Here is a 72,089-nt window from a genome sequence, read left to right as displayed (position 1 = left end):
TAAACAACATCTGTTGCTATGATTGCTATATGATAACATTCATGTAAACATACTGGCAGAATGAGTACCTGCTAAACATCAAAACAGTGGCTACCAGGAAACAAAAGAGAGAAAATTATAAGGGACCCTAGGTATACCAAGGTACATACATATTTATTCCTATAGAAGACAAAATATGCTTTTAGGCTTCTTTTTCTATATGCCTCTTTTGATTCCATTTTTGAAAGCATTCAATTTGAAATGTAACAGCCTTGTGGCTCCTCTCCTAAAAATTCTTTTAATATGGGTGGTGATCAGGACTATGTGAATAATGGAAATATTTTTGTTGCTGAACTAAAAGACTGGAAAAAGAAAAAGGTAGTTTCTATCTGTCCAGAAAGAATAATCTGTCAGGGCTCCTTAGTCATTTTTATTTTGTGAGAGAAACATAGGCAGTTGTAAGGGGATACCATAGTGGCTAGACAACTGCACTACACCCAGCTCCATTCAGACAGAAGCAGGATATATTTCTACAGCATTAGGCACCATATTTCCCATCCTACCCATCACGTCCATATATACTTTATTCATCATCTCCCAATATGGAAATATAGTACAGATTTTATTGCAAAATATAATAACTTATGCACACTTATGTGTCTGTTTGTTTCACTCTTTTCGGACTGACAGAGGCCTAAATCTTTGCATAATAGTTTTTGATTTTGATTTAATGGAAGTGTATAAATAGCTGCAAAATGTTGTAAACAACATATTGCCTAGCTCCTTCCCACAGGCAGTGTCCAGGTTTGGGGTCCACTGTAAAGGGACGTTCTTTCCCAGCTTACTGACAAGAAATGAAATTGGTTCATGAGAGTCATAAATGCAGTAATTGTGCCCCAGAGTCACATATATTATGTTCACAGTACGTGGCACTAACTGCATGTGTAGGTCATTACATGGTACTAAATGCATTGGTATGAACAAATTCCATTAACTTTCCTGAAACTAGATTGGAATGGATAAATTACTCCGAAGCCTCTGTCATCAAAGGAATGTTCTTGAAATCTAATATTTGCATTATACCTTCACAGTGCCAATACATAGTGCAAGAATTGAGAGCTCTTCATCATTTATTTGCACCAGAACTAGATTAACATTTGTTTTAATCTAATTCTAGCAGGGTTGAAGGGAAAATCTGAATGTGAAGCTGACATTTTGTGTTTAAAAAAACATTATTTAAGAAAATGAGAGGGAAGAAGGAGGCGAGGATGGAAGTGTTAAAGTGTTATTAGCACGAAAATTTTTACATAACTCTATCTTAAGGCTGAAGGAAATCCAACAATTTATGCAAACATGCCGGAAAGAAAGTATTCCAAATATAATTGTAGAAGAGTAGGGAGTCTTGACATGATATTATACCCTTTATTAGCTTACCATTGTGGACACTTTGACAGTAAGGCAGAATTAAAAAGGTCAATGGAAACATAAGTATAGAAGGTTTCATTCAAATCTCAACCAATAATAAAGGTAAACTCTCCCTTGGTAACATGAATCAGTGATTCTGCTCAAGTTGTTTCATCTCCTGCCATAAAACATCTCAGTTTTCAAAATTTGTATGATTATTTGGCACAGTATGGATTGCAAGCTGAGCTAAAATAGTCAAGTCTTTCAAGACTGTGATTGCCAGTACAAAAACAGGAAGAATGATACTTTTTGTTAATGTTTCATAACCTCTTCTGGTGCAGGGATATTGTAGTTGGGAACCCTATCAGGGGAGTTCTCCAATTTCCACAAACCCTGAAAAGAGTCTGGCCCCATCATCTTAACTGTGTCCCTTTAGACATTTATAAGTATTGATAAGACCACCCCCTCAGTCTTCTTTTCTCCAGACTAAACAGTTCCAGATCTTCCAGCCTATCACCATAACAGATGCTCCAGCTCTCTGACCATCTTTGTGGCCTTCCACTAGGCTGCAGTAGTTGCTTGTCTTTCTTGAGAAGATTAGGGGTCAGTGTTAACAGTGGCCAGAGAACAGCAAGAACTTTCAAATCTAGGGAACAGGATTTTGTTCTTCTGTCACCCAAGTTTGGTGGTCATGGCTCTTTGGAGAGAATTACTGAATGTGAGGAGAAAAACTGGAATAGAATACATAGATGTGGTGCTCTTCACCCTCAGAAAACAGAGGAACAACACCACAACAAGACCTGCTATATTTAGGGAACAGAATCTACAAAAGACCTTCTGGAAATAATCCAAGACAGATGTCAGAAGAAAGATGTGAATGTTCAGAAACACAAAAAGAACCATTAATCTGTTTTTGCCTACATAATCTTATAACCATAAGTACTAACTAATATATGGTTAACCCTTGGTTAACTTGTTGTCCACCAGGACTCTTAGGTCCTTCTCTGCAGAGTTGCTTTCTAGCTGGTCAACCCCATAACCCCCTACTGGTGCAAGGGATTTTTCCTCCCTAGGTGCAGGACTTCACACTTCCCTTTGTTCAACATCCTCTCCAACCAACTCTCCAGCCTGTAGAGGTCTCACTGAATGTTGGCACAGCTTTCTGGTCTATCAGCCTAGTTTTTTTGTCATCAGCAAAATCTCTGAGGGTGCACTTTGTTCCCTCAGCCAGGTCATTGATGAATATGTGGAACAGGACTGAGCTCAGTACGTAACCCTGGGGAATACTTCTGACTGCAGGCTTCCAACTACACTATGCCGCGGCTCACAACTCTCTGAGCTCTGCCATCCAGCCATTTCTTGATCCACGTCACTGTCCACTCATTTAACCCACACTTCCTAAGCTTATCTATGAGGACCACTCGGGAGACACTGCCAAAAGCCTTGCTGAAGTATAGGTAGACAACAATCCGTGCTCTGGTGATTCCTCCTTGGTGAATACATGTTGACTGCTCCTGACAACCTACTTCCCCTCCAGATGTGTGAGGATGACATCCAGAATGAGTTGTTCCATCATCTTTCCAGGAATGGAGGTGAGTACAATGGGCCAGTCATTTCCTGGGTCCTACTTCTCCTTTTTGAAGATTGGAGTGACACTCACTTTCCCCAGTCCTCAGGCACCTCTCTTCTTCTCCATAACCTTTCAAAGATGATGGAGAGTGGCTTAGCAATAACATCTGACAGCTGCCTCAATACTCATCAGTGCAACCCATCAGGGCCTGCGGATTTGTAGGTGTCCAGTTTGCTTAAATGATCTCTAAGCAAATCCTTATCAACCAAGGGACAGCCTTTCTTCAGTCTTTCTTTCAGAGTCTTCAGTAAAGGCTGAAACAAAGAAAGCGTTCAATAACTCCACTTTTTCTGTATCCTCTGAGATGAGAGCACCCACCTCATTCAGCAGTGGTCTCACATTTTTTCTAGTCTTCCTCCTACTACTGATGCACTTGGAAGAAACCTTTCTTGTTGTCCTTGCTGTACCTTCTTAGATTTAATTCCGAGTGGCCCTCAGCCTTCCTCATTGCATCCCTATATACTGAGAGTATTCCTATATAAAACCCAAGTGGTCAGTCCCATTTTCCACATTCTATAAACTTCTTTCTTCCAACTGAGTTTTCCCAGAAGCTCCTTGTTTATTCATGCAAGCCTCCTGCCTCCTTTGCTTGATTTCTTACTTCTAGGGATGCATTGATCTTGAGCTTGGAAGAAGAAGTGTTTGAATATGGACCAGCTTTCTTGACACCCCCACCTACACACACACACACACACACACACACACACACACACACACCATTCTGGAGCTATAAACCATAGGATTCCTCAAGTAAGTTTTTGAAGAGGCTAAAGCTAGCTCTCCTGAAATGCAGTTTTGTAATCCTGCTTATTGCTCTGCTTCTTCTGTGCAGGATCCTGAACTTCACCATCTTGTGCTCAGGTTACATGTATCAAAGAATGTCCCATAGTCATAGAAGCCAAAACCTTCACAATGGCACCAGACATGTAGCCAGGAGTTGATTGCATTATTATTATGCATTATTAGTATGCATTATTAGTCTGCTTCTGGTGCCCCCTTACCCCCAAGTGGTAAAATGGAGGAAAAGACTACTTGGACCCAATATTTTTCATTTGCACTCTCAGGGCTTTATAGTCTTTCTCGATTCTATCCAGATTTTGGTTTGTGGTATCATTTGTGCCCACATGAAAGAGTAGCAGATAGTAGTCTGTGTTCTTGAAAAGTTGTGACACCCTCTCAGCAATGTCCATGATCTTAGCCCCTGAAGGACAGCATACCTCTCGTGTCTCCCTGTCAGACCAGTAGATGAATGCCTCGGTGCCCTTTAACAGTGACTCAACTTCTTATAAGCATTTCTTTTTGTGGTATCCACTATCTGCTGCTAGTACAGTTTCCCCATGTGGATCTTGCCTACATAAGTCTATAACTGTTAACACTTCATATCTGTTTTACCTTGCAGTGTTGGATGGTGGAGATTGAAGCACAGTCATGCTTTTGTTGGTTGTCAGGGTCCAAAAAGCTTCATTCTCAGTGATGTCCACTTCAGGAACATAGTTGTGAAAACAAACTGTCTCCATTTTTTCTCCCCTGTGGTATTTAAATAGTCTTCTGCAGTTTGGCTACTTAACACAATAGATTGTCAACCTGTGCTCATCTTTTGCAGTTACTTACCTTTTCACCATGAGGAGAGTCTGGGAAGTTGCTGACACCTACGGGCTGTACTGAAGTCTCCTTCCTCACCAGTTCTGTCTGAGTGAACATGTCAGACATGTCAGAGGTTCTGTCTTTAGGAATGTTGTTTTTACCACTGAGTGCCCACCATTTTGGCAGAGACTTAGAGCACTCACCTGGGCTGTAGAACAAGTCAGTTGCAGAGCCTTCCCTGTGCACCCTTCCACACAAATTGCTATGCAAACAGTTGTGCCACTTCCTAGCTAACGTACCATGCCCTGTTTGCCCATCATGGTCATAGGTACTCCCTAGGAACATTTAAATCTCCTGCAGTTGCCCTTGTCGACACTTAAGTCATGTCAGCTTCATTTGTGAGAGCTGTCAGCTCCGGGCATGTCTCTCTTCTCTTCCACGGGTTTCCCTATCCACCTCAATCTAACAGTCAGTCCCAGAATTTACTATTGCCACTTCTGTGTGCTACCTAACTGAGGGATGGTTTTGGTTTTTCCTTGTTTTTTTTTTTTTTTTTTTTTTTTTGAATGAAGTACTATTTCTTGTCTATAAATTGAGCAATTGCTACTTTTTCTTATGAACAATGAAATAAAATAAAAATTTAAAACTTAAATAATGTCTCAAGACGTCTCAAAATTCAAAAATAAAACAAAAATAATGACAGAAATTCAAGCAGTTATTTAATTATACAGATTTATTTATAGTGATAATAACAGATCACAGATACATACTTAGGAACTGGAGATGGCCAGAAAGTCTTTTAATTATCCATCTGGCAGAAACATGTGTAATTTCAAAAACTACTCTACTCGTCTCTGTGATGTAACCAATATCTTACATTTTTTTTTTCAACAGAAAAGAGAAATCTATACCAACAGCTTACACACTTGTGCTTACAGAATATCTTCAAAATGACAGATGGCTGAGTTCAAGTTCCTAGAAATTGAACCAACATTTCAAATGAATACACTGTCTGGTATGCTAGTGATAAAACTGATACATCTTTTCTTATCTTAGAAACTATCCTGACGACAGCTTGCTGAGAATCAAGTTTTCCATCATGTAAAACATTCTGTTCAAAATTCCCAATATACTTCTCAAATAATGTTAAACTTTCCTTGAACTAACAGAGGTTAAAATATTAATGAAAAATATCAGAAACCAGAGTTCTCATTAAAAAAAAAAAAATCCACTATTTCAAAAGCTGTTTCCATCATGATTTCAAAGAAAATTCTGAAACTTTAAACATATGCATTAGATTTTATCAGTATGCATAAAACAGTAATTTAGAAAGACTGCCAATGCATTCAGTTTTATTTATACTAGGAGACTGCAGAACTGGAAATAAATTAATACAATGAAGAATAGTTAAAACATTTTTCAATAAACAGAAAAAATTCAATAATATTTAAACAAGCCAAACAATGCATTTTGAAATTTAAAATTAAAATTTTGGTTATAATTAGAATTTTTTTGTGAAATATTTTTACCTAGGAAAAATAGTTTCATCAAAAAAAAAAGAGAAAGAAATCTAAGTCATTTTTCTAGGAGGAATTATCAAGCTTTTCTCACAATTCAAAAAAGATATAACGCCTTACAATCTCTATACTAGCAATATCCCAACTCAGAGAATTAACAGTCAGTATTTAACATGAGAGGCAATAAAAGGAAAGTGCAAAGGACACTTGCTAGGTATCTGTGTATTGTAATTAGTGACCTACAATGTTTGATTTTTCACCGGTGCTTGAAAGTCTTTTTCTATCTGTCTATTTATGTTTCACCTTGCACTTTTCCCTACAAATATATATGTAAGATAATGATGAGTGCTTTCAAGAGACAGTAATTTCTCTTTGCTGGGTAGATTTAGTGACACCACAAGAAATACGTGCACAAGAAGTCAAATGTACTGGCATAATCTGAAGATCAGAGGTTTTGAAGTAGAAAGCCAGAAAGGAAGGCAAAGGAACCATAAAGCAGGGGATCAGAAAGCAGAGAAATTCATTGTCATGTGTTGCACAACTGGTAATAGAACAAAGTGGACAAGATGAAATATTAAAATTATCAAAGGTCTCTACTCTTTTGCTTATTAAAGTGTTTAAATAAAGCTACTTGAAATAGTTCTGATTATCTTGTAGGATGTATGGTCCTCATTTAATTTGAATTTAATATTACAACTATTTTTTTTTGCTACTAGATAATGCAAAGTGGGAACTGTTTAGTGTGCCTTCAGGCCTGTATAGACTTTCATTATTCTGCTTTTCTTTTGCCTAGCATAATAAAACAATTTTATCTTTAGGAGGTTTATTTCTGTGAATAATGAGGGGAATAGAGTCTTTAGTCCCTTAATAAGCAGCTCAATGACTACTTAAATTGTTCTACTATGTTCAGAAATGCTGTTGTCTCTTTACCTGATTGTCTGACTCTTACAGGTAAGTATGTAAAACTTCTAAGAACTGCATAAGTATCCCTGCAGGAAAATAAAGTTCTTTGTGCTTACATTTTTGAAATGAACACTTAAAATGTTTCAGGCTATTGGTCTTCTTTATTGATGCCTTAATTATCAGTTTGAATTGATTTATGTCTATGATTTGAATCATTACCAGTCCTGGTAGTGCTGTATTCATGAGTCAGTTGCACTGCATTATAACCACTGTGTAATAAAAAATGGCACTCATTAACACAGATCTGAAAAAGAAAAATTAACATTTTCCACATTTTTCATTTTTTCTTTTGCTATTTTTTTATTAAGGAAAGGGGAGACGTAATCTGCTTTCTCTTTTTTTTTTTCTTTTTATTTTTTATATTTTTGTACCTCACTCTAACAGCTGTTGGTTTCCCATAACCATTAAAATCTGTATACCTATTCTTTGTTTCTTACAATTTTGCTATAACTAAATTTCATTAACACTTCAGGAAATGTGAACATTTTCCTTCCATCTGCTAGATGGCTTTTAAAACTCATTTACTTTGATTTAGCAAATCTGGAAACAGCTGGCAAAAATGTATTTTATTGAGTTTCTCAGATTCATATTTACAAGATATGTGACTTCTGTAGTCTTTGTTATGGTCTGTAATTGGGTTCTATTTCTCAGCTGCACAATTCCTTTCCAAATGCTAAACAACTAGGTGGTCAGATGTTCAGTTATCATTCTGCACATTAACCAGTTTAATGCATCTCAGTTTAAATGTCTAGAGCTGATGATTCAAATTATGTGCTTAAAAACTATAGAAATCAATATTTAATTTTCAGCCAATACCTTATTTTGATTTTAATTCTGAAGTTGATTGTGATTATTAAGTGACTTAAAAATGAACATGAAAAATAGATTTCCTGCACTGGGTGCCTGTAAACAAAAATGCTGGTGTTTTACATGCTCTGATCTAGCATCAGAATATAGGACTGGGGGATAAACACTGCTTTATTCCCTTCTCATTAGTTCTTTCTGCCTAATTTTGCATGTGAGAGCCTATGTAAGCTATTCTCATTCACCCTTAACTTGCTCCAATTCTATAACAAAAGGCATTCTGCAGCCAGCAAAAAAACACAAATTTGTTTCCACAACTATATGTCCAGAATTCTGGTCTTTCAGAGCTGCACAAGATGAATGTGTGTGTGTTAGTCTATTGACATAGAAAAAATATGCTTTTGAAACATATTCTTTGATTTGCTACATCTGTTTAGAGCACCACTCTACCAGTGGACTTTTAACTATTAAATAGGGGCTAACATAGCCAGGGCAAAAGGCCAAGGTGTGAAAGCAGATTCCTGTCAGTATCATGCTTAAATAAACAAACCCAAAACCTTTTATATCACTTTCCCACTAATTTGTGTACAGCTGTATTAAAAAAAAACAAACAAAAACAACCTCTTATCACTTAGATGCTTTGTATCAAGCTATGTCTGATGTTTTTTTTCAGTTCCGTGAAGATATTTCAGACAGTCATTTTTAGAACATGTAATGAGAAGTAGATGTTCACAGAGCAGTGCCAGGATCTGAGATAGGAAAGATTAGCCTTGATCACCATTACTACACAAATTTCATCTGTGTTTTGTTTAGATCATCCACATTTGTAAATAAGGGCTTTGTGTTTTATTTTTCCTATGACCTGACCCACAAAATATCGTTCTCTAATCTTTTTAACAACTTTAATTTGTGATCAGAGTTTCAAGAGATAATTGAGTTCCAGGAAAAAAATAATATTATAAGCATTATCATTTGAATAAGCATACATAAATCAGAAATTTGTCATAGTATTGTGGAAGTGGTGTATGCATCATCTTCATGCTCAATCTATTCCCATAGTTTCTTTCATTACTTCCGATAAATGCCGTTGGCATGTGCAGAGTCAAAGACTTCTAACACACTTGGGAATCCAGACAATACAGATAAATCTTCACCGACTTTCAGCTGATGAGGTTAGCTTCTTTTAAATGATGGAAATAACTATGTTCAAAAATAGTCTTTGGAAAATGTAGCTAGACACCTTGGCACAGAAGGCTGACTAATTTGAGTCATTTTTCCAAATAAAAGATTAAAAGACTGACTAATATCAGGCTCACATGATATTTCAAAATATTTGTAAAGAGTATACTGATAAACAAGTGCAAATTTAGCCATTGGAAAAGTTCCATATAGACAGTAAAAGATCCCTCTGCTCCATTGAACCTGCCCCTTCAGATTCTAAGGGGGTATTCAGATGATAAGAATCAATTCTGTTGAAATAGTATTTGGGTTTTATATAACCTATACAGTGGTGTTCTAGCAAGTCTGTGTTAATATTATTCACACATGATGCACATATCCCACCAGAATAAGGCCTTAAGTCATTAAACAATAAGATTCAAACAGTCAACGTAAATTGTTAAACATGCATAGGCACATCTGTTGGCTGATATCCTTATCTTTTTGCGTAAGTAGTTCTGATACTCTGAAATGTGGCGGTTAAAATTTCATTCATTCAAAGCTGTATGGTGTAGACTTTTAATAGTTTAAGTTGTGAACGTTACAGTTTTTATTGATGCAATGAACTAGAAATATATTTGTCATGAAAAGCTTAACGCAACAGCTTGGCTATACTAACCTTTATCAATGAGTTGTTGACTAAATATTACCTAAGGGTTGAATTGTCAGTAAAGCATGCAGATTACCCCTATGGGGTATAATGAAGCCACAGTGACAGAGAATGTAAAACTGGCTTGATCACTAGCAGTTTAAAAGTATAGTTTTAAGTTTGCATGCTTTGATACGTGCAATCTAGATAACATGGGATATGTCTATTATTAACAAAGAAGTATAGAAAAGAGGATTATGTGATGGGATATGCTTGGAACGCTTCAGAGGTTGTACTTAATTACACTAATCTTTTCATATTATTAGCTCTGAAGTTCATGCTAGCTTTGCATACATGACAGAAGCCCGGCTGAGGATAGTGGAAGAGCGTATCAAACGAACTTTCTCACATTTTTTATACCAGAAACACTTTCCTGTTCAGATTTCTGAATACAGGCACTGAGGAGAGCAAAGAGAGGGAAAAATCAGAAGCAGTCACACACCTCACAGCTTCTCATTCAGGCCCCTCTCCGACGGCTTCTCTTATACCCCTAAAAATGAAGGAATAGCAGGCAGAAGTGTGTGATTAGATTCTCGCCTCCTCCTGGTGCATCTAGCAATGGTGATCCTTTCCGACTCCCCCTCCAGCATAAGGGCAGGTATATCACTGAAGGCAAAGGTGCCTCAACAGTCTGAGATGTTCCTAACATCTGTTAGAGCACGAAGGTGCTCTTGAAACATAACATACCTGCTGATAAATGTAACCAAAAGTATAACCAAAGGTAAGTGAAGCAAATGTGGCAGTTGCTAAGGCAAACAGCTCCAGGGTGAATGATCATACTGGGGGACCCTTTCTGAAACCAACAAAATTGTGTCCAGAACCACAAAGGTGAAAAGCTCGTGGAGAGAGAGAGTGAACAAAACCTTGCCTCTGGTGTGGGTGAAACATCAGCTCCTGCTGAGCTCTCATACCGCCCTGACTCAACAGGGGCCGAGCAAAGGGTGATGAGGCCAATCCTCCAGTTGTATGACATCAGCCCTTCGGGAGCACCAGCGACCAGGATGTGATGATCAGGTGTGGGCAAACAGGGCATGGCACATCAGAAGGGTGTGGTAAGGTAGTTTGCAAGGCAGGAGGTAAATTCAGGCGGTGAATGGGAGCTCAGCCATGGTATTCACCCTGTGGGAGGCTGCATCCGCTGCACCTGCCAGAAGGGATGTGTCAGCCAAGATTGAGCTTCCAGGAAAACATGCAGATATCCAAGTCTGACTGCAAGGAGTGCCCCCAGCTTGCACAGGAGGGCAGCAAGGGCAACAGTTGCGTAAGGTGTGATTGTGTGGACAGTCTCCTTAGTCCGGCAGCAGAGCTACGAGGGGACGTAAAGAGGCCAACGAGCACCAGGGAGTCTGAGCAAGAGGCAGACTGGTGGAAACACATCCTGAGCTCTCTCTGAAACACGAGGAGAGACAACCACTGGGAAAAGCCCCTGATCAAAGGGATCTGGTATCCCCCCTCCATCAGGATGCAGGCAGGGGCTTAAAGGGATGTAGTGAGTGGAAGCAAGTTCACAAATGGAGCAGCAAGCAATCCCCCTACTTGCCCACACACCCCCAGGTGCCTCTGCACAATAGATATGAGGCTCTAACTGTGGAGGACCAATCAGTGGACAATGTGGATGACGATCCATCTATACCAGAGGAGCGGCCAAGACCGGAGCGACACACCCTCCATATTGCTGTAACTTCTGCAAGGAAGAAAAAGCAAGTCATACTTGTAGAAGACTCATTGCTGATGAGAACAGAGGGTTCAATATGTTGAGCAGATCCTACTCATAGGGAAGTAGGAGCCTGGGTTAGAAATATCACTAAGAAACTGTATGGTAGAGCCGCCAGACTACTAGCCAGTACTGCTTTTCCATGTGGGAGGTGACAAAGCTGTGGTACATAGCCAAAGGATGATCAAAGGAGACTTCAGGGCCTTGGGACAGCTAGTGAGGGAATCTGGGGTCCGGGTGATTCTTTCCTTCCTCTTTCCAGTTGTGAGCAGTGACATTGGAAGGAACAGACAGACCCAGTCTTTCTTTAGCAAGGGTGGAAAACATGAGCCTGGAAACTACTGGTCTGTCAGCTTCACTTTGGTGCCTCGGAAGATGGTGGAACAGATCTTCCTAGAAGCTATACTAAAGCACGTAGAGGACAGGGAGGTGATTAGAGGCAGCCAGCACAACTTCACAAAGGGCAAATCTTGCCTGACCAACTTAGCGGCTTATGATGGGGTAAACATAAGTGGACACGGGAAAAGCAATGGAAGTAATCTATCTGGACTTCTGCAAAGCCTTTGACACAGCTTCCCACAACATGCTTCTCTCTGAATTGGAGAGATATAGATTTGATAGGTGGACTGTTAGATGGATCAGGAATTGGTTGGATGGTCACATTCAGAAAGTAGTAGTTAACAGCTCGATGTCCAGATGGAGATCACTGACAAATGGTGTCCCTCAGGGGTCTGTACTGGGACTAGTGCTGTTTAATATTTTCATCAATGATATAGAAAATGAGATTGACTTCACCCTCAGCAAGTTTGCAGATGACACCAAAGTGAGTGGTGCAGTCGTCACACTGGAATGATGGCATTCATTCAGAGGGACCTGGACAGGCTGGAGAAGAGGTCTTGTGTGAACCTTGTGCAAGCTACTATACCTGGATCAGGACAATTTGTGGTTTCTATACAAGCTGGGGGCTACGAGGATGATCAGAGGTCTGGTGCATCCCTGCTATGAGGACAGGTGGTTTTGTTCAGCCTGGAGAAGAGAAGGTTCCAAAGACGCCTTATAACAGCCTTCCAGTACCTGAAGATGGATACAAGAAAGCTGGGGTGGGACTAAGAGACTGAATGTCCATGGGTATCCTTCAGCCCTGTGTATTAGATATGCTTCAAGAAGCCTCATAATTTGGGATCAAAACTCTAAATTTATATTGCTGCCATGAATCTTAGCTTTTTTTACAGTGATGCTTTTTAAAGTGATGCTTTTGCTTTTTTCACAGTGATGGCAACTCTTCTCTCTTCCTGCAGGCTTTTATTGAGCTCCCTAATTTATTCCAAACCTTTACCAAAGCATACTATGAACTCAATTCAAAATCATGATAATGAGAGCTGTCTACCTTACCACTATTAAAAATCATACTAAATGCTAGAAGCAAACTTAACCAGATACAGAAAATCCTGTGATCCCAAAATATTACATTCCTTTTAACCCTACACCTTTAATTCCCTTTAATTCCCTTGAGGGAATTAAATTATCCATTTTTAAAAAAGCCCTGAAAATCACAGTTCATGAAAGACGGGAAATACACTTATAATGTGCATCTCTTGTGATAAATCAGACCTAGTAGGCTTGTATAGTCATTCTGCCTCTGAAGGGAGATACTGGCTCTAATGCAGAGCCTACTCTGCCAAACCAAGAACAAAGTCAAAATAAATCAGCCCCAATATATCACATTTTGGAAGTTATCAATACAGCTGTCTTTTTTTTTTTTTTTTTTTAAATTTTGTGAGGTTACACTCCATCTCAGGACTAAGGAGAATATATATCAGTGTTGCTAAATACAGTTATTAATTTACTGGTAGATGAAGCAAAGCTGCAAACTTATATATTAAGTTGAGGTGCAGTATAGGAACTTTTATGTGTGTTTTCTCTTCTGGTTTACTGCGAACAACTGGCTTATTTGTCCCTGGACAAGTCTGGTAAAGGGTAACAGTGGCTTTCTCACTCACCACCCAATGCAAGCTACACAGTGATATATAACTCAGTGGAGGTTTCTGTCATCCGTGAAGTTACATCTGTGTCTCTTACTCGGATTTGATATAGTCATCAGACAGAATAGCTCATCCTGTTCTCCAAGCTGAATTGTGATTGTCCTGTCAGGCCTGTTAAGCACCCCCAGTTAATCACTCAGTGCCTCTGAACACAACACTTCATGTAGTGAATACATTTATGAACATGCCATTTTTGGAGATGGCACTTTCTAAAATAAAACCTAGATTTAGAGACTGCATGTGGGGCTTAGTCTCATTGTCATGGAAATAAAGGTAGACAATTTTCAGGCCTCACAACAAAACTGTGAAAAAAACCCCAACACAACCAACAAACCCCACACTAAACGAATAAGTGAAAATTAAAGTGCATTTTTTTAAAGTCTGTACTATAACTCTTGTGTATACTGTGAGTGTTGATATCTCACAATAGTTAGCTCTAAAGACCAATGAGACAAAAATGACAGTCACTGAGGTAGCGCAGTATATAGCAATGTTTGTATTTTCTCTGAATATCAGGAACTCCAGGAGCCAAAACGCAGAAGCTTTCTACAAAGCTGTCCAAGAGAACAAATGAAGGGTCTTGGAGCACAATTTAGCGAATAACTACTTCTACTTGACATTCCTCAGCAAAGTACATGGTATGTCTTATGAATTTAAAACATGCAGTTAAACAAAACACATTTTCCCTTCTCTTGTTCCTCAAATAAAGTAATCCTAAGACCATCACTTTGAATTGCTGGCTGTATTAGCTAGCATAGCCATCAAATATTCAGCTAAGAGTCTGTCTGAGCACAAATGTTGATAACAGTCAACAAACAGAAGGAAAAAAAAAAACTCTTCAGAACTACTGTATATATGATTATGAATAATTCCCTGGCAGTTATTTAAAGAAGATTATACAGCAAACCACCTCTACTCCATATTTTTATGCTTCTAATTAACAACAAAGGGCAAACACAGCATTAAGTTGAGTACTTGCTGTGTTGTAGAGAACTAATAGGCACTGCTTGTGGAATATGCATAAAATGGGGCCAAACCAAATGTCTTCATCTCAGCCTTGTTAACTTAAACTTTAATGGGACAGATGTCTGTGAATTGGTATTTATCCTGCTCTTTTTAAACATACTTCGAGTATAAGGGCTGCAAATTATCAGATATTCAGCATCACTTTCAAATTAGTTTCCTTATTGCTCCTCTTCAAGTTTACACAATACTACATGGGCGTATATATATTCTCATACTGGAAATAGGGAGAATGTTTGAAATATCATTTATGTGCTTGTTTTGCACAAGAAAAATGAATAAATAAATACTATATAGCATAAGATGATTTCTATTTCTTCCACCTATGCAGTATAGCAATAAGAAGGAGAGCATTCTTGGTGAAACACACATCTGTAAGGGCTTCCTTCACATCCCCTAATTTCCCAAGGGCAAGATCTAGGACACCAGATAGATGTCTAAGATACCAAATCTCAGGATAAGGAAGGATGCTTCTTGACAGAGCATTTATGAAAATGTGCCATTTCTCATTGAGACACTTTATGAATGCTCTCTATTTTGAGTCTTCTGCTTCTCATGAAGGGATATCTATTCTTTATTTTTTAATTTGTAAGCTACTAAGGCTTTTATCTCCCAACAGGCACCAATAACTGTCATATATTGTCACAAAAAGTGCAAGTAACCTCCTTAAACTATTAGATAGTACTAAGTATGAAAACTTTTAAAGTCACAATTTCAAATGTACTTGACTAATGTATCTGTATAAAAATGTATACATTATTAAAAATATGTAAAAATTTATACAGTAGTCATTTTCCTGAAGATCTCCTGATGTACAAAATTGGAAGACCAGTTGTCAGTTAGGGGTGAGGGAAGGAGAGCACCCTGGAAAGCACATCTATTGTGAGTTTCTAGGTGAAAGCTAAGCCAAACTTGCTTAACACTGTGCTCATGCAGTTTCACGGACATAACAGGTGTGTTTGCTGAAATAAGATAATTCAATTCATGCTGCGCATTTGTTGAAGCAAGTTTGCAAGTGGAAATCAGAGTTTTAGAACTGAAAAGAAACACCTTCAGTAGGTTCAAGATGAAAGGAGAATATTCTGGTGATTAAAATGAATGTATGTCATTGTTTCTTTCCTCATTTCTCCAAATTACACTTAATGGGTACATAAAAACAGGCAATATTTTTGACAAAACTGAATAAACTTTATTTTTTTCCTAAGCTAACAAATGGATATGTTAGGAGTGGATGTAAAGCACTGACTATTTTATATCCTGACAATTTTCGTATATTTTCTCAAGTATTTTGTGAGAAAGGACATGTTTTCCATATGCAGCTGTTAGCAAATAACTTGCAGTTCTGTTGTTTTATTTTTGTTTTTCCTCCTTTGCTCAGTGGCATAAAACAGCACCAGAATTTTTTTAACTTGAGTGCCTTCTTGAAATTATCTGTGGTATTTGCCTCCTCTGAATGCTACAATGCAAAAGCTGTTTAACTTAATCAAACACGTGTAATGGTAATTAACATGATCAAGCAGAAGAATTTTGTGCCAGCCTTCTAAAATTATGCTTAGTCTTCAAAATAATACTCAGGTAAAATATATTTTTGCTCTCACTTCAGTATGAGACAGATAATTGCATGCTTGGTATTGGGTTAGTGAATTCTCAGGACATCTTTGCAAGGCAGATTAACATTTTAATGCTCTGTCAATCACTATGTGCCCTTTAGTGTATAAAAGGTCCTATGAAGATCAAAATTCTATTACCTTAGGAAACATGCAAGCAAATATTAAAGTTAAAGTTTGTGATATAATAAAGTAAGCAAGGAGGTGGGACTCAACAAGACTAAGTGATCTCTATCAGATTAGCAGAGCAGGTTGCTGGCACACACTGGGATGGAACTCAGATAATTCCAATTTACATCTGGGATGGTTGGGGTCATTTTAGCTAAAGTTCTACATTACAAAAGCATTGCAACTATACGGCACCTCACTGAAAAATCTTAAATAATCATCACCCTCACTGTCCTTTCATACAGCTTCCAGTGGTGCTGTGCCTCTGTACTTGACAGCTGATGGCAGTGTACTGGATGATTTTCCACGTTTGGGACTTTCTTGCAGGCAGCTTCAGCATACAAACCAAAACATAAGCTGTGTAATATTTTGGTGCAGTTGGTTTGTTGGACTTTCTATAGGTTATCAACAGTTTTGAGTGATCCTTTTCTGTAAAATGATGCCAGTCCTTGACAGATCTGAGATGAGGTGGATTGAATTTCTAAACTAATATTTTTTCTTTCTGTCTGACAGGAGGCAAAATCTGTATTCTATGATCTAGGGGATATGTACACTGATGAGTTAAATGTTCTTTCTTATCCAGAGCAAGGTAGGAAAGATTATGTTAAATGCAGTCCTAAGGCAAATTATTGACCCCGGACTATATACTGCATTTGCAATAATCAGTGTCATTGCATCTAAAGAACACTCCCAGTAAAAAAAAAACAAAAACAAAAACAAAAACACCGGAAAAAAAAACCAGCCAATCCTCAGAAACTTCCACAAGCGTCTTTCTTGACCTATTTCAGATTCAAAGTCAAATGGATTTCTTTAAATTAGCTATTTTTGGTGGCATTTGCAATATAATCTAGTTGGCGATTGCATTCCACTTGAGATTAATGACATAAAGTTAGGTTAACATTTTAAATTGAATGCTGCTCACTAACAAATGCATTTCACACTGTCTCATGACCAAACTGAAGTAAGGTTTTGAGACTTCTTCATGAACCATGATTATATCGTATAACAAAGAAGAGACTCTATATTCAATAAACTGTGTAGCATAGAGAATTTAATTAAAATGTATTCTCCTTATAGAAAAGAAAAGGAATGAAAGTGACATTTAAGTTGTTTCAGTGAACAGTTTGGCAATATCTGCTTCAATCTACTGGGCAATACAGGAAAAACTTTGTTTATATTTGAAATCTTTATTCAATTACATATTTAAATACAATCCAGATGTCTTTGCATAATACTTTGTGAGTACGTTGAATAGTTTGTTCCTTTTGTTTGCTTATCGAATAATGAGAAATGCTGCTGTCCTTTACTTAAGTTTTTCTTTTTGGCAATGAGTACTGAATATGCTAACCAACATCTGATACACAGCTTACTAACTTCTGTACTATTTCTTGGAGAGGATCCATTTTTGCTGTCTGGAATTATTGTCAGGAGATTTACCTCAGACTCTCTGGTTTTGTAGTTTTATCTGCAGAAGATAATACATTGTGCTCTACTTCTATTCTCCTGAAGAAAATAGCACTGGCATTGTCAGTAAAATCCGTTAAATGTAATGGATTGTTCTACAATTTCATTATTTTTCTATAGTGCACCATTCAATTGCAGACTTTAATCAAATACATAAAGCAATTATAATATGCATTTGAAATTACTCTGAAAACAAAGATTAGCCTTTATATGAATAATTTACATCAAATAATATACATACACATAAATGTGCTTCAACAATAACTCCTTCACTTTGCCTTTTTGTAATTCTTTTTACATCTACAAAGTCAGTGTAAACCATTACTACATAACAGTGCATTGAAGGAGGAAAAAAATGCAAACAGCTTCTGCTGCTTTTAACTGGTGTTTTAATAGTATTGAAAAATAGAGTAAAAGAGGAAATTAAGCATTGTGTAGATCATAGTCATTGGGCACTGGAACAGGCTTCCCAGGGAGGTGGTTGAGTCACCTTCCCTGCAGGTGTTTAAGGGACGAGTGGATGAGGTGCTGAAGGGTATGTCTTAGGGATTGTTAGGAATGATTTGACTCGATGATCCAGTGGGTCCTTTCCAACCTAGTGATTCTATGATTCTATTAATAATTCACTTCCTTGACTAATGTGAGTGGTCACAGAATTTTGTGTCACTGAAAGTTCATATTAAATTTGTCTTACAGTGTCAGGTGCATTAATTAATTTAATCTGAGAATTTAGAAATATTAAAAATTATCGTATATCTGCTACCTTACAGGAAAACATATTAAGTTTTTGTCTCCCTAAATAATCAGAAAACACAACACAGTAAGAACCCAAATTAGTATAATTTCACAGCAAAGAAAGTTGATGCAAAATACACATTTTTGTTCATGTCAAAAAAACCCATAAGACTCTATTGAATGTACAAACTGTTGTTTGTTTGTTTGTTTGTTTGTTTTCTGTGGATATTTCTGCTCCTTTTTTCTTTGTGACTGCTTCCATTTTTACTTAGTACAGTTGTGAAGCTGCATTTCTGAAGTAACCATTTGGCATCTGGTTGTGCATCTCTTCCTTTCTGTCTTATGACTACTTCTATTACCCCTTTCCCTTTTCATGGAATGGTTGATTTAGGGTTATACATGTAGCTTTTAAATGGAAACAATCATCCCTAGAGACAGACTCTGCAAAAGGCATACTGTAGCACAAATACCTACAGCTTAGAACAAACTAGAAACATTTAGCTTGGCAAAGGCAGCCTCAAGCTGTCACAAATCGAAGCCCTAGAACTATGGAAGCAATTTCAAGAAAAAAAGTCCATGTATTCTTCCCTACTCTTTTGCGGTTAACTTCCTCAATAATAATGTACATCAATATATCACAAGTTTTTCTATTCCATTTCAAAAAGCAATAGTGTGTCAAACTTCCAAATTCATTTTCTTATCCTTAATAGTAGCCTCAGCAATGTCAAAATAGTATAAATTCCCAAATTCCTGGAATGTGTGGCAGTCAGAGATGCCAATCTGTTGATGTAAGCATATGAGGTCAGCATTAATATTTTGTATTATTGTTGAATCTTCACTTGAAAAAAATCAATTTCAGAGCTGTTTTCTGCTAAGTTATTTACTGTTGCAAAGAGAAGATGATTTGTAAGTTAAAATCTCCATAGAAATCGATGATGCACAAGACCCAAAAGACACCAAAAAGAGAGTCTTAACTCAATCTCTTACATGAAGATAAATTTAAAAAATACCTTTTGACAGAATTAAAGGGAAAATGCCTTGAACTGTAACTGTGTTCACTGTACTACTAGTAGTTTTACATATATAAATAAAGTAAAATTTTCCTAAAAGATCTCTGAAAGACAAATTTAATTTGTAAATGAATACGGTGAAACAGAAAGGAAATCCTAGGTTAAGTTTTTGGTACAAAAATGTGCAAGTTACTTTCTATTTTTCAGACACTTTAATTCTTCATGTCCATGCCTAAGTACAAACAGAGTAAATGATTACCTACTAAGATTATCTCTGACTATTCTTTACATACTTTTGTCATATATTAATAGTAAGTCAGAAATCTACACAGCATCTCCACTTTCAGAATTCCTAGAGAACCCTGTATCCACCAAAACTCTATAACCATTTACTTATCCATTTTTACTGTGTTATAATGTCATGGTGCCATGATTACTGCTGCTAGAACTTCAGCAAAAAATTAATACAGATGGTTTGCTGGCATTTGTACCATCTGTGCTGGAAAAACCTGAAGATGAAATAAAGAGTTTATGTGATGCTGTCCTGGTGCTGCAAGAAGATTGACAGCACCAGAAAGAGCCTGTCAGAGAAAAAGTGACCCCTGAATATTTGGAAATATACTTAAACTAAATAAGCCATTAAATATGAAATCAGCATTCAGAGCACGTGGTCTCAGATTTTTTTAACTCAGAACTCTGAATCTTAGAGGAAGATCTAATATAGTATTGAATCAGAAACCTGACCTCTACAGACAGCAGCTGAGAGTTGTCTTTTTTCTCTCATAGATGTTTTCTGTTATCAAATCCTCCACTGTCTTTAGTGGACAACAAAGTTTGTAGCAGAAAACAAGGAAATAAGCACTAAAATAGCCTAATTTCACAGGTGGCTGAACTAAAGCCATGTAAGCAAAGAGAGGCAAATGAAGAATCAATCTCACAGCCTAGGAAAAGGAAATAATGCTGATGCAGAGACTGCTTAAAACCTTGTCTGTACTTAGCCACCAACTTCCATCTCTCCTTTTTCAAGGCCATCCAGCTGATTATGTATAGTAACTACAAAATTCACAGGATAATTCATGTTGGAAGGGACCTTAGGAGGCTTCCATATCCAACTCCTACTCAAAGCTGTGAAATCAGATCAGACTGAATTCTCAGGTCTTTAACAAATCTGGTCTTGATCATGTTAAGGAATGGAGATTGCACAATATCTTTATGCAATCTTCTTCACTGTCAATTGTCCCCAGAGGGAAAAATATTTTCCTTATATCCAGCTGGAAAACCCTTCTCCAGATCACAGAATCACTGAGGTTTGAAGACACCTCTGGAGATCATCTAATCTAACCCATCTGCTCAAAGCATGGTCAGCTAGAACAGTTTGCTCAGAACTATGTCTAGTTGGAGTTTGGACATCTCCAAGGATGGGTATTCAAGTTCTACAACTACTCTGAGCAACCTGTTGCAGTATTTGACCACCCTCACCATAAAAAAGTTTTTCCTTAATGTTTAAATATGATTTCCTGTATTTCAATTTGTGGCTATTGTCTCTTGTTTTGTCAATGGGCACCACTGCAAAGAGTGTGTCTCTGTCTTCTTCACTCTCTCCATCAGGTGTTTATACATATTGATAAGATCCCCATAACCTTCTTTTCCCCAAGCTGAACAGTCCCGGCTCTCTTAGACCCTCATTATACATCAAAAGTTGCAATCGCTTGGTCATCTTAGTATCCTTCTTGAGCTGCTTAAGTGCAAGCACAGATCCCTGTGGTGTCCACTGATCTCCAGGCAGATTACAACCCTCAGAGTCCAAATGTGCAACTCAAGTTTGAATCTTTCCCTTCCTTCCTTCCTTCCTTCCTTCCTTCCTTCCTTCCTTCCTTCCTTCCTTCCTTCCTTCCTTCCTTCCTTCCTTCCACTATCCAGACTATAACATACTAAACTGGATACAAGGATACTTGACAAACCCATACTGACTATCCCAATCAAAGTGAAGATGGCCTGTAGTTCCCCAGACTGTTCTTTAGGTTTTTCTTTTCTCTTTTACCATTTTTGGGTTTTTTTCCATTTGCAGTGGTGTGCAACAAATTCCTTCCATCAGTACCTGAGGGCCTCCTTGAGCTTCATGACTTTTCAAAGAGGATTGAAAGTAGCACCACAAGGATATCAGCTAGATCTTTCAGCATTCTCAGATTCAGCCTGTCAGATCCCAGGAACACATATGGATGAAAGTCTCACATACAGTCTCTCATTAGATCCTCACTCATTGCTAGTACTTTGTCTCTTCTTTCAAACATTTTACTAAGCAGAGAGGCCTAATAGACCACACCATCAAGACTGAAGAATGCATTGATTAACTCAGCCTTATCTGTGACCACTGTTCTTAAATAAAAAATGCCACTCAGCCACAGTCTCATATTTTCCTTATGCAGCCTTTTACTACTAGTGTAGCAGTGGAAGATCATCAGTGTTGCCACTATTTCTTGCAAGTCTTGACTGCATGTAGGTTTTGGTTTTCCTGACAATAGTCCTATACTACTGGGTAAAATTCTGAATTTCTCATTTGTAATCTCTCCCTGCTTCACTTAGTGTATGCTGATTTGGGGGTAGGGTGGGGTTTGTGTGGTTGTTGTTGTTGTTTTGTAAGGTTTCCATTTGAATTGGATATCTGCCAGGAGTCCTCTGATTAACTGAAGACAGTATTTTAATAAGCTTACTTGCCTTTCTAAGCACTCGTATTTACCAGTTTTGTGCTTGTAGGCTGCTATCCTTAAAACCCTGACATTTCTCTTCATCTGTTTTTCCCTGTAGAGCTACTCCTCATGTAATCCCACCTACTGGTTTCCTAAACAAACTGCTGTCTGCTTGCCTGATATCAAGGATCTGACTCTGTGACTCTCTGCCTCACTATTGCCTGGTAACTACAGCCCAGGCTGCAATTAATCTCCACATCCCCATCAGCGCCTCTTTCCTAGTGAACAGTAGATCTAGCTGTGTGTCACACCTGATTGGGTCAACCAGTATATATATCAAAAATTTATCCTTGTTACCCTCCAGAAATGTCCCTGACTGCCCATATGTCATCATGTTTCTCCTCTAGAAGATATTAGGAAGGCTTGAGCCTTAAGTAAGCACCAGTATCTGTGATTCTGAGACTTCCTTGAGACATTTACAGAAGGCTTTTTATACTTCTTCATCCTGAGCCCTCCATGTTGTTGCCCTTACTGGTCTCTTCTTAGATTCTGATCCATAAGTGTTCACCAGAACATCATCCATCACATAAAAAAAGCACTATTCATAAGAACTACTCCTTTACACAGAGGGCAGCTGCCTCCTCCTCTTCTCTGTCTGTTTTACCTAATGAGCTGCTACCTGTCCATCACAGCATGCTGCGTCAGACACTCTTCACTGAACCACAGCCAACTCAAAGTCTGTACCTGACCCTCTTCTTGCAGTTGGAAGTTCAATCTCTACAGGGTCTTTAGGAAATCCTATCAATTCCTCTTAATGTTCCTGGAGCTGCTCAATGAATTCACCTTCTGCAGATCCTTAACCTAATGACAGCTTCTCAGTCTCCACACACCTCTCATGGGCAAGGACATACCCTTCGTCTGCATGGGCGCTCCCTCTGGTCCATCATCTCTTACATGCCAAACGCATCAGTTTCTGGCTCCTTTCTATGCTTGTTCCAGCACAAATCAATACATTTGTTAGCTGCTCCTAGGACCTTCCCTAGCTCCAGGCTGGGAAGTAGTACAGATTTCTCTCTAGCATCAGCTGAATGGGACTTATCTCTGCCTCTTCAGAAGTCAGTTGAAGATACAGGGTTAAAGTACCCTTTGATTAGCAATAGCTGACAGACATCATTAGAAGCTGTAACTTTGATAAAAGAAGCAAAAGCCTCTTGGAGCTATCCACCAGCAGCTGCACCACCACACACCAGCAGCACCAGCACACACCCCAAGGCTACCAGAAGCTCCCAGATCTGGAAGAAGACCCCACAAACAACTGCACAAACCACCATTGCTGTGAGAGACATCTGTTTGCACTGTTTAAGCCTACAACTAGAGGTGACTAAAAGATGATCAAAATGCTCAACTTTTCATCAAAGCAGACAGTGCTACAAAAAAGAGAAAATCTTTTCTGGAAACACTGCAATTTCTCACTCTTTCAATATCTAAAGAAAATATTTCTTTTATCTCTCTAATTCTACTGGATTTTGACTTCACTTTCAGGTCAAACATTTATGTGAATAAAATAGTTAATGATTTTATTAAATATGATTATTAGATATTTTCTCATCAATAAAATATGCAGAAACTTTGAAAAAATGAACTTTATAGTGTTGACCTTTTGACATATCTTAATTGAATAATTTATTACTGTTTCTCTTTTGTGAATATTTTAATTTCTTGCCTTGATTCTGGACAAAAAAATATAAATTCAAATACTGAACTTGCCTAGTGATCTCTGTGTTACAGAACATAGATTATCTTCCTAAAAGTACATGGAGTGAAGGAATGAAAATACAAACACATTTGTCAGAGCCCAGAAAGTCTCCATAAAAAAATTTCACAATGCAACAACAAGTTTGTCCATTTACTCAAGCTGATAACTGCATTGCAAAGAGATAAAAAAACACATACCGTGTATGGAGCCAGTTAATGGCCCTTCCAGCATTTTTTTAATTAAAATAGAATATAATTGATAAATATGATAAACTACTTCAGTTGACTATTTTGGAATGGATGGTAAGAATGCAGAGTTTTTTCATGTGGCAAGAAATGTGTCCAGAGCATGGGCAGATGGGGAAGAACATAAGGAAAAACCTGGAACTGGTGAAAAAAAAATATTTTGAAATAAACTACATTTGTGTGACACTCAACTTAGGAAGATATATTGAGCATTCCACCAATGGTATTTTCAATGACAATGTACTCTCAGACTCATCTCAAGAATTTCTGCCTTACGTTTACATTCTCTTGAATGTCCCCAATCAGATTAGCTACTTCAAACTAAAAAACTAAACAATATCAGGAAGTTTGTTCTTCTCAGATAGGCTGTGCTGAAATAACATTTCTATACCTTAAGAAAAAAACCCAAATGACAAAAAGTGCATTCATATAAGGTAATTTACATAATAAAGGCTATAAAATATAAGCATTGTCATCCTCTTCAAATCCACCTTCCTTAAATTCTGCTGAAATTACTTTTTCCCCTGCAATGCGTATTGACATTCCTTTTCAGAAGTTTCACACTAATAGTGAAGGTTTCAATATGATTTTGCCATAAGTGTTTCTCATACTATTTTCAGATTTTTGCACAAAGACGTAGTAAAAGATTTGTTAAAGTGTCAGCTGTATGTTCTCCAAAACAGGATTTGTTTTCCTTTTTGGATCCACAAGTCTACATATAGCCTTTAACACTGGGCTTTTATATTCATGTTTCCTTCCAATGTTCCTTCTATCCTTTGCCAGAAGTGGTAGGTGTCAGATGTTATAATAAAGCAGTCTGCAAAAAATTATTCTCTTTTTTTCTGGTTCCACTTAAAAATTGATAACCTAGTCATTCCATACTGGTATACTTAGCTCTTTAGTAATGCTTTCCTTTACAAGACTCATAGGAGATATCTCAGTTATTTAACTTGTGTAGTAATGACACACAAATTGTCAGATTTTAGCCAGTGTAACATAAGATTGTTAACAACAGGACTGAAGCATTTAATTCCAAGTGTTTTACTAGATGGCTTCGCATACAGCTCAACAGGTACATTAATTAATTAATTAACTGGAACAGCATAAGCGGTATTTTTCCTCTTTTAATGGAAATATTTACTACACGTGGAACCACTAACACTCTCTAAAGTCGTATCAGATTTTACTATCATAAATCATAATTCAAGTCTCCAAAGTTCAGTTGCACCATGTATGTAAATAAGAGCTGAAGCAGTCTTTTTAGTAGATAGGAGCGTACAAAACCTTGTAAATGGATTTAACATTAATTGTCTTTGTGCACGCAAATTATACCTTCCCCCCTACTCTCCACAAAGCATGGCAGGGATTTTTAAGTCTACAGAGATCAATTTATGTACTCCAGATCTCATCCTAGTATCTCATATTTTGTAAGCATTTGAGAATGAAGCAGAAACAAGTCTTAATGCACCATTTTTCTTATGCTTTCATAAAAAAAAAAAAAGTTAATTTCTTTGATTTTCATACATATTATGTTCAAGCTCTGAGTTCAGATTGAACCATTGATTTTCCTAGTCAGAGGTACATATGTGTAAACTCTGATCTCTCTCTAATAACATAAACAGCTTATCTCTAGTTCTTCTGAAAACATTTGAAGTTATGCAATACAGAAATGCCCTATTTCAACAGATCTTTCCACATACCTACAAGATATAGTTCCATTACTGCTAACAAGTTTCAGTCACAGACCCTGTTGTAACATATTCTGTATGTACTGAGACCAAAAGGAACGTCCATGTCTCAGATCATTTGTCACTTCAGCATAAGTGAAGAGAGAATGTCAGCATATGAAATGACAGCAATGTATGCAGATACAGTAGAATAATAATGACCAGTAACACAAGCTTTGACCAGATTGTCTAGCAGTGTAGGTAATTTCACATGTTTTTGTAGACATAAGAGAAATGTTCTATGAGATGAGCTAGTCTACAGTATCAGACTAGGAATGAAGAACATTTTTAAAAGCGACAAGAAGAGTCTTTTATTAATATTCTATCTATTTGACATCTAATTTGCTTCTATCGTTTTGGCAGCTGAGTTAAATTTGTCAAAATATTTGCTATTTGCAACTTGCAGACCTAAGCTTGGGGTCTAAACAGATGCTGGTCAGTGTAGGACAAATAAATGTGTATGCATTTGTGTTGAGGAGGGTCATTACACTTCCTTCTCCTGATCAAATATTGTTTGCCTACCCCAAAGGCACAGGTCTTTTGTTACTACCACTTGAGATGATATTGTGCTCACTGTAGTTTAACACTTTTAAGGCTCACTTCTGATTTTGTGAAGATTAATCCATGACTTAAAGACAGCGACTTCATTTAGCAAAGGCAGTCGAAGATTTAACTTGTAATCATATCCATGCTTAGGTCTTAAATGTTGTGCAGTTAATTTCCCAAATCACAAAGGTGTTTGGATTACAAAATTTTGGAATTATAAATAGGATATTCAAAAAAATGATCTTAATGACCTACAGTATAAATTTTTGTGAGGAAATGCAATAAATATTTCATCACTGAATTTAAGAGGAGGGCATTCTGTTAGGTGATCTTCCAATGCAAGTTCTAGGAAGCTGGAGATTTGCCTAGACAACACCCTGCAGAAAAGACACACACACATACACATCCCCAGCAACACCGAACCAGAAAAACACAAAAAAGTTTTCTGAAGGTGCATATACTTCCAAAAGATGGGGGGAAAAAAACAGCGTAAAAGCCCTTCCCTATTAATAGCAAACAAAAGAAAATGTTCCAATCATATTAAAAAGGAAGAGAACAAAACTTCACAAGCCTGTAGTGCAGAATTGAAGAAAGTAATGTGTGTGTTTCCTTAAAGATCACAGAAAGAAATATTCACTACATAAACGTAAGAAGAATGTGGAACTGCTGGAATAGGTCCAGAGAAAGGCCACAAAGATGATCAGAGCTCTCGAGTACCTCTGCTATGAAGACAGGCTGAGAGAATTGGGCTTGTTCAGTGTGGGGAAGAAAAGGCTCCAAGGAGGCCTGATAGTGGCCTTCCAATACCTAAAGGAAGCCTAAAAGAAGGCTAGAGAGGGACTTTTTACAAGGGCATGTAGTGACAGAATGAGGGGGAGTAGCATTAAATTGGAATGTGGAGGATTTAGATTAGACATTATGAAGACATTGTTCACGCTGAGGGGGGTGAGGCACTGGCACAGATTGCCCAGGGAAACTGGATTCTCATCCCTGTAAGTGTTCAAGGCCAGGTTGGATGGGGCCTTGAGCAGCCTAGTCTAGTGGGAGGTGTCCCTGCCCATGTCAGGAAGCTTGGAACTGGATGATCTTTAAGGTCCCTTCCAACCCAAACCATTCCACCAGTGGCATCCCATTGATCAAATCTGGACACTGAAGATAACTCTTCCATCAGCACACTTCTACCTCTTCAGGAAAGGCAGAAAAGTAGATTTTTAAGTTGCCCGTGGCATTCAGATATTGAAAACTGCAGGTACCCCACTGCCTTCAGAAAGCCCTAGTACCCAAGGTAGAGAAGATGTAGTTAAGAAAAACATTACTGGGTTATGGTTTTGCAGAAATTGAAACTCTCAGGTCTATCTGCATCTCTTTAGGTTTGCTTGTTTGAAGCATTTCTGAAGTTGGAAATTTATCCAGACTGTTGGACTGTAATTCCACAGTCAGAAATGTTAGGGAGCAAACATGAGTGGTATGAGCAAGAAGATTTCTTCTGAACTTTCATATTATGGTCATTTATATCTTGACTGCAGACTTAGGTTTTGAAATAAGGAAAGCGGTATAAAATCTAGCAACTGCAGTTACAAGGAATCCCTTTATACAAGTACATAATTTGCTGTGAATGAGATAATCTCACATTTGCTAGGTAGGATCTTCAACATGTTGATTAGCTCAAGAGATACAGGATGAGGATTACAATGCCTCTTATCTATAGCAAACATCCTTTATGAGTAGGAAATTCACAAACACCACAAAAATTGTCTTCATTATTTATATTCAGTTCCTCTTTGTGTCAGAGAAAGATAATCCAGTATCTCTCCTCCTCCCTCTATTTCACCTGAACCATTAAAAACCATCTATGTTTCATCACAGAGCCAAATTGTCACATGCACATCTCAGAAAAGGAAACAGTCAAATCAAAATGAACAATGAACACTTAGCAATCTGGAGTGACTGAGAACAGCATTTTCTAGATTAGCTGTAACTGCCTTTTAAACAAAAAAGCAATTTTAAACAAAAAGAACTCTTTGAGGAGTAAAATAGACTGCTGAAATAAAGTTAAAGGCAACAGTGTTTTTTCTTAACCCTCCAAATGTTGCTACCTCTATTTCTAGCTCTTCTTTTTTTTTTATTATAAGGGTTTAAAATTATATACCTCTAATATCTTTATAATTTTCTGCTTTTTCCTTTGAAATTTCCTAAAGCTAAAACTGATTTTGATCATATCCATTTAGTTCATCTCATAAAAGTATGTGATTGTATTTATCTTCTGCATTGCTTTTCTCAGTCCATATATTACTTTGCCTCCAGGAATCTGCAATCTAGTATCCTCACCTTCCTCCTTTCTCAGTTTTGTTTGTTTGGTTTTTTTTTTAATTAGCTAATGAAACAGATTTAGGAATGATCTTTTCATATCATCTGAGAAATGACATTGACTTTATCATACCTCTCACTGAGTGCGCACACAAATGGCATCTTTACAGGAATAATTAATGTAAATAAACTTCTCAAGCACTCAAATCTCTCACATTCTAAAACAAACAGAACACTGTGGCGATTTTTGTTTTCTGAGAGAATGAAACAACTACAAAAATGAAAAAAAATGCATGGAACAGATTTATGTAATTATGGTTTGAATGTCAGACAGTAATATAATCTATAGTATTTAAGTAAGATTAGCATGAATGTCAGTACATGTGTTGCTCTGTTCCCATAAGATGTCATTCAGAACTTACAAAATTAAAGGGAAAGAAATTTATTGATGTTAAAGAACTTTGAACTAGGTTCAGACACTTTACTTGTTTGGTCTTCTCTGATACCTCAGAAAGTACTTTTCTTATTCAAACCCATAAGATCCTTCCTTCGTAGGCTGCAAGTCTGTATACTATCAGCACAAAGACTAAGCTGTTGACAGTATTTCTGAAACCTTGGTATTATAGTAACTTATGATACAACTGAAAGTAGACTGCATGAACAGAAAGATTTATGCTGTAGTTCACCTGTTTGTTTGTGAAGGTAACTTTTTTCAACACACCAATGTGCAGTATGATGGCTTTCCTGCCAAAGCTACATATCAAACATAAGTGCCCTTCACTGTCATAAGTAAGTAGCAAATTTGAGTAAAGTGTTTGTTACATAAGTGCTTTGACTTTTAGAAATGCTAAATACTCACCTTCAGAAAATGATGGAAGTTTTAAAATGAGTTACAATATGGTCACCAAAAAGTCCCAAAAAACCAAACCATCCAACCAACCAACAAAGCAATAAAATCCAAGATTTTAGACTGACAAGTTACTACATTACTGCAAGACACAGAATGCATGTCACAAATATTAATTATCATTCACCATTTACCTGTTTCCAGAAATTAAAAGGAAAGATCTGTCAGCTAAATATAAAAAAGTACATGTATATGCAATTTTCGCTAGACATGGAAACACCCTATATAGACTCATATTTTATGGAGCATATCATTGTCTTTGATTGTTTACGAGACACAGTGTGGCATGACAAACAAGGTGTGACACAGCAAGTCAACTTTAAAATGAAATGAAATTCTTCTATTTCTGGATCTGCTATTTTGGATTATGTCTAAACAAAACACATCCATAGGAATGGAATGATAGAATATTCAATGCATTTGAAATGTCAAGGGTTGCAGCAGTTCAGCTAGAGTTAGAGAGGTGGAGGGCTGTTTGGCTTTCCAGCTACAGAGCAGACTGTAGTCCCTCACACCTGATTGCAGTTTATAATAGCCTTCAAGAAATTGAAAACAATTTCAACAATTTATGGAGATAGATTTCAGGTCATTCGTGTTCACTGATTCCTCAGTACTGAAAGCTAAGAATTATTCCTAAACGTATTCATTTTTTTTAGAATCAGTTTATATTTCAACAACATATGGTAACATTACAGCTGAGAGAAACTTGCTTCTTAACTGAAGAAGTGGGATAGTAGAGCAAAAAAATATCAGGAAAAAAATTAGTTTTGGGTGGTTTGAATGATCCGATAAACATTGTCTGTTACACTTTTTCAATTCTTCCAAAAATCATGACAGAAGTTAATACTACCCTTTTTTATTTTTTTTACATTAGCCCCTCTTATAACAGCACAAGATGGAAGATGTTCAAATTAAATTATATTAAAATTATTGTAAAACCAGTTTATAAAGCTACAATTATGCTTTAAGAAGTCTTAAAGGTAATTTAAGATAGCTATACTACAATTCATTTGATCTGTGAACATTAATCAGAGTTAAGGATTTCTTTCTCTGCTCCTTTGTTTTCTTGTATTCATAAAAGAAAACATAGGATAACAAAACTTATTATCAAAGCACAATACTATCCTTTCAATATAAAAATGTCACATTTGAAAGCTGTTATTTAATTATTAAAGGCTGTTGAATCTCTTAAAAGCTTACTATCTGCCACACTCCTTTGAGAGCTGTCTGGGAGTCCTAACGGTAGGCTGTAAAATCTCTCTTGTTTGTAATAGTAGCTTCCTAGGAAATGTGTAATGAAAGGGTTATTCAGTGGGGTCAGAGGCATTCTGTTGAGAAGCCTTGAGTCAAGACTCTGACCATACAGAGAAACTTGAAAACAGATCTCCTAGTTTTGCAGATAACATTTCTGACTTCTAGGGAAGATAGGAACAGGCACACCTGTATGCCTGCCCAAAACACTGATGTGGTTTTGGGGTTTGGGTTTGTTTGTTTGTTTGGTTGTTTTTGATTTGAGAATAAGGCTAAACTAACAAGAGACCTCAGGAGAAAGTCAGAGACATCAAAAGTTTAGTTGTTTTTGTCTGTTCAATAGATATGCAGACTTTGGCAACAGCAGCAATCTTAATCGACTTCCAAATTGTGAAAAGTAGTTAAAGGGAAGATGGATATTTCCTTTCCATAAGAACGGATAGTGATAGGAAATGAGGCAATGTGCATAAGTTGATTCAGGGAAATTCTGTTTGGATGTAAGGAAAAAAAATCTTCACCAGAACAATTAGGTTTTGAGATGGGTAGCCTAGAAGAGTAATGCAATCTTCCCTGCTGGAATTATTTAATAATTGGCTTCACAGGTCCCTAATCTAAAGTCCTGTTTTCAATGGAAGTTTACGCTAGATGATTTCTAAGGGTACCTTCCTGCCTAAACGTCCCTGTTTAGAGGGGCAGTATTTGCAATTAACCGGGTTAACTAAGTTCTTCATGGTAGTGATAACTGTTTTGATGTTTCAATAGTGGGTAAACTACCATGGCTACAAGAAACTTTAAGAGTAATCTAAAACACAACCTATTTTAAGGCAGCATCCTCTGCACCTATTATCATACAGAGGATCACAAGCATCATGGTTTAATCTTAAAAAATTTACTTGGCCAATGCCTTGCAACCATTATTGTAAGGAAGCTGTTATATTCCCTATCTTAAACTTTCTCACTGCAGTTTAAGACTATTACTATTTTTCCAATCAGCTAAGGGCATAATTACTCTTTTCTTTTTCTTAATCAGTTTCAAACATATATCCTCTCTCTGTCTCTTCTTCACACTATACAACCCCTTCGTTCTGCCTTTCCTGGTAAGTGCTGGAAGTGAGTTTTTATAATAGAAAAGCTCACAATTCTCTCTGTGGACACAGCTATCATAAAAGACTTGGAGATTAGTGCTTTCCTTCCTGCCACCCTTTCATTGAAATCATTGGGAATTGAGTGCATAATTACTACTGTGGAAGTCTGCCCCAAATTCAGTAATTGTTCAATGCAATGATTGGATTTTTTTGTTAACTCACCCTTTTGTCTCTATGCCAGAACCTTGCAAAGGGATGATTTCCTGCAGCAGAATTCACTTGTTAGTTTTGTATAGTTTATGAAGGCTCTGGATTCCAAAATAAACAAGAACTTTTAAATGATAGGGAAACAAAGTGGAACTTTAACGAAATGTTACTTGACTTTTCTTTTAAAATTTTTTGAATTTTGAATTTATATTTTTTAAATAACCTGTACACCAATTTATCTTCTGTTTTATTCTCTTTGAAATAAGTGAAAGAAAAAACCCAGAGGCTCATGATCGTTCATCTAGATAAACATTATCTAATGCAGTGTTAGCAAGCCCAGGATAGAAATCTCGCATTAAAGTACTAAGAGTTGCAAATGAGTTAATGTGCTGTAGAACTGAGCCTGAAATCAGAGACCAAATGTAAATCCATGCAGGGTATTCATAGCTTTAAGCTCAAAAACTATTACAAATATTTCTAGATGTTTTAGCCTATCGTTCTAAACTTGTCTAATTTTTACTGTGCCATGCAGAAAGCTGCAGAAAGAATGACCTACATTGAACAATGCAAAGAGAAGGAACACACAAGGGACACATTGATGTTAGCATCCTAATTAGAAAATGAAGTAGTTAATCAGAGAAGAAATGTATATTTCTTCTATAATTCGGAAATCGTTCTAAGTACACATGGTACACATCAATCACTGTCTCTACCATGGAGAAAATGTATTGGCTTTGTGTTCAAAAATGTTGGTATTTTTCCTGCAACATAGCTATTAATTTTATAACAGATCAGAAATAGAGACAACAAAAAGCAGATATTTAAATAAGATTTAATGTCTGAATTAAACTGACAAGAGACAAGAAAAGTAGTTAAAGATGACACTGAATATTTCTATGTGGCAATGTAAAATGCAAAAAAACCCACTTCTTAATTTCTTGCTTTTGTAATCTAACAAAACCTACTTCTGTTATATACAATGGAGGATTACAAAAATTCTTTAAAAATATGGCAAATATAAAAAAAAACCCTCCACAATTATTAAAGTATAGACAGCCACTAGATATTATCTGCAGTGTGTTTATCAAACTGGTAACACACATTTGGTACTCATTAGAACACTCTTGGAGTTTGTCTTTAGAAAAATTGCACATCTCTGCCTCAGCACATAGCTTGTCCTGTGGTGAGATAAATATTTTTGGGATCCATTCCTGTGAACTGATAAATATTTGATGAAGTTTAATTCAGATTTGAGTAAAACTTGACATTCATGGGTAGCAGAAAATATTTTCCTCCTAACAATACATTAATAATAGGAGAGTGAATAATTTCCTGTTGCCAGTTGTGACACAGCAGAACATACAAGTACTATATTAGTGATATTGAAGTCTATTGTCTATGCATAACAGAAAACAAGCAGTACTGAAACTCAGTAAGAAGTATCAGCAGTGATTGTCAAGATTTGTAGGGAGACATCCTTTCTAGAATCAGAAACAAACAGTCCCCGTATATTCCATGGAAGTGTCATCAAAAGATGCTCACCAGAAGCAAGGTCAGTCACTAATATTGCAAGGATTCATGGTATTAAAAAAGCAAAAAAAAAAAAAAACAAAAAAAAACCAAAACCCAAACAAACCAGCTTGTTCAAATTGTTCTTCACAATCAGAATGTGAAAAAGGGTCCAAAGAAAAGGAAACTAAGGTAAATCAGAGCAGAGCAAAAAGTTCTACTGGTCTAGAGTCCCACCCCTGTGAAAAGTTCTACTGCTGCTAGACCACCAGACAGCCACACAGTTGAAAAAAACCCAACATATTTAATATTTGTTTACATCCTTCCACAGTCTCAACATGCTAATCAAATCAACGATTGCTTCTCCTTTCCTAAAGCAGAACATATTCTGTGACAGTAAACTTTCTTGCTCACTCACTTCTACTGCTCTTAATGCATGCACTGAGGAAATGCAGCTAATCTTGGGATCTAGCCATCCCGTGACCTTCCAGGAACTGTTGCTTGGATATGTTGTTTTAGCAAATTGAATGGAAAATTCTTTTCCCTCCTCTCTAATGTGTCCAGAAAGGGCAAAGAAACATAATGAGAATGAAACAGAAATTCATCACCCGGCAAAGACAAAGGACATTCCCAAATACATCATGACTTTTAAGAATAACAGCCATGATAGATTTCAAGGAAAAAACAAACCACAAATTGGCTTAATTTCGCATCTTCAACTTATCTTCAGCTTCTTGAATCATCATTTTTATCAAAGATTAGAATAATTTGCCATGAACTACTTTTAAAACCAAATCTCTGCTCATAAGAACACCTGGAAAAAAATGTTAAAAAGATGCAATATTAAGACTGCATGTATGTTGCTCTAATACACTTATTCATCTTTTTTAATGAGAGTAAGCTATGGCTATACTTGTTCGCTTGGTGTTATTTTATTGTAAAAGCAAATTATAACAATTAAGTATATTTCTTGTAGTCCAGGTTTACTACTTATGTAGTAAACTGATCACTTGGTATTTGAAAGCACTACTTGAAATAACTTTGTAATTAAAGAGATTAAGCTACAAGAGAAAGACTATTGTCTTTGTTCACACACTCAACCTTACTTGAGATTGCCAGAAGTCATCTGGAAATGACTAATGGTGGCCTTCAACCCAGATGATCCTTATTCCACTGTTTTATTGTGAATATATCTATAAGTAACAAAAAGCTACTTTACTTCACAGTGTCTGATAAACTCACAACAACATGAAGATTCCTTTATGTTTCCTGAAAAGCTGATGTAGGGCTAGCATGTGTAAAGGAAATTATATGAATGATCAATTAACCAGCCTTACGTTGGACTTGTCACCTGAAATTCAAGAAAAAGGTAGCTACCATTCTTACCAAAAAAAGTCCAGGTACAGAAAAACAAAAAATAGTACCAGCCCTGAATTTGCAAAGAAAAGGAAAGAAATAATGCTACAACATGTACATCCATAAAGCACTCAGAACAAAATTGCTTCCATTGACAAAGTTAATCGCTTCTTATTTTGATGAATATTACCATTCTTTTAATTAGCAATAGTAAATCTACTCTCAGTTTTATCAAGATGTGATGTATTTTGTATTATGAAACTCAACTCTTATTTCTGGAGTTTCTCCTGAAGTCTCATAATAGTCATATTGCATTTAACAATTTTTCCTTCTATGACTTGATTGATATTGTCTTTATACACTAAACTATGCATTACACATCATTAGTAATAAACAGGCCACAACCTGGAACCAAGGAAATCCGTAAAATTTAACATGACAGAAAGCTGTGACATATAACACAGTCAGAATATGCATTAAAAACCTTGTCAGAAATGGCTCTGTGTAAAGTCAGTAAGTCTTTTGGTTTCCCTGAAAATCCTAATGTCAGGGAATGTCCCTGAGAACCTGTGACAAAACTTATCTTCATCAGCCTTTAAGAACAAGTAAATTGCAAATGTGTATTCCCAAGGACATGCTCAGCAGTATTCCCTGGTCACATACAGCAGATGGACTGGTGTTTGGCTGTCATTTTTCGTGTCTGCAATCATTTCAAGTGTCAAGCACACTTTGTAGTTTAAGAGTCTCAGGCTAGTAGGTTACAAGTTATTTTTTTTTTTTTTTTTATTCCTTGCTTAATTCTACTGGTATCAGTTTTCTTTTTCCTTTCTACTAGTCCAAACCAAAATAATCTCCATCACATTTTCTTTTTTCCTTTTTCAGTGTTATCATGCTCAGAGTATATGGATAAGAAAATACATTGTCGAAATACCTTTTTTACTGAATGTTAAAATAGAGCTTTCAATGCTTTTAACTTCATCCACCACAAATGTAACTAATTGCTATTTACCTATTTTTGAATTTTCATATTTTTCTTGGAGAACACTGATAAAGCAACAGTTTAAGCGAGTCTTCATTACACACAAACAGCAATACTGAGCATAGAAAATATTATTCTCTTATATTAATGACAGCTTTTTCCCCACTGTGCTTTTTCTCACCAGGATCAGTCATTGATTTATTCTGATCACTATCTTTATACATACAAAATACAATTGATTATTGACCCTTGACAGCTGAGAAAACATCTACTCATGAGAAACAATGCAAACGACCCTATAATTTAGAAATCATTAAAAAGATCAGAACAAAACACACTTAATAAGTGAAGTGGTTAAATCACTAGAGAATTGGTTAGCTGAATGGTTTCTAGCCTTCGTTTAACATGAATGAAGCTAGACACAATGTTGAAACTTTAACAATCCCAACTAACATAACGAGAAACAAGATTGTCTCATATTATATTCATGTTATTCTGTTTAATGAAAAACCTCATACGTTAGGAAGGGATCTGCAAGACTGGCAGTCACTCTCATTTCAGGCTTTTTGAGTAGGCTGCAGGTAAAGAAACAACTACACACACACACAAACAGGACCTCTTTTTTATAATTTATTTTTCCAAATGTTTATAAATGCAGCACATACCAAAAAGACTAAAAAGTAAAAAATATAACCTGAAATTGCTCATAAGGTATAAATGGTTTAACAAACAAGAGGAAATTTCTGGGTGTTCTTCTAAAATACATATCACAACAGTAGTTACCAGCAGCCATATAATATTAAATATTCCACATAATATTAAATATTTGGAAGCATTTGGCAAATGTCATTTGAAGAATTTGACCCTAGACCTCCAGATACTTAGGATATTCTAAAGTTGTTACCAAGACAATGAATAAGGTTCAGTTAAGTTATATCAAATTTATTAGACATTCCCTCTGCAAAAGAACAAGAAGAGGGTGCATTTCTTCTGATGTAGTTCACCCTACTTTCCCAAGCCTATCTCCGTCCACAGAGCAGCACCCATTTGGTATAACCTGTGCTTTAATAAATGAACTATAGCCTTGTTAACAAAAAGAAGTGAATATATTTTCCTTTAATAAAGAAGGCCATGTGTCATATTTTTCAACAACAATTTTTGTAATGATAGTGTTTATAGGCCTTACAAGCCTAGAACTTTTTATGGATTTCTTGTTCTTCTGAAAGTTCTGTTGCTCATGAAAATTAAAGGCAATTTCAACTGGCAATAAAATTTAATATAAAAATACATTAAATGTTACTGATGTTTCAAGGTAAGAGCCAACATGCACATTCCTGTTCTGTTTTACATAAACTTTCTTGCTTCTCTTTCTGTGGTTTCAGGTACTGTGCAGTTTGAGACAAGAACCTGGCAAGTAGAAGTACACTATTAAGGTTACCTTTTATGGCAACTTGTATGAGTTTTTATTCTTAAAACTCCACCAACAAAAACCAACAACAACAAAAATAATAGTTACCTCAACTAATTTGAGAGCTTTTTCAGCACTTACTGAAGATGATATTATATTTTAAGGTAATACTAGTGGGATTCAGATGCCTGAACATTAATACTCAAGTGCCTTTTTAAGCAATCTAATGAATTCAACATTAGACTGACAAGAACTATATTTTCAAGAAGAAATATCTTTTCCTTTTTTTTAAATGGAAAAAGGAAATAAGGTTGTGTGAAGTTCAGTTGCCTGAATGGGGACATCTAACACCACTTCAGGATAACCTACCTTGCCTTCTGTTCTTCAAGAATTGTGCAAGCTGTTTGTCATATCTGTCTGTACTTTCAGGTGTCTCAGAAGCTTGTTACTAGAGAACAATATCTCAGCAATATAAAATTTAAAACCTCATAAAAAAATATTTCTTAAAAAGTCTTCAGAAAAAATAAAAAGGAACCTTTTAAGTATTCAACATTAAAATATCAACTAGCCAAATATTGGAGCTTAATTGAAATGCATTTAATTTAACAAAAAAGGTGGGTGGAGGATTAGCTAGACACAGATTTCATGGTTTCATTCCTCATATATTAACACCAGAAATAAGAAATGAGAAATAAGAAAGTAAAACTTTAGGCTGTGCAATTCCGGTCAATCAAATCTGAGATATTTTGATCTTGTTATTCTATCTCTCTCTTTGAGGCAATAGTTTTTGAGAAAGTCATAATATTACTTCTTCCAAGCTATACATCTGCAAACAGAATTTTCTGTTAATATTTCAATGCTTCCCTCTTGTTATCTGTTTCTCTATCTCTTTAATTTAAACAATATCCCATACTACACCTGTATACTTACTTTACTGATGGATAGCTGTAGAATCTAACACACTTCATTTATCTCATTCCCATACTTCCACCTGTGTATTTTTCACATCTTTCCCACAGTTTTCATATAAGTAGAAGAGCTTCTGTGAGAAACCTGAATAAGTAAGCCTAATAAGAATGAAAAAATTCCCTTTATGGCACTAAGCGGGATGCAATAAAAGATTACAACATGTAAAACCAAAGTAAAGACTGAAGAAAAGCTGATGACATGGATTTGAAAAATGTATATTTAAGACTGACAGAGATTAGGACAGCTACATCTCTGCTGCAGCTTTATTAACTTCACTGAAGTTACATCAGAGACTCAGATACTGTAATACAAAAAATCCACATTTATTGCTTTTAAAATATTTGGGTTTTTAAAAGGTGTCATTATTTTTTAGCCTGCTGTGATTGTCAGCCCTGAAAGATAAATTCTTATGAGAATCTGCCAGTGATCTTTCTACACAATATTGCTGCAACATGAATCATCCCTAAACTATCAACCCACATGGCCATCTAGACTTTAGTAGTTTAGTAGTTTATTTTTCACCTTTGTTGCTATGTTCAAGCAGCTAGAGTAAGTGAAGCAATTTATCTTTTTATACCATCTTGAAAAACTTTTTTGCCTTTTTCTGACTCACCACAATTCATGAAAGAAAATACTGATAACAAATTACTAAAATTCCAGGTGCAGCTGAAAATGATTAATGTAAATGAAGCATAAGTACAAAAATTTCTGTACTTTATTCTATTCTTTTGTTTGGGCTGATAATGAAAGGGAAGCTTCCAGCCAGTGGAAACACAACATTCTTCCAAAACCTTGCAATAACAAGTGAAAATAAACAACTATCTTACTTATCTTGATCATTTAGTGGAAAGGTTTATTAGACATTATTAGCCAATCTCCATAGTGTGGACAACCCTATATAGCCCCAAAATAGTATTGATTTAAGGCCATTTGAACAGAAAAACAATGATAATCATTGTACAAGAACTAATATGTTCAACATAAACAGAAATTCTCTGCAACTTTTTCTTTCTTTCTTCAAGGAATGTGTCTTGATTACATATCCACATAGTTTATAAACATATTAGGGTAAGAAATTGTAAGAGATATATTGCACATGCACAATGGATCTGTCACAAGCTGTAATTTTGTCTTTTTCCATTCTGTTTACAGAGAAGAACCTCCACAAATGCATATTTCCTAGAATGAAATTACATTAGAAAAATCTTTAGCTCATTTAAATTCAGAACCACATCCTAACACTTCAAACCTGCAGATGTTTAGTTTTGAAATGAAGCCATTTGCCCTTAGAGTGTGATCAATTTACATATGTTGTTACGGTTTCGTCATTGTTTGAGTCGATGGCTGACACAAATGAGTCTTTCTTCCCCCTCTAACATTTACATTTTCTTTTCGTACTATTTATATGATAATACCATCATGACAAGATCATTCGCTGCTCATGCAATTCTGTCTTTTCATGGTGCTTTGAGAAACATTAGCATCACTTCCATTTGCCTCTTTTTATGTGAAGATTGAATATCCAGCTGTTACCTTAATTAAGTCTGCCACAGGCAAGGATTTGGCTTTACGTACCTGCAGAGAGAACTTTCATGGTGGTTTAATGACTAGCTATAGATTGAGCTAAGTAACTCAGGAGGTAAGGAAAGCAAAAGCTTAGCTCAAATGAGTGCCAGAGCTGTCAATTTCCAATTAAGAGACTTGTTTGTCTCTCATGACAGTTAACCACCAGAAATTACATGCTTTAGCACTGTTGGTTAATCTTTTGCCACCTGACAGATGGAAGTAAATCAGTTGACTTATGTTAATCATTTCCAGGAAGTGAGAATTATTTAAATCTTAGCACAGTTTTGCATCTGTGAGGACAGTATTAGGATATACTGCAACAGCAACCCATTATTTATAGATAAGGTGTCATCTGAAGTGCGTGGGGCGTGTGGAATTAGTGGCAGGGAATATGGGGAAAATGAAAGGCATTATTCAGCCCTTCCTCAAAAGCTTTCCCACTTGAGAAAAAAAGCTTTTGATTGTTCGTATCTTGCATATTTTATCATTTTCCAAAGCTGAACACGATTTTCACCAATATCAAGGTGTTATTGTGTGTACACACAGAAGAAATGCATACAGGTCTCCTGATCACATATTTGACAATTTATACCTAACAATAATATCAGTGAGTAATAACTAAATACATGTCTACTAAAAATTAGAAAATAGATTTGACAATTCCAAAGGAAAAAAAAATAACCTAGGAGAAATTTTGTATGGAAAAATGGAGAATAAATTTCTTCATAAAAAAAAAAAGACTACATAATATTTTAAAACTTGTCTAACATCCATTTCGACCTCTGACACGTAGCTCTAAAAAGTGAAGTTAATGGCATGAACCTTGGACTATTGCCTGGTAAGACCAGCCAACATAAGAGCATTTCAAAATAAAAGATCAACTACCAGTTTGCTTTTTTTTGCAATTTTCCACTTTTAGTAGTACTGTACAATAATTTGGACAACTACTTGGATTTTCATGGTACAGTTTTCCTAATGACTGGATTAATATTGTCATAAATGTACTAAGCTATTTGATGGATATAGGCTTTCAAACATTTTTATTTAGTTCAAAACCACATACCATATAATTTAGGAAAAAAGGTGAGACTATCGTTCCTTAAATTCTTTTGCACTTTAACTCAAAATTCAGGCTTCTATAGTTCATGACAGTACTTCAAAATTTGGTAAGGAAAAATGCATCAGGGTAGAAAGGAACTTTTTCTGGGAACTACCAACAAAGAGTGCTTCAGAGGCATATATTTTGTTGCAAAATTAGAAAAAAAATAGTTATATAGTTACAGAACACAGTTTGCTAATTAGGTTGTAGGCAAGTAAGCACCCCTCATTTTACCAGTGATCATTAACTTGATCTCCTGGTCAAGTGCTCATAAAGGACACTACGTCCTAGTCCTCATAAACTGGTCTTGAACTGCACAGTCCCATAGTATCATCTCTGCCTCGTTTCTTACAATAATGGTCTTACAAACAGAGCTCTGCCTCACTGGCGTTGAAGCATAGACACACTCAGAGGCTGGATTAAGATTACATGGACAAAATCAACAAATTCAAAATGCCTCCTGAACTTTTCTAATTTATTTTACTGCACAGATTTGCCTAATTGTCTCCCTTTGGAGAAGGTTCTTTTCTGTGTTTCACTCCTCTCAATATTTTTCCATAGGCTTCAGAAAAACTTATGCATATAGGTAGTACTATTAGGATTGCTAATTAAAAAGATCGTATCGATGTATTCTGAATTGAATATGAAATTTTACTAAGAATTGTTAGACTGCCCCCCGCCCTGTAATTTTTTTCTGACATTTACAATCATCTTTAAAAGGAATGCATTTTACTCTGGATCAGAGTTCTAACTTGATTATTTTCCCTCTTCTACATAGTTATTTTGTACTGTGCACTAATTGATCCGCTTTCAGAAACACACCGGGTTAATTATCATTCATGCTCACAACAGCCAGCACACATTCCACTTGAAACAAGTGGAGGGGATACTGCAGCGCTGTTTAACCAAATGAACAGACCACAGAAAATCACAGTGCTAAATATTGCTCCTCAGTTAATTAACTCTGTCTTGGGTATTCCTGTTAACCTTCTTTCACATTCTGTTTATGTTTTCTTCCATGCAGAATGCTGAGTCTTTAAAAAATAATGCATAAAAATTCATGTTATGGTATTGTTTAGACACAGAAGCACACACACATATGTATATAATGTTTTTATTGGCTTTCTGCCTGAACAGCACATTTTTATTTTTCTGGCATATAACATATGCAAACAGTAAAAAAATCACACATTTAGAGAAATCAGAGTTAAAAGTGAATAACAGAATAAAGAAATAAGCTTATTTTTCACCTTGCTGGCCTTCAATCTGTCCAAAAGCTTACCATTATATGCAAGCATATACAGCTCATCAAATTTCAATCAACACACACAAAAAATTATGCATAACACTATTATTTGGATATGCTAGAGTTAGTTTCCCGAGATTGAACACAAAATTCCCCAAGCTGTAAAGAGTTTTGAAAATTTCCTTCTCTACAATTGAAAATAGTTGATTGATTAAAAGGTGATATCTTATATCTTTTTTTCCTTCCCATTCATCGAAAGTCCTGTCTTCTCTGACATATTTTCCAAACAAGTTGCTTCAAACTATTACAGTTATTCATATTGTACTTAATGTTTTTACGTTCCAGCTCAAGTAATATAGACAGCTTATCAGGAAAGACAAAAAGATCCTCTAGCACTGATATTTTGTTGAGGTACTGCATTCTGCTGCATTATATTTGGCTTATAAAGCTACCATTGCAAAATTATGTAAGTATATATCTCAGTGAAAAAAAAACAGGTAAACTGAAGCACAGGGGTTCTACCAGATTGACAACTATGAAATGACTGAAGAGAAATAAATAGGTAAAATTAAAACTGAAACATTGCCTTATTAACATGAATAATGACATTATAAAAAATAATATAGGGGGTTCTCTGTATTTATTGAAGTAAAACCAGCTTGAGTGTTCTGTTTTTCTCACTTTATTAGTATGGGTATTTGAATGTCCAATGGCATAATAATACTATACATACTAATTTTTAAAGAGTATGAATTTCGAGTTTTAACTAATTTCTCTTATATACATATAATAAACTACAGCCTTAAAACATTAGAATGTTTACATCATAGCAAACTGTAGAGGGGGCAAACAAGTCCTTTTTAAAATAGTGGAAAAAGAAGGGTAATTAACAGTACAAACTAAAATTGAAATTTCAGCTTCATTTGCTCAAAGAAATTTTGCTTGACTTAAGCAAAAGGGAATTAAATTTTCTAGAAAGTAAAATTCACCTGTGAATAGTCCTTGAAAGGCAGAAGCGAAATGTTGACATGTATAGAATTTGAACATATATCAAAGTTCAAAAGGGGTTGAAGCTCAGGAAACAGTTAAAAAGATATTACCAATAAATATAAATACAGTAATTTATTAAATAGAAGTGTAGAGACTCATTTCATAAATTCAGTAGACACAAATATGTATACATTTATAAAACATATATGTTTAGAAATATTAAAATAAATGAAACCTGGGATATGAAATTTAAAAATAGTAGAGTTTGGGTCTTCTATCGGTTACATTGAGTATGAATTTCCATGCTTAGAAAACAAACTTTGAAATAAAACAACAAACAATAATTCAGGAAACTGGTAGAGTTAATATTTCTGTACATAGGAAATTTTACTACGCATTTATAAAGCTGATATGGTAGAACTGGAGGAAAAAAACCCTGAAGAATAACATTATCAAATGCATAATTTGTTAAAATGGTAATTGTTGGAGGAAAAGCTGAGAAATATCGAAGGTTCTTGGTCACAGTTTAAACCAAAGCCTTCAACCTGATCCCCCCAGTATTTGATATGTGGAAATCCACAGAATCCCTGTCACATCTTGTTGAAATGGCTTGTTAGCAGATGCAGAATTTTAGACTAGCATTGCAGTAAAGAATGTGAATATCTTGTGAACAAGCATTTAAATGATCTGTTTTTAAACTTAACTGTTTCCCATTTCATAAGAAGTGAATTTAAACTCTTTTATAATTTTTATTTTGACCTTCATATGGAGAGTACAACATCAAGTGGACTACCACACAGATCTGATGAAGTAAACTTATCTATTTTTTTGTTTGTTTTTTCTTTTTCACAGTCAAGTTTGAAAGAAGACAAACAGGAAGACAGCAGACCTAGCCTACACAGCTATTTGGGCATTTTGGAATAGCAGATTCCCTTCAATGCAATTGCTTTAATATTAAATAAAGAGCAGCTGTATACCAAGAGATAGATAATAAACACAGAGTAGATAAGTATTCCTTGGCAGCAATATATGAAAACGAGATGAAGAAACACCTATGGTGTTGTGAAACTAAATAAGATTTTACTGTATTTCTATGTCTGAATAAACAAACAGTTAACATGTAACTGGGAAGATCACAAACTAGAGAAGCATTTGTTTTCCTGCATATGCAAAATCAGATATGACTGCATCTAAAATAAATTTTAATCACGGGTAAAACACCAAAACCAGAGGAGACTGATTTCCCTTTATACCAGAGTATAATCAAATGTAAGGGGGAATGATGATTTTTTTCATAAATATATTCAGCAATGTAAAATTGTTTCAAGAAAATCTCAAAAAAAAACCCAAAAAAAACCAAGACAAGAAAGCTCATTCAATCTACCTCCTTTATTCCTTGCTAAAATTTAGACTCAATAACTCTTGTTCTATTTGTTATGATCAGAATAGAAATTATGCCATTTTTTTATCAAAACAGTGCAATATTTTTACTTATTTGAAAAAAAAACTTTTTCAAGGGGAGGAAAATAAGGAGGGTAAAGAGGTAGAAGGATAAATCTTTAGGATAAATAATTGTATTTTTTTGCATTATTTCCTTACAAGCCATTTTATTAGATACCTAACCCCATTTCTGTTTCTGCTGAAGACTATTCAGTGTTATACACCTTACTCAAGTTGCCTATGGCTGTAAATATCAACCCATATCTATGTTTGCATTAGTAAAATAAATACCTCCATGGAAAAATTTCAGGCTGTGAAACTCAATTTATTATACAGCTAAATTGTTAGAATGGCTCTTTGTCATATTTTTGGCCCATACAAATTAGTATTTTCCAGAACAGTTTTCAAGGACACAAAAGGAACAGTCCAACAGGTGTTCTAGATCCATCATCCTTTTCTGAAAAGTAGGAAGTGATATAATAGTAATATGAGTCAATCGTTGCCACTTACATTTCATGACAGACTCTGGCATATTTGACCTACTAGAACACAACTTAGCCTGATCAATGTTAACTCAAGTGAAAGGTTGACTCTGTGTCTTTCATGGATAGCAATACTGTCTTTTGCATATAAAGCAAACACCAAATATTGACATGACGTTTTTAGGTCATATACATCTTGTTATCTTTTGTGGCTCTTCCATTTTTTCCTTAAAAGTGTTCTTATCTATAGAACTGGCAAATTAGAGGAGACCTTAAAAATAATGTCAGCCAAGTTTATCTTGAATTTCAGTCCAGGCTTCAACGCACTTGATGGTACCAACCATCTTTCTGTTGCCTTGAATTTAATGAACATACCATCTATCCTATCATTTACTTCCTTAATAAAAATATTTGATGCTATTAGATCCAAGACATATTTCCTGCAGTATTTTACTTGATAGAGACATTATTTTTATCATTCAAAATAATTTATGTCAATTCATTTAGAGACTAAAAATATGTAAAGGTCTACAATATTTTGACTAGTACCATTTTGAGGAAAAAAAGAATTATGGACTTCCATTCTTTTTGTGAAACTTTAGGGGAACAAAATGAGTTAAATGACTTCCTAAGGTCCTCTTCACACTTATTATCTATGACTTTACTCTTTCAGATAACTCAGAGGTATCTAGACAAAACAGAATTTCAAGTGCTATGATGCTGAACTCTACATCTAAAGTTGACTAAACAAAATCTGTAATGTTTTTATGGGTGTATTATTTCCTGTAATCTTTTGAGACTGTAGCACTAGACAGATCAGAAAGCATCAGTGTTAGATCAGCCTAAACAGTGACAAATTGGGCACAAAAGACTTCCCCCACAGAAGGTCTGTTGAAGATAAAACATTATAGATGCTAGATATTCTGTGATGTTTTAGCAGGTCAGCAGCTAAACTCAGGCAGTTGTGGACCCAATCACCATCCACCCCAGGGAAATGGAAATGAGAAAGACAGACGTGAGTTGGAAACTAAAACAGCTTTAATGAAGCAATAATAAAAATAAGGAAAAATATTAATAGGAAAATAGTAAAGTACATATACATATATGAAATTGATCCTCCCATGTGACTATACATCACCACTGACACTGCAGAGCAGGCACGGCAAAAGGTCCCACGCTGGACTCAGCAACAGATGGGAGCTGGAGTCAGGAACTGGATTCAGGAATGCACAGATCCAGGATTAAGGGGGCAGAAGGGGGGATGAGGCCCATATTAAGCACTAGCCATCAAAGAACAGAACTTCGCCCTCGTAATCCCTAAATTTTACACCTACTATGATGTATAGGGAATAGAATAGTTTTGAGTCCACCTGTCCTGTACTCTTCTCCATGCAGGTGTAACCCTTTTTCACCGCTTTGACTTAAAGCTTTTCAACAACTTGAAAATAAGGTTGGCTTCCATAGAAATAAACACGAACAAATACCTTTCTTTATACCAACAGCTGTTACTTCAGGGATAATCATAAATTTTAAGTGTTATCACTTCTAGAGACAGACACTGTCTAAAAAACCATGTAGTTAACTTTCAGAAAACTAAGTTACTTAGATGAGGCTTAGTTGAAAAACTAGAAAATTGGTTCTGCTTTAGCTCAAACCAGAACATCCTCAAATCCTTTGACTTGCCCACTAAATTTCTGGTCTTCTGAAATCTACAGGCATCCCTGATGTTTCTGTGATCCAAGGGCTATACCTTTATAGGACTCATTTTCAAACAGCTGTTGTAAGAATGAAAGTTCTTTAAATGAAATACATCTTTGTTCTAAAAGAGCTGGATGACCTTCACTCCAATTAACTACTGCAAACTTTGTGGATAGTAGAAGAGTTTTGTTACTGACATTTTTCAAGGCCTACTGCTTTGAGCTATGTAATTATCCAAGTTTTCATGTTAATAGAAGAAATGGTTCAGTCTAGTGTGGTCTTTTAAACTTCAAACTCAATGCTTTCTTGTGGGATTCAGAAAATGTAATCTGAAACATGTACAGTGCAGCAAAATTAAGAAATATGTACTCTTAATAGAGATTCTTATGAATAAAGTAGAATTCAAGTGAGGTGGAACATCATTTAGTAAATAGTGGTTTATATTTTACATTTAAAATTAAAATTTTCTAGTTAGGCAAGTGGAAAACAGAAAGTTGCTTTCTTTTAATTCATTTGTTTTCTCTCTAGTGCAGTTTACTCATCTAGTTAATCTTGTCCATATTTTTTCAATAATTCTATTTACTAGTATATCTACGCTGTCAGTTATGACAGCTATATTAAACAAACACTGTAAACTCTTCCTACAGTAATATCCAACACTTTGGAATCCTCCTAAACTGTAGTAGAAAGAGAGAGAACAATAATGACAGAACATTGACATTTACACCCAGTATTTAAGGCATACATAAATAAGGCAAGAGAATATGACTTGATACATAATAAGGTCAAATATTTAAAGGAAACAAAAAGAAACTCAAAATATGTACCTTGAAACTTTCTAAAATTCCGTAAGTAGACTACTTTGATGTTTTTGCACAATATAGTTTGAGAATCACACGGAAGAGAAGTTTTCAATTTGATATGTAAAATAGACACCTTGAATATTTTGTAAGATTCACTTAAAAAAAGAAAATGTTTTATAATTAGGATAAATACGTAAGCAAAGTGATCATTGACATTAAGATTTCTCCATAACTTGTGCGAGTGTTTCCTTTTGCAGGAGTACAACATATTTCTTGATGCCAACTTAATTTAATTGGATGCTCTTTGATACTGCAGAGCAACTGAAGTGTTCTTAAAACGGTAAGCTGTGTCGTAAAAGTACAAATAATATATTTGGGAAGTTGATTCTAGAAAATAGACTTAAGAGAAGAGAAGAGAAGAGAAGAGAAGAGAAGAGAAGAGAAGAGAAGAGAAGAGAAGAGAAGAGAGAATCTTTCAGTGTCATTGTACTAGATTAACAAAAAAATATGGAGTACAGGTAGGCAATGGTAATTCAGAATATAGATTGGCGTCCCACAGTAAAACAATAACACCTTTATAACTTTTAAAAAGTATTTCTAAGGAAAAAAAAATACAATTCAGAAGATGAAAAAAAGAAATGAAAGCCAAGACAGAAAACATCCACAAAATGGAAATAAAAATATTCTTCTGGATTACTATCCGAATATAGTCACTATTATGTGGAATTTTGAATACAGCTATAATTCACTTAAATTCACAATAAAATGAAAATTATGGTAACATTTACTCATGGCTTCTCTCTGGAAGAAAAACTGCTAAGTAGCAGAAAAACAGCTCTGGAGCCAAGTACTATTGTCCCTCACAAAGGAAAATGTTCAGATATGATTATGCCTCAATTAGTCAAGACAATTTAATTTCGTATAAAATAGCATTGCTACTGCTTGATGGAAGCTTTAAATTTAGTCTTGATATGTGGGCCACAAAACTCACCTGACTACAGAAAGACAAGAAATTGCATTTCCCAGCACAAAACTGAAGCTGGGGAAAGGAAAGACGATAAAAGAACTCTGAAATATTACTGTCTGGATAACATTAATTATTCCACAAAACTGAGTTCAGGAACTTTTTATTTTTCACTGTAAGCTACATCACTATGAACATAACCTGTAACGGTTAACAGTCTGACTGACAGGTGCTGAATCACCTCTGCTGCTCTTAATACATGCACTGAGGAAATGTAAAGAATCTCTGGAAACCTGGCCATAGGAAAAAAAAGGGTGAGAAAGAACTTGTATTTCCACATGGTCTAAAATAAAAAAAAAATCATTTCTCATTGCTTCTGAATGCACAAGACACTGCTACTATCCTGTCTGTTATGAAATTATCAGAATATTTGGAAAAGTGTTGAATGTTCAGAGAGATGACTTGGTTCTTCTCAAAACCAAAAAATATTACAAATAATTACACTACTGCATGGGGAAAATCTATGTAGATTTGTCACTTTTTTGACATTAAACACATTTAAAAGTTGAACATTTTTTACCTTTTAAAAAATTCAGTTGTAAACTGCAGTAGAATAATCTAAGATAATTATGTAATCTGTTAAGAGTTATATAAATTACAGGCTTCAAGAAAATCATGTTCCTTCAGTAGATTTTGTCAGACACACCACTGGAGAGCTTCTTCCTTTCCCTTATGTAGGCTTCTCTTGGGTACACAGTGCAATGCTCAAGTGCCTCCCTACAGCTGTTCTCTGAAACAAGTAATATATTTACATTTTCATTCCTGTATATATTGCTGTGGATTTGTGTGAGCAAATTTGCTCTTATCTGCTCTTATCTATAAAAAAAAAGTTAGAGCAAAGCTTAAAATATTTTATATTTTCTCAATTTCATTTTTTTTAACACTTTCACTACTTCAGGTACATCAAGAAGGCTCCGTCAACTCAGAAAACAGAGAAAGAGTGGTGGAGAGAGTAAATGTCCATATTTTATGTATTTCACCAGGTATAAAGTTTGAGCACAGGTATATGGTTTATGCCTACATATCACATCAGTCTGTATTATATTTAAGTTCAGATATACATTTCATGTTAAGAATAAGTCCCAATGACGCTCATAATCTTGAATCATGTGATTCAGTATGGTTGCCAACGCTCTAAATATGTTTTTAGGCTTTATCTGCAGTCCTGCTCAAAAAAAAGGAAATGCAGTCCAAACTCAACTAATCAAAAAACCCCAAACAATAAAGCATTATGGAAACATAGAATATATAAATAAACTATTCACGTAGATTCTCAGGATTATACAGGATACAATTTTATTTGCTGCATCATATATATATAAAAATTCCTCCTTCCATATATATAAACATGGGTGGAAGAATGTCTCTTGAAATAATTCCAGATGGCGGGACTGAATTCAGCAAGCCTAGCCTGTACATGTAATAATGGTTTACAATGTATTTTCCCTCAAGGCCACCTGTATATAAAACTGGTTATGTTCAAGTTTGTGGAAACAGCTTTTCTAAGGAATAAAGCATGGATAGATTTAGAAATGTGAAGATGTTCTTGTATCAGCCAGAAATAGAAAATCATTTCTTGCATCATAGGCTACAAAGAAAGACTGTGCAAGATTTTCCCTTTCCGGTTAACTGCTAGTAATACCCTGTCAAAGGAGGACAGAAAAAAAAGGATTTCAAAGGAAGGTGTGAACATTTTCTCAGACTTTAAGCATTGTTTTTGATTAATTTTAGCATAAAATAGATAAAATATATAAGCACTTTTTAAATTATAGAATTCCAAGTAAAAATTCCCCAGAATATTTTATATTGCTTCCTCACACCCTCAGTCTACTTCTCTTTACCCTTTCAAGCATTTTCTGGTTTTCACACTACACCTTTCAATATCTTATATTTTAGGATTGTGAGGGCAGTGAGGAAAGGTAATTTTTTTCAGTTTTGACAAGTGGAATATCTGTGTGGTAGATGAAACCAAAGGAATAAGATGATTCACAGGACTACTTCAATATTACTTGGTGACCCAGCTATCTTATGAATGGAAAAGGAAAAAGGTTAACTTATCAAAAATAAGTAACAAGCATGCCAAAGATGATCTAATCATTCTTTTTTCTGCTGTTGCTGGTGTCCTCATTCTGTTAACAAACACTCCTGTGATATTGCTATTGATATGGCCTGTAACAACATAAAAAATAGCAACATTAGATTTTGTTAATAGCTAAATAAGCCTACAACCCATCACATATACGTTAACTCTCTACTCTTTCACTGAAATTAAATATATTAATTTTCCTGTTGAATCATTTTCCTCCAAAATTTTCTTTCAAATGTTATTCTTTATCAGTGCCAACAGATTATATGTTTTTAAAAGGAACAAGTATTTAACCACTAAAGATATGTTGCCACAGTGAGACAAAATAACTTCAATACATTTGGTCTCCCAATTGATAAATAAGCTGTTTAAACTAACACTTCGTAACTCTTGAAAATTACAGCACACTCTCCTTTTATATATATAGTGTGTAAAATTTCCTCACACACACAGACTCCAAGGTTACGTGCAAGTTATGAAAATATTTTTTTTGCAAAACATACCAAGAACAAGATGTGTAGGGAAAATTAGAGTAAACGCCCCACAGAAAAATGTATTATGTAATAATTTCACAACAATATATAAAGGGAAAATACATATTTTTTTTCAAAATGGAAATGTTAAAAATATTTTGAGAGGTAGTGCTGAAAATTTGCAAGAAAAGAAAAATTTTTATGATTGCTGTCGCGGTATTACTTAGTTGTTTTCTTCCTATTTCGTCACAATAGTTAGAGTAAGATGATTGTAGAATATGTTTTCTTTGTGTGATGCATTGCATATACCATGGAATTTCATGTTCCAGAATTACAGCTCTTTTTATTTTAGGTGTGATATTTTGACTCAATTACCCACTTGGATTTCTCCCAGTTGGAGGCATCTAATTTAGTAATGCAGATGTAAAAATAAACTGAGCCAACTGCGCTTCAGGCTGCTTCTGCCGTCATTGACATTTCACCAGTTTGCATTGTGTTGCACAGCTTCTACAGAAAAGGCGTTAAGAACATGACAGAACGTTGAAAAATTTTTCTCCTTTAGAATAATAAGGGTTGGATTCTTGAAAAATCAATGTTTTGGTTTTGGTGTTTTTTTTTTTTTTTTTTCCATAAAATAACACGTCTCCCACTTCAGATTCTCTAGGAACTAAACTGAACTTCATAACCAGGCTGGTTAAGGTGCTTCTCTGAGTCTTAGTACAGAAATCTGCCTAAAACATTTCCAAACAACCTAGTACACTAGCTACTCTCAAATTCTTCTATGTAGAATATCCAATTTTTAAGAGTTCAATCTTTTGTTCCAGCCCAGCATTAATGGAGGCAGTTTGGAAGCTTTTTGAGATAAGCGAAATAGATATTTCTGGATAAAGTATAGTTGTATATTGCAACAATGCCTAAAATGGGAGCATAGGTTTCGAAAGAATTCTGTGCTATTTCACAGCACAGGTCAATTTCAGTTTTATACAAGTGCTATCTAGAAAACTGTCCAGCTCTGTCCTCCGGGCTTCTATGCTGGCTGTTGACAGGACCCAAACCTTCATTAAGAGCAAATTGATTGCAGCAACTGAAGAGTTGCTGCTTTGGTGAAACAGACAGTTCCTGAGTTGCAGAGCTGAAATCTTGTGCCCACCTCCTGTGAGGCCACCTGGCAGTCCTGCCAGAAGCCTGGGTTTCCTTTCACTCTATAAGTCAACTTTCACAGTGCAGCATCTGCTGAAATATAAGACTGCTACATCAGCTCCAGGGCTGATGCTTCGAAGCACAGGCTGCAGGCAATGAAGGAGACATCTCAGGACAATTCCCCTGGAAGCCTTCTGCACTCTGAAAAACTGATGATACAGGGACGGTAAACTGTTATTACCAATGATTTCTGTACTAAGATGAGAAATATGTTTCAGTTAATATGTTCTTCTGAAAGAGATGGTAACAATTTTCCTCCAAGTTACAGAAAACTTGCTACACAATCCCTTGAATTTCCACAACAGTACCATGTCTCCTAGCAAATAAAAGTCAAGTTGGCTTTGCTTCATGCATTTCACTTTTTATCAAAATCATATGATATCTTTCTCAAGTAGGACAATAATACTGCTTTGTACCCATTGCCATTTGAACTGTTAAGTCAACACAGTGTTTGGAGCCAGACTTAACCTAAAGAACAGTTAACTGACAGTTACATTCTAAAAAGTTAACCCTAGGCTAACCGCACCAATAATAAAGCAGAATGTATGTATATATATCATAACTAATCACTGTATATTTTCTGTTGGTATGCTGGCCTGCTTACTTAAATATGTTTTATATCATTATTATCATAAATATACATCTTTAAGTTACCCCTTCACATTGAATGAAGAGTTATTTAATAACTGTTTTCTGATACCCACTTCCTGATGATATACGACTGATAATGAAAAACATTCTATTTTCCTACATTCAAAGAGAAATAGTAAACATAGGCTATAAATGTGAGGCAGAAAGAAGCTTGGATTGGATTGTTTCATATCCTTTTCTAGTCTCTAGCTGAGAAATGACATTTTGAGGTCTGAGCTCATAGTCAGACTTTCCAAAGTCTGGCCACAGATTTTTAACAAGCTGAAAAAAACCCAGGAAGAAGGTTGCTGAAAAGAGCAGGTATCAATCTAGTGTGCATGGAAAGAAATCTCCCTGAAATAAAGACACATAGCTTAATAAAATAGTTCTAATGTATTGCATTTTTGCTTAAAAGCATGCTTAAAATGACAGAAGAGTAAAACCAAAAATAATTACTTTAAAATACCAAAATAAGTGAAAACTACCTTTAGAAAGAACGTTAACATTTTCATATAGTAAAAATACATATTTGGCTTTAATACTGACATAGAATGATGTTGCAACTTGTGTAGATCCATAGTGTGGGAATATAATTGTGACTATTTGTCAGTCTTCTAAAACTGAGCATAGAAAACAGGTGGTATGAGCATATATGGTGCTTATGCTATTGCATAAGGGTTTGCCATCACAAGATGTCTCTGACTCAGTCCCAGTAGATTCATGCATAGTCGGTGAATACAAGATATTTCTTCACTATGTTGCAATAATGTCCTGCTAAGACACACACTCGGCAAACACCTCTCTGGCATTTTAGCTCTAGATGTGACAAAATCTGAATGACAGCATCCACCTTATGGATCCTGCCACCTCAATAAGCAAAATTGGACATGTTCTACATATTGCCTATTTGTGATACAGAAAGGTAGAGATAGTTGCATAAATTCATGCAGTAGGTCAGTCCTCGGACCATGATGAGAATCACAGCATCCTAACTCTGAGTGTGCAGCTCTAACTATCATGCTGCGTGTGAAAGATACCTCTCAGATCTGGCAGGTATCTTACACCAGACCCTAAGGATTATAGAATGTGGTTAATGACTGTGATTAGTATTTATTGTTTGTTGTGTACCAACAGCATGCTTGAAGCAAAAAGCAAAAAGAAGACAGTGTCTGCTGTGGAGGGAATGGATGGAAAAACTCAACATGGCAGACAAAGAAGGAAAAACAATTACAGATCCTTCATGCTGGCTTAGAATACATGCAGTTACAAAAATAATAAAGTTCAATAATAAAGTTGCCTGCAGGCAATCTAAAAGGGATTTAATTAATTTTTAATTACCCATCTTGGATGAAAAATCAGTTCCAGAACCAAGAGATTTAAAATTCTTTTGACCCTGGCATGAACTATATTTTAAAGAACTTTCATGTAATACAGTTGCATTCCCCTGCCTTGTTTATAAAATGTATGACACTGCACCAGACACAAGTTAAATTTCATTAAATGCATCTGTAAATACAAATGAAGGTGTTCTAATGGTAAATACAATAAACTGTAACCAACCATTAATTATGATCTGTGGTGTACTGTGTTTCTAGAATCTGAAGAAAATAATTTCTTTCAGTGCATGCTTTGTTAGCACTACTGTGTTTCCCTCTGCTTTACAAACAAAACATTTTTCACCATACACAAACAATAAAATATAAGGGGAAGTAAGACGTTTTCCTCCTTTTTTTGGCTGCAGATAGACAAACAAATGCTGTTACACTGAAAAAAAAAAAAAAAAAAGATTACACGTGTAGGAAGCCATTGCACTGGCTAAAAGTTGCATTAATTCATGTAATTTAGTCCTGTCTAACAGCTAGGTCATAGGCCTGTCTGTTTTTAAAAGTAACCTCAGACTGACCTCTACAAATGCACACTGTAGTAAATACAGGCATGCTTGCTGTGAGGTCCTGAAGACATCTATCTTTTTTATTAGTAACTTCCGTTTTTCATTCCTGCATCCTACCTGGTATAAGAATTCATTGTCTAACAGTAGAAGAGTTTCCATATCTTTACTTTCCTGTACTGCAGAAGTACACTCAGCCTTCTATCACTGTTCATTTCTGTGCTGATTTCATCCAAAATTCTGGATTCACTAACTGACTGATCCAGGACAGAGGAAGGTAATAATCCAAGAGAGAAAAAATTTCGTACATGTTCTCAAGAATGTTTGAAGGAAGTTACTAGTTTATTTCCTAATGATCAGGAAGCCAAACTACTTTCTTAAGCAGGTCGCTACAGCCAAACTTAGGCCTCAAGAGTGGCGTGGATCTTTTTGGGATAAAAGAACTTTCAAAAGTGATATACAGTAGAAAAAACACAGCAATCCACAAAAACAATCATTTCTTTTGTCACGGTACATGAATGTAATTTTAAGAGCATATGCAGGTATTCTTAGGTTAAATTACCCAAACAGCAGCTTTGTTTAATTATTAATAATTTATTTTTATTCTTCAATTTAAAAATCAATGTTTTTAAATGGCGTACATCCCAAAAATATGAGTCACTTCCTCTGATAGTTCTGATCTTTTATTAATAAAACTTTCCCAAACATGGATGTCTAACAGTCAAGAATTATAATACACAACTGCAAGAAAATAATTCTTCACAGAAACTTAGATGTTTCAGAGCTGGGGCAAGAGTACAGTAACAGCAGCCTTTCATGATGACTCCAGAGCAGAACATGGAAGACATAGAGATACAAAGCTGAAAGTTTATGAAAAATTATTTTCCAGCTTTGAAAAAAAAGAATAATTTAAAAAATTCAACAAAATCACCTGGCAGCCCTTTGATATTAGATGTATAAACTTAGTTCAATTCTTCTCTTTATAGCAGGAGTACTGAAATATTTTTAAATACTATATAAAGGAAGTCTTTAAGTTCCTTCTATAACTCATTCCATACAATTTTACTACAATACAATAACACGGTTACATTTAATTGTGGTGCCTAACTTCACACAAGAGGAATCCAAAAATTTTAAAGACATATATTCTACCTGCCTGCAATAAATACTCAACTTCTAGACAGCTAAATTGCCTGTCAAATACTCTCATGAAACTTTGATGGGCGCTTCTATTTTATGATAGTCTTTTTTTTTTACTTTTTCCTTGTGTTAGAAATACCTTGGCAGAACATGAAACTACTTTAATGGTCCCTGTCTTTTTCCTCAGAAAACAGTCTGGCATAAAAATTAAGAACTCGTACTATCTGCAAATATTCTGAAAAAAAGTTCTGTTTTCTCTTTCTTTTAGAAGAAACACCTAAATGTATTATATTTATTTAAAGTTATTTTAAAAAATATACATGGAAAGCAGCTTTAGAAATGTCCAAAAACCATCAATGCTAAAAATTGCCTTACTGGATTCATTGACTGAAAAGTTATTATCAACAACATAGGAAATTATAATGTTCATAAGGTCCAAAGCAGGTAAGAAATCTAGAAATAAGATTTACACCTTTTTTCCCAAGTGACATTTTCCCTGTTTCCAAGCAACACCTTTCACTAGCCTAATACAGCCTTTTCTCAGATAAACAGGAAAATGCAGTATCTCATTAATTCCAAAGAGCAGAAACTTTAGGGGTCTGTACCTTTTGCCTCCACCCCTTTTAACCAGATGACAGCTCAAAGTCATATAAGAAAGAGAACTATCAATGTAAACATGATGCCCTTTCTATAGCTTGTAGCATTTTCAAACAATCTGCATAGGTAACCTAGCTTTGACTACCTGAAACATTTAAAGATTTGCATTTGAAAGAGTATTGCCAGTCAGGGGAGATGGGTGAAATCAATGCATGCTATAAAACATTAAGGTATTATTTTTCTATATTTTAGTTGATTCATGATTAGTTATTGTAAAAAAATATCAATGTAGCTAATGAGGTATTCTTTAATAATGACTATAATTTCCTAAGACAGGAATGTACTGTTCATATGTATATGAGTTTTCCAGTTAATGAATAAAGCCAGTCAATCAATCATCCCTACAAAAGAACAAATTATGAAAAAGAGATTTGATTCAGCCTGTCCTTTGTTTCCTAAAAAAAAAAAAAAAAAAAAAAAAAGCAAGGCTATTGATATGCTTTGCTAAAATTTTATGGTTTAAAATTACTAGAAAAAACACAGATGAATCCATAAAAACACAGATGAAAAGTGTTTTAAGTACTCTTTGAAATTAATAATCTATAAGATTTTGTGTGAATGACTTATGATCATTGTGCCTTGAAATACTAAACCAGCATGGAATGTTCACTACATTAATGTTTCTTTGTTCATCTCAGTGATAAGTATATAAGGAAAAGATTATATAAGGAAAAGATTGCTTGAATACTACGTTAGGAGAAAGTAAGTATCTTTCTACTGAACTTGTAATCGAGTAATGATATAGAAGTGTTACAATATGGCCCAATTTTCAGTTGATATATGACTATAATACCTCTAATAATAAGGGTTAAAAGCATTTTTCTAAGACATGTATGTTTCAAATAAATTTGCAATCATTTGCATGTCAGAATAATTTGTTCAGAGCTTTAGTAGGTCAATATATTAGGAAATCAATGTAGTTGTGGCTTTTCATTTTTGTCACACACACTCTGCACAACTTTCCCTTTGCTGCTGAAATCAGTCAGAGGTATGAGAGGAGGCTACTCATTGAATCGCAGCCGAACACAACCCACACAACCGTCTAAAAATTACAGTCAACCATAGCCTAGCTTTGGAAGTCTTAGGTGATGTTTTACCAACAGGATTCTGAGTGTAAAGCTCGTGTTCAACAAGGCACTTAAATCTACGTTTTTAAACATGCAAGTAATGCTTTTTAGAAGCAGAACTTTATTGCTGTACTGTACTCAGACAAAAAGAGAATTTAGAGGGCCTTGGGGAAGAGAAATGAGAATACTTTGTACTTTGCAAGATCAAATAGTTACTATAGTTGGAAATGGAAGATAGGTAAGTTGAAACTCTTCTTTTTGTGCCTATGTTAATGTGATATCAGGAATTTAAAAAATAAAGAAAATATGATCAGACTGGCTCTGATATCTTGTCTAGTATTATATTTCAGCATGTCAAAGGATATCTGACCTTCTTGTTCGCTACCAAAATCTTAAACTCTGATTTAATTAAAAAATATTTCACCTTGTGGCCTTAGAATGAATGTTTTTCATTCAAAAGCATTTTTATTAATATTCAGCTTATCATCACTGCATATGAACATTTCATAGATGCTAACAAATTACTAAACATTTTTCAGATCTGAAAAAGGTCATATTTCCACCTAAAATTTTCCTAATAGAAATAGTGAATCTGACATTGAATTAATACCTTGTGCATAAACATATATTCTATGTATGCTGAATAAATCAAGTGCATCTCGGAAACACCTTACTTTCTGTGATAAATCATGAGTTGTAACAACATACTACATCTTTCATAGGCTTCATGCTTTGCAGCATTTCACAGTCTATTTTTCTTATGAGTAATATGTTCAATGCATCCTGTATGCCTACAGTTTACCATGCACTGTGTAGCAATGCAGTTTATGCAGAAAATTTGTGACTTCCTTGAGCGCTTCTGAGTGGAGTCTTCAAAAAAGGGGAAGCTCTAAATAGCTCTAAATACAGGTAAATCCAGATGCAGTGTAATAGAACATCAGCCAACATGGATGCACCAAGGACAAATCTTATCTGACTAATCTAGTATCCATCTCCAATAGAACACACTCACAAGGGCATTTCTTAGACATCTCAGCAAACACATTACTCTTGCCTAAGTGAAATCAAGGAACACAAGTGCACTTAATGTGAATTGTGTTGTTGAAAATTATTCATTCTATTAGAAATTATTCATGGGAATTGCTACTTGTTTCATACAGTACTGGATGTGTGCTGTAATATGAATTATTGCTATTACAACACATATTTTGGAAATTGTAACAGCATAACACTCATTAGTAGTATCAGCTACAGTTACAATGTCTTGCAAAGCACTTCCAGGGAGGGAAGGAGAATAAGACCAACGATACAACTATTTATTAAGTACAGTACCCAGTTTTGTCTTCTGGTTACTCGTTACATTATTTATCTAAACGAAATAATGGAAAAAAGTAGAGTAAATGCAACAAGTGAAAAGAAGGAAGCAATGGGTTTCAGCTGTGATCAGGAAGGGATGAGGTTAGATTAGGTATGCTAGTTTGAAAACATTTTCAGACACTAATGACTCCCAATATTTAAAAATATACAAATAAAAAAAATGTGCTGCAGTCTTCAATGTCAGGTTGGTTGTTCTCTTCTCTACCGAAGTAGCTTGACTCTCAGACCTTTTCTATGGACTAGTTCTTCACACACAATCCAGAAACAGATTTAGGTTTTACTTATATGCCTACAGGTATTATCTTTACCAAACCAGTCAGCCTCTGAAACACACCATTTGTACTATAGATTTACTTTCGACTAGAATAAACCATCACATAAATTCCAAAATCAAAGTAATATTTCCTGCTATTTTCAGAATTATGAAGGAAAGTAAATATTCGACTTTATTCATAGGAAAAATTTACAGAAGTAACATCACTTAACTTGACCAGCTGGGCTTTGAAATTCCAGTTTAAGATAAAATACTATTAGGTGATTCAGAAGCTGGTATAAGATTTAGAGATGCCTACAATGTTTTTTCCATAGAGATACAGAAACATTATGCATGAAACTCCTTGGCAGATAAAAGGAGACATCATTTGAATATGCAAAGTATAGTATGGAAGAATTTGGAATTTTTGTTCACTCTAAGCACTTTTGAAAACACAATTTTACTTCAGCTTATAAAGCAATCAACATCAGAAAGATTAGCAAGAATGTTTCATTCTGTAATGACCAGCTATAATGTCCATTGTTCCATTAATACTAATTTTTCTATATGACACAAAGCTAGCAGGGAAGAGTTTTTAATTATTTTTTCCCTCTCCCACACCAGCTTCAATGCAAATAAAGCACTTCAACAACATTGACTGCTCTTAGACTCAAGGAGCCACTGGCATGACCTCTTAAAATCCTAAGGATCTTATCCTATATTTTTTTTCATTTTTCCTCTTACTCCTCCTGTTCTCCTCATGGATAATTGACATCTGGAAGCTTTCCACTTTTACCTCTAAACACTACCAGAATCAAACTTGAAGTTGTCTGGATCTAAAACAATGACTCAGACAGCATGTTAAATGAATGAAACATAACCAACCCAAACATATTTAGAAATTTATTTGACTGCTTCCTTTGCAATATTAACATATGCACACAGAAATTATTTTTTATTTAATGGCCAGCAAAATTAGAAGTTTATAAATCAAGTTTATTGCACACTTCTGTAGCCTCAAGCTGATGAGCACAAATTAAATTTTACGTTGAACTGCTTGAGTAGCTAGCACACAATTAAGATCTTGAAGAATTAGGCTAGTAGTAATAACAATATATGAGAATTTGATCTAAATCTTGGGATTTAACAGCAGTCTGTGAATGCGTTTATACACAGTCTATCACCACTGGAAATCAGCTTAATGTAATAAAATGAGACCGGGAGGAAAAATGAGTGAGGCACTAGATAACCAAACATTTTTCCTTTCTTATTTGTTCATGCAGTTTCCAATCTATTACCATTTCAGTCAGAAACTATCTGTCTGTCTGCCTGCCTGTCTGTCTGTTTCTCTTTCTATCTATCTATCTATCTATCTATCTATCTATCTATCTATCTATCTGCTTTGTTTCACAAAACCGAACAAAAGAAACAGCCTTACTAATGTTAAGAATATCTTAAACAGTCTAGCAGACTGTGAACACACTTAGAAGGAGAAAGAGGAAATAAAGAAATCTTTGTTACTACAGCTGTGATTGTTTTATGACCCAGCATTAAAATGTTCAGAGGAATGACTAAAGATAGAAATACAGAAACGTTTGCCAAAAAAAATTGAACACATCTTGACTTCAATATGCTTCCTTATTTTTTAACTTTTCCTTTTAATTGAAGAAAATAATTTTGGAGAACTTGCAAGTAAGAATAGTGTAATATAATTGTAAGAAGTAGATGAATATTTTATAAAAAAGTTAGAAGAAAAACATTAATTTAAAAATACACCTTCGGCTTAAATATACTGTCATTAGTCCTTGGTTTTAGGTCAACTCAAAAATATAATATTAAAATAAAAGAAGCCCTAAATATAACTTCATACTGGAATTTTTATTTTCCAACTGCGGCACAATTGTGGGTCTCTGATTGACAGATTGATTTATTCCCAGCAAGGGTCCTGTAATTAATGTGACCTTTTGATAAGGTGGGAGATATGGGGTGAGACAAGTGCTCTCATGAGAGCTATTAGCAACTTCTGAGCAATTGCTAATGTTAGAGAGTTATCTTTTTTTAATACAGTTTGGAAGATAATTGACAAACCATGATAATGAGTATGTATAGGGAAGGAAGGAGAGAATAGAAGAGATGCAAGAACTGTTAATTACTCAAAAAAAAAGGCAAGACTTCATCACTGGTTAAACGGTGCATTTTAGGCTATTGCCTCAGCAATACAATTAATAATTCCAATGAGATGTAAGAAAGAAATCAGCAGTCTACATGGGCCAGAAAGAAATAAAAAAAAGTGAAAACCAGCATCTATCACAAGAAACTTTAATTCTGCCTTTATACAGCATAACAGGTGGTTTTATTTCTTCTTGTCAGATGGTATTTGTACCAAGGGAGTTTTCTCATTTCCCTTCCCGTCTGGTTCTGCACACAGTGATACAACATAATACCACGATGATAAAGTTCTACTAATCTTATTTGAATATTAGTTCTATACAGAGTAACTAACCTGTTATTTCATAATGAAGATCCAGTAATTTATTCATGACAACAAGTGTTTAATTTATGATCATCTTTGAACCACAAGGTAAGACCTTGTACTGACCTATCAGTACATAAAATACATGAATATTTGTGACTTTCTATTAAAAAAGATTAGGCTGTAAAAAAGAAACCTGAATATTCTTTGTGTGTACATATACATATTAAAAAAAATTGCTTACAGTTATACAAAATATATACATCTAAAATATGAATCATCTCCTTATTGACAAAATAGTGGTTTGTGCAGAACAAAAAATGCCAGAGAAAAACATGTAAGAGTACAGCAGAAATGCAAATAAATGGAGAAAAATGTGAGGAGACTACTTGCAGATCTAAATGAAACAGTGTACTATCACTATAGCCAAGACAAATTTAATTGCCTAAAAAGAAAAGAAGAAAACCTCCACCCTTCACTGTATGTGGATTTTTGAATATTCAGACTGCCTGTATACATTTTTTTTCCTCATTTACAGGTTACAGTCTAGATCACAAATCATTCAACAAAACTTGTCTTTTTTTTTCATTTAACACATCATCATAAAATTTTATAGACTGAAGGAACAGTAGACTTTTTCATCCTTTCTCTAACACTAACTTTGACAGCAGTGGTGGGTAACCAGTAGCAAGTGACAGTAGATTATACATCAAAAACTTATCTGCAAAAGGTTCTTTTGAGTAGTGAGTCTTCATGGAGTTTCAAGGGAAACAGTCAAAGGAGGATGCATTGCTCAAAATGTAATGGCAGATAATTTTTATATCACTAGATAGGAGAATGTTATGTGATAATTTCAATACCTGTGAAGAAAGGGTGTGTTGCTGGATGAATAGCTTTTGGGAATTCTGAGTTTGTCAAATAATTTAGACTAATAATAATCTATGTCACCTCAGAATCTGTGATTAGCAATCTCTTTTCCATGAGAAGCTGGAAGGGATTTGATTGTAAGGCAAGTGAAATAAAGGTCATCAGTTGTTACTTATCACCATACGCAGGCCTAAACACATTGGTTGTCTCACATGCTAGATTTTCAACAGAAAAACAGCTCATACTTCCCAGGTCAGCCTGGGAAAAAAGGAAAGGTCTGAGGAAAGGTGTTCTATTTCATATTTGACTTTGTTTCTCAATATTCAACTCTATTTTACCTGGTAATAAGTTAAATTAATTTTCCCTAGGTCAAGTCTGTTTCCCTGTGATTTGTAAGGGCTCTCATTGTGTTTAACTCGAGCTTTCCCATATATGTCTCCCTCAGTGCTGTTGAGCAGGGGAGTGAGAGATCAGCTGGGTGGGCATCTGGCAGCCCAAGAAGGTAAACCCACCATAGGCTTTAACTCAAAACTACGTGAAAAAAATCCCCAAAGATGTATGAGCAGGTGTTTAAACATCAGAATTTTTAGATCTTTACTCACTTTTTTTTTTGGTTTGGATACTTGATTACTGCATCTGCATCTTTGTGGAACATTTCTTTCGTGCCCATTTCATTAGTACAAACATCTTTCTTGAATGTTTCTTTTCCTTTATTTTGCTCTAGGATAAGCATGATGGCTATAACTCTTCCTTCTCCCAAGACATCTTGAAGTACCACACATCCCTCTTGCCCCTGCCCTGCTATGCAGGAGTGCTAAGAAACAGGAGATGGTGAATGTTTCTGCTCAGCAGGGATATGTGCACCAGGTAAAAGTCATTGTTCATAGCTATTGCAAAGGGTCCAAAACACCCAAATATAAATCAACGCACAACAGCAATAAACCACTGTTTATGTATCATCAGTGGTTTCTGAAGTTTTGCATGAAAGGGCAAATCACAGAGAAGGTATTTGTTGCAATAGAAACCACCACGTGTAACCAAGTTGCAGGTGTTTGTGGTTGCATGTGCATGCTCTGCACTAATGAAGGATTTTTTTTTTTCTTCTTTAATACAGTACATTGTATTAAATGTAAGGTAAGCTTTTGCAGGGGATAAAATCTCCATGACTTTGTATTTATCATTCTGCATTAAAAATGCATATATATGCATTATATATATATATGCAAGTGTTGTTCTGTCATCTGAGAAGATGAATTAAACTTGCCTGTATGAGGCCTACACAAGTGTTGTGTCTACAATGTAAAAGAATAGAAGAAAAAAAGGGGCAAAAATGATAAAACGAAGTTTTAAGAGAAATAATCTAACTGTGTCGCTTGTGCTCATTAGTACTGCTCAGAACTGCCATGCCAGCACAGCCATTTTGCTGTCGGCATTCATATGCTGCTGCACTGTGCCACGCTGATGCTTCAGCCTACTTGGAACTAGCTGGGGACTGTTTGTGCTGTGCTCTGCTGCACAGGGTAGACATACCCTCAGGATTCAATGCTGCTTATACACGTTTCCTAATAAGCGCTAACCCACTAATAACAACTATTGCAACTGTGACAAAGCAAGAAGTGCACATCCATTCCGCATGTGTTTTCTCAAAATTTACCCCATGGCATTCTTAGCTATATTGAAATCTACTCAAAACAGAATAACGGAACATATTGGGAAAAAGGGAAATATAAAGGATAGAAAGATTTTGGCTTAACTTTTCTTTTTCTTCTTAAGTGTTTCTTTCCTCTACCTTAACTCTTTTCTTGCAAAACTACCTTACATGACAGTTGGGTGAGGATTTTCACCAATAAAAATATCTCACTGAATACTGAGCAATAAGGAAATACATGACAGCAAAACAGAGAAGGTTCAAAAAACTAAAAGAATTCACCCCTGACCCTTAACTTAATTCATGATTCTTCCACAGCAATTATATTATCATGCTAACACCATTGTCATTAATAGTAATGAGAAGATCACTCTATTTAAAATCACTACACATGCACTACAAATGTATGAGACAGAGTCCTAAGTGGTTCGTGATTTTAGTTCCTAATCTGCAACAGAATTACAAGGTACTCTCCTCTAGCAAAGGATTACTTATCCGTTAAAAATAACAGACAAGAAGGGAAAAAAGTAACTTCAAAGTATTCAGTATCCAACCACAAACACCGAACATTAAAACATGTATGAAAAAGACCAAAGACATCTGTCTTGGATGGTGTAATCCCAATACAAAGAAAGTGGGACATAGGAAGAGAGATCATCTGAGCTCTGTTTCTGCCCTTCACCCAAGAATATCAACATCTTCTTAAAAAGTATACGCTTACTCTTCAAACGCCCTGTACAGCAGTAGTTTTAGACTCTAAGATTGCAACAAGCATGTAGAATCAAGTGGAAATAGAAAAAAATGCTATTTGAGAACTGTTTGTCAGTTATAGAATACATTAGAATATTAAAAGAATAAGGAATGCATAAGGCCCCTAGAATTGTATGAGACATCACTGAAAGTTTCTTACACTTGCTTTTTTCCGTTCACGATGAGCAACATATCCATTCCTATACCTGAAAGGCCAACAGCAGCCTGTTTATTTTATTATTCTAGAAAAGAAAGGGTGAAAAAAGGAAGGAAAGATCATAAAAGAAAGCCAGGGGTTTAAAAAGTTTAAGATAACAGAAAAAAAAATTTTGAAAGAATATGATAGGGGAGGAGGGGACCATCAACAAAAAAACCAAAACCATATTAAATCTAGCTCTACTTACAGTTAAGAGCTATAGTTTCATTACAAACACCTGAATAGCTTATCCCAGGTCTGTGAAAAATTGTCTGCAGAGCTTCAGAGAGTAAAGTATTAGGAAATTTTCTGGGAAAGATTGCTACCCCACAGCACATAAATATCCCTAGAAAGAAAATGTAGGATTCGAAAAGAGAAAATAGGAAGGGGGAGGATGTTTGAAACTTTTGCTTTGTAGGCAGGGAACATTCAGAGCCTCCTGATATATCTACAGGCATAAGCCTTTCATACCAGCATCAAGAGGAAAATCTTAGACAGTTACTCATTTGCAGCAAACCTTATACAGGGCTCAGTTTGAAGTCATTTCAAAGTATCTCACTCCAACAGACTTCACATTTCAGATATTAAAGCTCTGCCTTTCTTCCCCCGCCTTGCAATCACCTATTTGAAAAGGCGGTCAACACAGCTATGTTGCTCTCCCTCCCAGTCATGTTTGATTGCTCATAGTCTCAGAAACAGAGACTCCATTTATTGCGATGAACTTATAAATGCCTCACTGAGAAACAAGTGCTATGATGTCACGTTGAGCCTGGTATCTCGAATAGGGAGGAGAGCATGTCTTAATGTCTTTCAAAGAGACATTGATTGCAGTGCTTCTCCCAAAGCACATCATATCATGGATTGTGGTAGATGGTGCGAAATCCAAAGTTAAAATGCCTAATCATAAAAAAATTAGTCTGGGACACAGTCAGTCCCAAGTGAACTCCACTTTCTGAGTACATCCTTAAATATTTTTAAAAAAGGCCTAGGAAGATACTATGAATTATTTTCCTTCATATTCGGGATAACCAGCTCCTCCTGCTATCAGTAAGGATCAGGGCTAGAAAGGGACTGGTTGCTGGGAAATGGAGTATATATAGACAGGAAGGAATTCTACTGTATAGTGTCTCCAGCAGTCTTTAGTGCTACTGAGATAATTTTAACAAGCATTTAGGAATTGTGCTGCATTCAGGAGGCAGGCTTAGTAGGTCAGGCTTAATAATGTGGTACATAATTAGGAACAGTTAAGGTTATATTAGAGTATACCTCTTCATAGGATTCTCAAGACCCTCTAATTACATTCTCGCTTGAATGAATTTTAAGAAAAATACTTTCTATATTTTATTACATTCCCATATAGTACTGTGTTCTGACTCATTAACAAGTACCGTGTTAGCTCTTGGCACACCACCATGCAGTCCTTCCAGCTCTTAGAAAACAGAGGACTCTGAAAGCAAATTTGCCTAAAAAGGATTTAGAAGCAGCAGTAGGCTGGATTCCAAATATTTGGAAATTCTAGGGTTACAGTGATTGTTAAGGAATTAATTTACAATCCAGGACCAGAAAAGCAAACATATAAAGAAGCTTGGCTTACGTGCATCTGTCCAGGCTGTTGAAGAAGAAACAGTGAAGACCACACACAGAGAAACCAGAGTTAGTTTCTTACCAGCCAGCCAGTTAGAGCATATCCAGCCTAGCCGCAATACAACCTAGTGGTCTTCTATGATGGAGTGACTGCATCAGTGGACATGGCAGTCATAGAAACATTTCAGTTGGAAAAGACCTTTAAGATCACTGAGTCCAAAAGAACTATTGATGCATCTATCTGCTTCTATATGGCCTTTGACACAATCCCCTACAGCATCCTTGTCTCTAAATTGGAGGGATACAGCTTTGGTGGATGGACTATTTGATGGATAAGTAATTAGCTGGATAGTTACATTCACAGAGTAGTGGTCAACAGTTCAATGTCCAGATGGAGATCAGAGATAAATGGTGTCCCTCGGGTACTTGGACCAGTACTGTTCAATATGGGGTGCCAGATGGGATGCCATTGAGACGGACCTGGACAAGCATGAGAAATGGACCTATGTGAACCTCATGAGGATCAACAAGGCCCAATGTAAGGTCCTGCACCTAGGTCAAGGCAACCCCAGTATCAATATGCCACCTGGAGTACTGTGTTCAGCATTGGGTTCACAGCATAAGAAAGACATGGATCTGTTTGAGCAGGTCCAGAAGAGGACCACAAAAATGATCAGAGGGCTGTAATATGTCTCTTATTTGGAAAGGTTGAAAAAGTTGGTGACGTTCAGCCTGGGGAATAGAAGGCTCCAGAGATACTCTGTTGTGGCCTTTCAGTACTTAAAGGTGGCTTATGAGAAAGGTGGGGACAGACTTTTTAGCAAGGCCTGTTGCAATAGGACAAGAGATGATATTTTAAAAACTAAACGTGGTATATTCAGAGTAGATATATAGAAGGACTTTCTTAAAATGAAGTTGGTGAAATATTGGAACAGATCACCCATAGACATTGTACCCCCCCATATCCCCCAGACATATTAAAGATTGGGTTAGATGGAGTTCTGAGGAACATGATTGAGTGAAAGATGTCCTTGTTCATAGCAGGAGGGCTGTACTACATGACCTTTAAAAGTCCCTTTCAACTCAAACCATCCTATGATTCTAATCAAGTTGTAAGAATAAAGTTCATCACTGTGACCCTTCACTCCTCTTACCAGCATCCCCTTAGGCTGAAACCTAGCCTCTGTCCATAGAGGCTCAGCAACTCCCAAAGGACTAAACACTCTATCCTTCAGGTTTCACCTGACACGGACATGTTTTGAAAGGAAAAGTAGTTCTTGAATGGAGAACAAATAGATAGGTACCAGCCATGTATGAAATATTGAAGATACTATTCATATCAGAGATTAAACTTCTTTCGGATCTCAAAGGAATATTGCCCAAGAAGCTTTATTGACAGATTATCAAAAAATAGAAGGAGAAAGAAGTAATAAGTGTCAAATAGAAAGAGGGGGAAAAAGAATAATCTAACACACTGCCTTATCCCCAGAGGCTGATCATGACTCTAAAAGCATAGCTCTGATGAATACCAGCATTGTACTAAAAAAATGCTGGTCCCTCTGAGAACTAAGTGCTTAGATATTGCCTCATAATGGTGATTTCTATTTCTAATCGGCCAAAGATTTGAGCCCTCATTATCCATTCATTACTTTTTTAATATGTGACTTTCTACCATTACCTGTCCTCTCACTCTTGAAAGACCTTCCCATAAAGCCATTTCTCAGCCCTCCTTCAAATCTCTGCACGAAAACTTTTTCAACATAAAGATTAAAAAAACTTAGCAATGGTTAAACAGGTGGTAGGCATGGCTCCAGATGATTATATGCATAATTACTTCTTTTATTTTTCTTATGTTTGTGTCTTTTAAAGGCCACAGATTCTCTTGGTAAGGACAATCCTTCAGACAGTTTGCCCACTGTTTAGCACAGCGGGACTGTAACCTCCAGGCTAGAAGAGCTAAGTGGCTTTGCAATACAAACAAGCAATAATCACTATCACATTGCCACAGTGCCGAGCATTGTTATGTTAAGCCTCTTTGGCCTCAGCTACACCTGTTTAGGCTGCAGAAGCTGGACCAGGTCAGCTAGATGTCAAACATCATATGTTATCATCCCATCCTCTGTAAACCCTGCTGAAGTTAGTCACTAAACCTCTGTGGAAATGCATAGTGATTTCTTTTTTTCTTTGAAACAAATAATCTTCTCATTTTTTTTGTTTTTTAAAACATTACTAGTCCTAAGCTCAGGTAGCTGGCATACTTTAATTAGGAGAAAGGAGCATTCTTACTTCCCTCCCAGACTGTGCTTCTTCTTCAATTAGATATTCAATAAACACATCTTGTAAGATTCTCTTGTACTACTTACGATTGAACATTATTATAAATTACTATTACTAATAAGTGTTACCTTATTGAAAGCGCTATGCCCCAGAAAGTTAGTTCAAAATATCGATTTGTCAATCTGATAACTTTTATAACCTTTGCAACAGATTTTCAATTGATATAGTTCAAAGAGCATATTGTCAATAGAGGATCTGGCTCCTACTGCTTTCTTTTATTTTTCTTTCTGTGCCAACAGGTGGGTGAAATTATGAGGGGGAGTAGAACCAGACAGTCTCAGTATTAAGCCCTGATGACTTAAGTAGGGGTTTCTTGGTTTCTGTTACCCTTTTAAACTCTGAAGTGAATTTGGGGACAGAGCATTCCCAAGCAATGAAGATTATAAAAAAGAATACAAATGAAAACAATATCACATCATTAGATCTTTAGGTATTAAGTTAATTATTCTTCAACTCATAGTAACAATACTATCACCACAGAGCTTTGCTACAATGGTTTAATTAAACCAAATACCCACTAGATTTGAAGCCTTAATAAAGATGAAAAAGATCAAGGCCACAAAGTTTGAAAACTCTGAAAAAAGAATAAAACCCAGGTGGACAGTGGTTCAGGTCTAAAAAAGGTTGCAGGAAAAATAAGTGACCAATTTAAGAATCAGTAACAAGTATCATGGAAGATTATCTGTCTTTGAAGAGATGAACCCAATTTATGATCTGGCCTTGCTTCCAGATTCCACAAGAAGGGTTTCACCACACTTTTTATCACTGTAAGAAATTTTTAATTAAAACAGAATCCCAATAACAGCAACAGAAGAGAAGGAATGAAATTATGACAATTGTTTCAGTTGTTTCCTCACTTTTTGTGATGCGCTGTGTTGCCAACATTTTCCATTTTTGTAAACACTACAATTCTTCCATTGACTTTGTCAGGAAGAGATAAAAACAATCTTTAAAATAAACCATTCAACCCAAGTTAGTGAGGGCAAAGGGTAACTTGAGAGTTCTTAGGCTAAGACAGTATAAAAGTAGGCAACTATCGAAGTGGCACAAGTTAGAAGTGTGGAGCTTCTGTATGTGCACTGATCAAAAGAGATGCAGTAGCTACAGGGCACAGGCTATTATCTTTTACATTCTGTTTTGTTTGTTTGTTCTTTTAATAGCAAGTGGATAAAAATCCCACTCTTAAGCTCCCATATGTTCAGTCAGAGCAGAGAAATGTGCTCCACGCAGATCTTTTTCTGAAAATGAGGCTTTTATTCTCTACCAAATTTTTATACCTTATCCAACTGTTACAAGCCCTTGCAGATACCTACAGTGGTACTTCAGACACTGTCATACAGAACTATAATTATGAGCACAGAAAATAATATTAATTAACGTATAAATGCCCAAAACTCTTAATGTGACCTGAAATTAATTCCCAGGCAGTACACAAAGAGAATTCTCTCCATGTGTTCAAGTTTCATTATATTATGATGATCAGGAATTTTCAGCTTTTATTTATACAGCGTGTGGAAACCTAAATGCAAATGCATCTTGTAAACTTTGAAAATTTATACTCAAAAATTCAAAGTGCTATTATAACATTTAATTTCATATAAAATTATTTATTTCAATATGTTAAAATTTTAACATATGAAAACATACCCACTCAACACACTAATTTTAATATTATACTCTTAAATAGAGATGTATTCTTCTCATAAACCAGTGGTATGATGTAATTTCATGTATCACCAGAAAACATATATCCATCTTTCTTAATATTTTATTTAATCAGTTTTCCAGGTACACTCTTTTGACTGTTTTTGAATTTGATTTTTTGGTTTTGGGTTTGGATTTCTTTGGGGGGGCTCTTTCTTCTTTTTTTTTTTTTTTTTAATATCCTACCAATATTCTGGCAGATTCTGTAACTGTATCTTCATGGAACTACAACAAAATGAGTAAGTTTTTATGGAGGTGTAAATCTATTCAGGTAGAGACTGTATTTATACAAGACAATCAAAAGAGTAAAATGGTCAAAATTAAAAGGTATTTACATTTCGAAGGAACTGCTTTATGGAGAAGGACAGAAAAAAGTAACTCATTACCCCAGATTCTTTCAAGTACTCATTTCATCTGTTTTAACATTTAGATTTTTACATACAGTAAATTTTTCATAAAAGCCACATTTTTACACCAGCTATCTAGGCATGAACCCAGCCAGAAAAGCATATCCTTACTATGCACCAATCTAAAGAATGATTTCTTTTGTTTGTAAACAGATTTAAAAAGCAAATTTTCCAGCCCATACATGTGATGGTCTCAACCAGTGAGACATTCCTCTCGGGAAAAGCAATGGATGCTTTTGTTACCTTAAGACTATGCACAATAATTCCTTAAAATTTCAACTAATGACATTCACATCTACATGCTATGCCATAAAAAGTAACCTTTGTGCAAAAAAATAGCAATGTTAATGCTCTGTGACCCTGTGATTGCTGTTGTCTGGGAAAAATTTATTTGAAAAAAGTATGGTGTCTTTTTATCTATCTTAGAATTTAATTCTTCACTCTTCTAAATTGTTTTAGTCCTCTTCCTAAATAGTTCCCTCAAAAAGTAAAACAGTTTGAGGAAAGACACATACTAATATCAGTTATACAGAAAATACATTCAAATCAGACTC

Source organism: Cuculus canorus, chromosome 2 (assembly GCF_017976375.1).
Source record: "Cuculus canorus isolate bCucCan1 chromosome 2, bCucCan1.pri, whole genome shotgun sequence".
NCBI classification, from domain to species: domain Eukaryota; kingdom Metazoa; phylum Chordata; class Aves; order Cuculiformes; family Cuculidae; genus Cuculus; species Cuculus canorus.
Note: the sequence above shows the minus strand (reverse complement) of the source record.